Source organism: Zootoca vivipara, chromosome 11, assembly GCF_965207765.1.
Source record: "Zootoca vivipara chromosome 11, rZooViv2.hap1.1, whole genome shotgun sequence".
NCBI classification, from domain to species: Eukaryota; Metazoa; Chordata; class Lepidosauria; order Squamata; family Lacertidae; genus Zootoca; species Zootoca vivipara.
The window spans coordinates 6,637,256-6,709,344 of record NC_142594.1 but is presented as its reverse complement, the minus strand read 5'-3'; the positions used below and the strand labels follow the sequence as shown (position 1 = coordinate 6,709,344).

Genomic DNA, 72,089 nt, shown 5'->3' with positions numbered 1-72,089 from the left:
GTCTGAGCATGGCCCAGAGCAATGGTTTCCTTTTAAGTTTATAGCGCCTTCCCCTTGGCCTTAGAATCCAGCCCAAAGAATCAGAAACCGAAAACTGGCCAGAGAGTTCAGTTGCCATTTCTAAAGATCCCCCGCCCACCCACTCGGAGTCGACTCTGTTTTCCTTTTGGGGGTGCTTGTTTTAAGCCTGTGTGAGATGTTGTCAGTCACCAGCGTAAGAGACCTGCTCGGACCCCTGTTTGTGTTGGCAGCGTCCCGCGAGGAACTTCACACAGAGTCCCTCGCAGTATTGGCATGTGGCTATCACCACTCACCTCTCAAGACTTCTTAGAATAATAAACCAGTAATTGAAAGGCGAGTTTAGTGCTGCTGTTTGCAGCGAGCCATGGCCGTTGAATGATTACCACAGCAGGCAGTGCGATGGAGGTGCTGAAAGAGTCTATTAGTTTGCTTAGTCTCAGTCAGCATGGAGTATTAATACAAGCTCTCTGCAAACAAATAGACACAGCAGAAGGCCTGCAGGGAGCACGGGGAGGGGGGGACGTAAAGTTAACTTTTTCAGAGCTTCCAGAATGGTCCTTCTGCAGAAGGGGGGATGAAAGCCAATGTGAAAGTTTGAAACAATAGTTGTGTGCCAATATAGTTGGAAATTGGAATTAAGCAGCTCAACATTTTTATTTTGTCAAAAACTATTGGTCCATTTCTTCCGAACGGATCAGTCCATTGCAGCAGTTTATGTATATATCACACTGGCACGCTTTAAAACTTCTTGGGCTGTTTATTCTGAAGAAAGCTTTCTTCTTTCTGCAAAACATTTGCATCTTTCCACAGAGACAGGTAAGGAAGTTAAGCAGGGTCTGTGCTCTCATGACATCACTGGTTTTGGCTCCCTGAAAGGCTGGTTGTTGCAAAACAACCAGCAAGCCATTCCCCACAACACTTAAACCAAGTCACAGGTGAAGGCATTACATGGAAGAAACCATGGTGGGCCCCACTTCTCACACCATGTATGCGCCCAGATGAAATGCTGTTTCTGGATCCTTTCTAGGGTGGTTCGGAAGGAGAGTTCCCGAGAATCAGCCCTAGCATCAATTACCACATAGTCAGGAAAGACACGAAATATAAATTTCGATATCTAGCAAGCAAATGAAAAATACGGCAAAAGGAGACATTGTCCACTTTCTTTTTTAACCCGGTTTTTGGCTCTTAATTTGAAGGGCTTCAGGTATTTGTGACCTCTTTTCATGGGGCAGAATTTTTAATACCTTTGACCAAGATAGCTGCATTTTTAGGTTTTTTAATTGGTTGGTTGTCCTACTTGGTTTGGTTTTAGCGTTTTGTGGTTTTCGTAAGTCACTTTGTGTCACTTTTGTGAAGAAGAAAGTGACTAATCATGTTGTTGTTGTTGTTGTTGTTGTTGTTGTTGTTGTTGTTGTTGTTGTTGTTGTAATATTAATATGGTGTTCTACCTTAGCATATGACCACAAGATGCCCATCCTTGCTTACCAGCTTAAGACTGCTTTCATAGGCCTTCCCCCTTCTCAGACTCTGGTTACTCAGATCTTCCAGGAATACCCCAAGAGTTGAAGTGGCATGAAACAAATATATTATTTAAAATGAAAATATGTATTCCGTGCAAATAATGTTTCTGATGGGTTTCTTGCGGGCACTGAATGCTTTTCTCTGTTGGTTTAGAAGGGTAGCTCTTTTTTTGGAGCGAACAAGCCTCTGCTTTAAATTCAATTGCTATAATTCATTGGCAAGCTTTGCTTTCTGGCCCTGCTGCACATGGAGAAATGTTCTTTGTCGTCGTATAGTTTCGAAATGCCTAATGCGCCCGGGCCAACGCACAGACACAAACACTTCTAGTAATTAGAGCCATTTGTTGACTTTCTGAACAAGATAATCCTTTTCTGCCAGAGCTTCGGCTAATTTCGAGATACTTGTCTGCAATGAGGCTCCTGCTTTGGGCTGCCAAGCCACGTTAAAATCTGGCACTTCCAAAGCCTGGGGTTTAAAGCCCCGCCATGTGATTGCAAACGCTGAAGCTCTCCAGTGGCATAAGCACATCATATGGCTACACGCTCTGCACATTGGTGTAACCATGTGGAAGAGACAATTACAAGACAGGAAATTAGAGCACAAGGTTTGAAGGAAACAATCTTTCAGCACAGGGCAGAGCCAATCACCCGATCTTTAGTAATTGCAGCCTGATCAGCAAGATGGCAAAGGAATACGTGGATTTTAAAACAGCTCCCTCTCCTTTTCACATTTAATTTATGTCACTGGATGACTAGAACGCTGTTAGGTTAAACTCCTGGTGTTTCCTAAAAATCAGGGAGGCAGTAGGTGCCTTACCAGAATTCACAGTCTTCTTTGTAACCGTGTAAACCTTCACGGACCTGATCCCCTCCAGATGTTTCAGAATAAAGATCATGTTGTTCCCAGCTGTGCTGGCTGGGGCTGAGTGGAGACTGGTCTGTCAGGGAAAGTGGGGCACTGCCCCACCAAGGACACACCCTTTCTGCCTTACTTAAAACCAGCACAAGGAGTGGTGCTGTCTGTCAACCTCCTCCTCCTCCTCCTTAGTCTGTGTTGCCATTGCAGAGCTCAAAAGGGAGGGGACAAGAGCAGAAGTTAACTCCGCCCATTACAGGCTCGCCATTTGCTCTGGCGCCACCTGCTGTTGGCCTCCCGGCCTGCCTCCCCACCAGTCCTAATGAGAGCCAGCCTCCACTGTGTGGCTGATGGGAGTTGTAGTCCGGAACATCTGGAAGGAATCAGGTTGATAAGGTCTGCTGTTAATGCAGGGGTGATGAACCGTCAACGCAAGTGCAACATGCAGCGCAGGAAGTGAGAGTTTGTGGGATTATCGTGTAGCAGCAGGAGGGACTTTTGGTCCAACTGTGGAATAGAGTCCTTGGAACATCAAAAAGTTGCTGCTGCCGCCGTCACCTCCCTTCCTTAATAGGCTGTAGGCAAAACTCCATAAAGGCACTCAGTGCCGGATTTATGTATAAACTAAACAAGCTATAGCTTAGGGCCCCACTCTCTTGGGGCCCCCAAAAACAATTAAAGGAAGAAACCCTGGATGTACATTTCCAAAATATACGATAAAAAACAAATAAAATAAAACCTACATACATACAGCAACAGTGTTTTGTGTTGTGTAGGTCCATAAATTACCATATAGCAGGGGTCAGCAAACCTTTTCAGCAGGGGGCAAGTCCACTGTCCCTCAGACCTTATGGGGGGGCAGACTATATTTTTTAAAAAAATATGAACGAATTCCTATGCCCTACAAATAACCCAGAGATGCATTTTAAATAAAAGGACACATTCTACTCATGTAAAAACACCAGGCAGACCCCACGAATAACCCAGAGATGCATTTTAAATAAAAGGACACATTCTACTCATGTAAAAACATGCTGATTCCCAGACCGTCCGTGGGCCGGATTTAGAAGGCGATTGGGCCGCATCCGGCCCCCGGGCCTTAGTTTGGGAACCTCTGCCATATAGCATAAATTCAACACAAAAAACAGGTACAATTTGTTGTTGACAAAGGACAGCTGGACATATAAAGGGCCCCATTCCCTTCAGTAGCTTAGGGCCTCATCAAACCTGAATCCGGCCCTGAAGGCACTGGGGAAGAAGATGCGCTACTGTGTGCACACGAGTAACAACTTCTGTGTTAATCGGTTGTAACAAAGGCAATAAAAACCTTTAAAAGATTAATGCATTTATTATGACACAGGCTAGGGCGGGGATAGGGGCTTGACAGATAATTCCCAGTACTCATTTCCTTTTGGGGCCTAGTATAGCGAGCCCCCAAGGATTCTGCGTTGGAGATTTCTAGCTCGTTGGACTCTATGACCTCTTTGTATGACAGAGAAACAGCACCTCCAGGCTGCCCGTCTCTCTCTTTACAACAGTTTGTAGCCAGAGATAACCACACTCCGTGGGCCACATGAACTTCACAGAACTGTACGACTTCCAGAACTAAACGTCTGGTAGCCTTCTTGGCATGAAGAGCGGGGGCTTTGGTTCATTTATGGAAGAGTGAAGATTGAGGACCAGGTATTATTTCTGAGCAAAAGCTGGAATAGGCTGCATGTGCTGTGGCATCTAGGGGTGGGTGAGGGGGACCATAGCAGCAGCAGCAGCAAGAGCATTCCTCACACCGAGTTAAGTTTTTGCTGAATCAACATGTAGAAGTTTATATTTTCATACCTTGAATAGAGCCAACGGACCATCTCATAGAGGCAATTCAGGCAGTAGTTTATTTGCTTTACATGGATGGTGCTCGGGTGGAGCCCAGAAGGGCTTGGGCCACTCTCATGTCTCAAATTCACTCTCTCTCTGTGTGTGTGTGTGTGTGTGTGTGTGTGTGTGTGTGTGTTAAAAAAACAAGCATATCAACAGGACTTACTGATGCTTTTATTTTGTACAAACCTGACATGGAGGGCTCTTAAGGAAATTGTTTTCAATGGTACCATACTACAGAAACAATAATTTAGGCGAGAGGGTACATCAGTCTGTAAGGAATTTATTAAGGTCTCCCCTTGCCCTGCTTATACTTGCAGTAAGTTAGAAATCTTTGCAACTGACGTCTTCCAAGGAAAAGGAAAAGTCCTTTATAAATCACCTGACCCATTATGATGGCCTTCTCTTTGTATGAGCTCTGTTTAAGAGGGCTCAGCAGAACACAATAAGAAGTATTTCCAAAATATGCTGCAAATATTCATTGGGTTGGTGCAAGAATGGGGTCGCAGCCAGTGCCAGATTTGCATATAAGCTAAACAAGCTATACCTTAGGGCCCCACTCTCTTGGGGCCCCCCAAAAAATGTAAATGTATTTCACTATTAATATACTTCTTCTTAATTGTATTTCAGTTCAACAATTACTTTGATAAAAGACATATTTTGTTATGTGCAAATGGCTTTTGCCGAAGAAGAAGAAGAAGAAGAAGAAGAAGAAGAAGAAGAAGAAGAAGAAGAAGAAGAAGAAGAAGAAGAAGAAGAAGAAGAAGAATAATAATAATTTATTATTGGCCAAGTACATTTTCCAACATGCTTGAAATATGTTTCGGATACATTGCAATAATAATAATAATAATAATAATAATTTATTATTTATTATTTATACCCCGCCCATCTGGCCGGGTTCCCCCAGCCACTCTGGGCGGCTTCCAAAAAAAACAGAAATTCTAAAATACAGAAATCCATCAAACATTAAAAGCTTCCCTAAACAGGGCTGCCTTGAGATGCCTTCTAAAGGTCTGGTAATTGTTCTCTTTGACCTCTAGTGGGAGGGCATTCCACAGGGTGGGTGCCACTACCGAGAAGGCCCTCTGCCTGGTTCCCTGTAACTTGGCTTCTCGTAATGAGGGAACCGCCAGAAGGCCCTCGGAGCTGGACCTCAGTGTCCGGGCAGAACGATGGGGGTGGAGACGCTCCTTCAGGTATACCGGACCGAGGCCGTTTAGGGCTTTAAAGGTCAACACCAACACTTTGAATTGTGCTCGGAAACGTACTGGGAGCCAATGTAGGTCTTTTAGGACCGGTGTTATGTGATCTCGGCGGCCGCTCCCAGTCACCAGTCTAGCTGCCGCATTCTGGATTAGTTGTAGTTTCCGGGTCACCTTCAAAGGTAGCCCCACGTAGAGCGCATTGCAGTAGTCCAAGCGAGAGATAACTAGAGCATGCACCACTCTGGAGAGACAGTCAGTGGGCAGGTAGGGACTCAGCCTGCGTACCAGATGGAGCTGATAAACAGCTGCCCTGGACACGGAGTTGACCTGTGCCTCCATGGACAGCTGTGAGTCTAAAATGACTCCCAGGCTGCGCACCTGGTCTTTCAGGGGCACAGTTACCCCATTCAGGACCAGGGAGTCCTCCACACCCGCCCGCCTCCTGTCCCCCACAAACAGTACTTCTGTCTTGTCAGGATTCAATCTCAATCTGTTAGCCGCCATCCATCCTCCAACCGCCTCCAAGCACTCACACAGGACCTTCACCGCCTTCACTGGTTCTGATTTAAAAGAGAGGTAGAGCTGGGTATCATCAGCATACTGATGGACACCCAGCCCAAACCCCCTGATGATCTCTCCCAGTGGCTGCATATAGATGTTAAAAAGCATGGGGGAGAGGACAGAACCCTGAGGCACCCCACAAGTGAGCGCCCAGGGGTCTGAACACTCATCCCCCACCACCACTTTCTGAACACGGCCCAGGAGGAAGGAGCGGAACCACTGCATGACAGTGCCCCCAGCTCCCAAGCCCTCTAGACGGTCCAGAAGGATGTTATGGTCGATGGTGTCAAAAGCCGCTGAGAGATCCAGCAGAACAAGGAAACAGCTCTTACCTTTGTCCCTAGCCCGCCGGAGATCATCGACCAGTGCGACCAAGGCAGTTTCAGTCCCATGATGAGGCCTGAATCCTGACTGGAAGGGATCCAAATGGTCCGCTTCTTCCAGGCGTGCCTGGAGTTGTTCCGCAACCACTCGCTCAATCACCTTGCCCAAGAATGGAAGATTTGAGACTGGGCGATAGTTGGCCATATTGGCCGGATCTAAAGATGGTTTTTTAAGAAGCGGTTTAATAACCGCCTCTTTCAGCGGGTCTGGGAAGGCTCCCTCATGGAGAGAAGCATTTACCAACCCGCGAAGCCCATCGCCCAGCCCTTCCTGGCTAGCTTTTATAAGCCAGGATGGGCAAGGATCAAGGAGACAGGTGGTTGGTTTCATTCGTCTAAGCAGCCTGTCCACATCCTCGGAGGTAACAGATTGAAATTGATCCCACAAAACTTGACTAGACAGGACTCTAGCACTCCCCCGCCCCGGCCCTGCTCCCACGGTGGAGTCTACCTCTTCCCGAATCTGAGCGACTTTATCTGCAAAAAACTTTGCAAAATCATTGCAGGAGATCATGTGGCCCGTACTGGGCCCGGATGGAGCAGGTGGTTCCGCTAAATTGCGAACCACCTGGAAGAGTCTCCTGCTGCTGTTTTCTGCAGATGCGATGGAGACGGTGAAGAAGGTCCTCTTCGCCGTCGCCATTGCCACTTGGTAGGCTCGAAGTTGAGCTCTAGCCCGTGTCCGGTCTGATTCAAAATGAGTTTTCCGCCACCGGCGCTCTAGCCGTCTCAACGACTGTTTCATTGCCCTCAGCGCCGGGGAAAACCACGGGGCTGTCCGGGCTCCATGCAATCTGAGAGGGCGCTTCGGAGCCAGACAGTCAATAGCGCTGGTTAACTCCGCATTCCAGCGGGCCACCAGGGAATCAGCTGAAAGGCCATCGACATGGGATAAAACATCCCCTACCACTCTTTGGAAGCCAATTGGATCCATTAAGTAGCGGGGGCGGACCATACGAATCGGTCCCACCTCCCTGCAGAGGGAAAGGGTTGCGGAGAAGTCCAGTTGCACCAGAAAGTGATCTGACCATGGCACTTCTTTTGTTTCGCTTTTACTTAATGTCAGATCACCAACATCCATAGAGGTAAACACCAAGTCCAAGGCATGTCCGCGGCTATGAGTTGGGCCAGACTTATTCAGGGACAGCCCCATGGTGGCCATGCTTTCCACGAAGTCCCGAGCGGCTCCTTGTAAGGTCGTGTCGGCATGGATGTTAAAATCCCCTAAGACAACCAAGCTAGGTGTCTCCAGGAGCACATCCGACACGACCTGAAGCAGCTCGGGCAGGGAATCCTTGGTGCAGCGGGGAGGTCGGTACACCAAAAGGAATCCTGTACTGCCTCTATTGCCCAACTTCCAGAACATGCACTCAGAGAACTGGGTCTTCCCAATAGGACGCCTGGTGCAAACTAATGACTTCCTAAAAATCACTGCAACCCCCCCTCCCCGCCCAGATGGCCTGGGTTGCTGTGCATAAGAGAAACCTGGTGGGCAAGCAGCGCCAAGAACGGGCCCATCGGCTTCCTCCAACCAGGTCTCTGTCACACATGCCAGGTCAAATCCTCCATCCACAATCAAGTCGTGAATGGCGGTGGTCTTATTCATCATCGACCTGGCATTGCACAGCAGCACCTTCAGGTCATGTGGGTATCCCTTGCTGATTCCAATATCCGTCCGGTCAGGACCAGACCTGGAGGCAGGGATAGTCCTCAGACAACGACTAAGTCTGCCTCCTCGGTAATGACATGGTCTGGTCTTAGCGTAACTCCTCCTCCTACCCGTGACCACTGAGATCGGTTGTTCCAGTGCACACACCCCTGTGGAATCTGCCCCAGCCATTTTGCTTGCTGGGACCCCCTCCCGGGCAGCCCTGACCCCTCCCCTTAAAAACAAAATAAAACCTCTGTAAAAAACAGCAAAGAACTCAACAAAAGAAGAACGCAAAAAAGACAATAAAACAATAAAACCAAAAACAATAAAAATTACAAATACACTAAAATTTAACAGATTCCCACACCCAACTAAAAATCCCTCCCACCTACCACCCCAAACACAATAAAACAATAAAACCAAAAACAATAAAAATTACAAATACACTAAAATTTAACAGATTCCCACACCCAACTAAAAATCCCTCCCACCTACCACCCCAAAGAAGATAAAAACATTAAAAATTCTTTAAAAAGCATTTTAAAAAGGACTCTGTGCTGTTTCAAGTTCCCCTGGGCAGCACCAGCAGCAGAGCGGCGGCAGCAGTCCTTTATGAGGCCTTCCAGGCCCCGCCCTAGACCAGGTGGAGAGAGGTAGGGACAGGGCCTGTGGGCACTCACAGCAGGAGAGAGTCCTGGGCAGCACCAGCAGCAGAGCAGCGGCAGCAGTCCTTTATGAGGCCTTCCAGGCCCCGCCCTAGACCAGGTGGAGAGAGGTAGGGACAGGGCCTGTGGGCACTCACAGCAGGAGAGAGTCCTGGGCAGCACCAGCAGCAGAGCAGCGGCAGCAGTCCTTTATGAGGCCTTCCAGGCCCCGCCCTAGACCAGGTGGAGAGAGGTAGGGACAGGGCCTGTGGGCACTCACAGCAGGAGAGAGTCCTGGGCAGCACCCATGTAAACATACACACACTGTTCCACTCACAATACAAATAAGCAAAGAAACCCACCCATAATTGATCTCTCCTTCAGCTACACATCTACAAATTTAACAATTTAATGGCACAAGGGGAAAAACTGGCCGATTTTGTATATGAAGACCTGCAGCGACGTCCAGATGGGAGTAAATCTAGCAGATGATGACCGGGATGTAAAGGATCTGCTGCAATTCTCTCTGCTCTCTTCTTAACTCTGGTAGCATAGATTGACTCTATTGTAGGCAAGCTAGCACCAATTACCCTTTCTGCAATTCTTACAGCTCGTTGGAGCCTTTTCTTGTCTGTCTTGGAGGCTGTACCATACCAAGCAGTAATAGAATTACAGAGAACAGTTTCAATGATGCTTCTGTAAAATTGGATCAACACTTCCTGGGGCAATTTAAATTTCCTTAGTTGATGCAGGAAATACAACCTCTGGTGGACCTTTTAAATAATACTATTGATGTTGCTTGACCAATGTAACTTTTGAGAAATTATAGAGCCCAGGAACTTAAAGGACTCTACTACTACAACCATGTTACCAAGGATGGAAATTGGCGGCAGGACACAATATAGCATATATTCAACACAAAAAAGCAGTGACAATTTGTTGTTGACAAAGGACAGCTTGACATATGAGGTAAAGGTAAAGGAACGCCTGACCATTAGGTCCAGTCGTGACCGACTCTGGGGTTGCGCGCTCATCTCGCATTATTGGCCGAGGGAGCCGGCGTATAGCTTCTAGGTCATGTGGCCAGCATGACAAAGCCGCTTCTGGCAAACCAGAGCAGCACATGGAAACGCCGTTTACCTTCCCGCTGTAGCGGTTCCTATTTATCTACTTGCATTTTGACGTGCTTTCGAACTGCTAGGTTGGCAGGAGCTGGGACCAAGCAACGGGAGCTCACCCCGTCACAGGGATTCGAACCGCCGACCTTCTGATCAGCAAGCCCTAGGCTCAGTGGCCCCATTACCTTCAGTAGCTTAGGGCCTCATCAAACCTAAATCGGGCCCTGGTTACAGGCCTCCTGCAGGGACAACTTCTGTTACTATTCTCCAATAAAGTTACATTACAGCCAGGGCCGGCTCTAGGTAAACCCCCGGTGGCGCGGTGTGTCAGGGCGCCGGGCCAGTAGGCAGGGCGCCGCACGGCAAAGCCGCGCGGAAACCATGCTGCGCCCTGCGAGGGCGGGGGCGCCGGAGCGTTCTCCGCCCCTCAGCGCCAGGGCGCGCGACCTGCTCAAGACTGCCCTGATTATAGCAATTAGTAAATTCTAAAGCTGAACCAAAGGGAACAGGCCATCATAGATTCCCTCACACAGTCCTCAGTTTCATGCACTGGGGCAGCTGAACTCTGCCATTTGAGACGCTAGGAAAGTCATCCAGGTTGCACCTTCTACATGTAGTTAAGAAAGTAATTAAAATAATGGGAGGAAGGACCACAAGGTGGGATGTAAACATAATTATGTTGGAAAGGGAATTTCCACCTGCAGTTTTGCTCTCTCTGTCACTTCTTGTCACCTAATGGCCAGGATGCAGCTAGGAAGGAGAAGTGGGAGCAGTGGGAACCAGAGGCGAAGCAACCTCCTCCGGTACCCGGAGCGGCGCTTGTCTCAGGGGGTGTGGCGCGCGTCCTCGGGCATGGTGTGCCACCCACAGGGTGGGTTGGGTCGCTCAGGGGGTGCGTGGCAAGCGGCGAGTGCCCCAGGGGGTGCTGCCGATCAGGGGTTGGCATTTTGTGTCCCCCCTTTGGAATGGCACCCTGAGCGGACCACCCTCTCCCCCCCCTCGGAACGCCCCTGGGGGGGGGGGGAACCCACAGTAAGTCAATCTTTTTAATAGCACCAGCTAAAACCTCAAGGATCGCCTTTCACCATATGAACCGACCCAGACCCTGCAATCATCATCCGAGGCCCTTCTTCATGTGCCTCTTCCATGAGAGGTGTGGAGGGCAGCAACACGAAAACAGGGCCTTTTTGCAGTGGCTCCCCGCTTCTGGAATGCTCTCCCCAGGGAGGCTCACTTGGCGCATTTGTTGCATATCTTTAGCCACTAGGTGAAATCCTTTCTCTATAACCAGGTCTTTGGCTGGTTATATGACCTTTTAAACTGGGAGGTGGGTGGATATTGCTTTTGTTTGTTACAGTGTTTTGTATTTTTGTGTTATGAAGGGCAATACAGAAATTTAACAAACAAACAAACATTGGAAAACAGTAAACAAGCAGATGTATTCATTAGGCTAAATGTTAAGTAAAGGGGGAAGGGGGGACCTCGTGGTGCGTAAGGAAGAAAATACAAATATTTGGTGGCAAATATGTATACACACGCACAAACACAGAGTGGGGTACAAACCTGAATAAAATATTGTGGGGGCCCAGATAAACCCCGCCCTGCATGATCAATCACATGATGCCCCCACGGCCCCTAGGCGTTGCCTCCTATGACAGAGAGTGATAAATTAAGCAGCTGGCAATTTGCTATCCCTTTTGGTAGTGGAGGGGGAAATGTAATAAATAATAATAGAAATAAATTTTTATTTATACCCCGCCCTTCCCGGTTCAAAAACCCGGGGTCAGGGCAGCCAACAACAAATTTAAAACACTTAATTGTAATACAACATAAATGAAGCATAAAATACAGTATAAAAGCACGAATAACCATAAAATTCAAGTTCAAGAATCAATTTGGGGAAAATCCATTCAATAAACATTAGTCACCAGGGCTAGCTGGCTGGCTAAATTAGTCCTACTTGGGCCAGCGAGGAGGCCAGGGGAGAATTAGCTGTGGGGTCCCAGAGTGGGTAATCTTCATAAAAGGGGGCGGGGGGGGGAAGAGAAGGGAAATAAAAGATCAGGCTGAGTTCAAATTAAAGGCTAGGCGGAATAGCTCTGTGTGTCAACAAAGTAAATCTCCTTGCAGCCTTTTAATGGTGCTGCAAACCCAGTAAGTCGGCAAAACCCTCCAAATGTTTGAGGGAGAGGGAAAGGTGGATATTTTGGTTGACTTTATTGGCAGGAAAGGAAGTTTCCAGAGTTCAAAGAAAGATTCAGAAAGTGAAGTTGTGTCTGTCTCGAGGAACTACGAAGGCCTTTCACCTCTGCTTTTACCAGCTGTGAACAAATTTTCTCGTACATATTTTTTTTTGCAAGCAAAAGCGAAGGAGAAACATGTTTATCAATCACCTGGAGTTGTAAATATGCTAAAGGCGACCCTTTTAAGGAGCTGGGGCTAGGAGCTGAAATGTATATATGGAAAAAAAGCAGAACCTTGGCACTTGGGATGTTTGCTAATAGAAAGCTTGTCTGCCAAGACCTATCATTTAATTCCGGAGAAACCAGAGGCCTTTCAACAGACTGTTTCGTGCCATCAGGTTAGAGAGCCATGTTTTCATTTGATTTTCCACAGTGGTTGTGGAGGCCAAAGGAGAACAGTCGCTCTCCCGCAAGCAGCGGGGTCGGCCCTGTGTTCAATTCCCCAACCGCTAGGCTAAACATTAGCCTCGGGCAGACAAGGCTGGCCTGCCTCCATGAAGCTAAGTAAACACTGATTCAGTTTGAATAAGTGGAAGATATTTCTTCCTTTTTCAGCTATATGCTGATATACGGGTACTTGAAAAACAGTAGTTTTCACAGCACACTCTGAATTCCACAGATCTTGACAAAGGAGCACAGCAAAGGATTTTTTAAAAAACCATTTTAGAGGCAAGCTGTACTGCCCAGCATTTTTTTGAAACAATAATTTAAAAGCTCTGGAAGCTTTAATTGTAGATTAATCAACTACCCATGTTCAAATATATGAAAGGATGTCATATAGAGGAGGGAGAAAGATTGTTTTCTGCTGCTCCAGAGAAACGGACACGGAGCAATGGATTCAAACTTCAAGAAAGAAGATTCCACCTAAACATTAGGAAGAACTTCCTGACAGTAAGAGCTGTTCGGCAGTGGAATTTGCTACCAAGGAGTGTGGTGGAGTCTCCTTCTTTGGAGGTCTTTAAGCAGAGGCTTGGCAGGCATATGTCAAGAATGCTTTGATGGTGTTTCCTTTTTGGCAGGGGGTTGGACTGGATGGCCCTTGTGGTCTCTTCCAACTCTATGATTCTATGATTCTAACTAGAGCTACACTAGGGCCATAGGACAAATTTGCATTTAACCAATGGGGGGGGGGTTAATCAGTGGGGCTGAGACTGAAGAATACAGGACACTTACTGTATATTCCTGCATATAAGACTACTTTTAAACCCAGGAAAATCTTCTCAAAAGTCGGGGTTCGTCTTATACGCTGGGTCGTATTTCTTATACAGCGAGTATATCCCAAACTCTATATTTTAACTGGAAAAGTTGGGCGCCGTCTTATACGCCCAGTCGTCTTATATGCCAGAATATATGGTATTTATTTTTGAGCCATTTTGACTCCTGTGTATTATTGTAAAAGGGAATGAAAAATGAATTCTCAAAAGTTGGCGGGAAAGGGGCAAATTGCATTTCGGAGGGCCAAGCTTTGTCCCACAGGCTAGATAGGTAAAGGTAAAGGACCCCTGACCATTAGGTCCAGTCGTGACCGACTCTGGGGTTGCGCACTCATCTCGCATTATTGGCCGAGGGAGCCGGCGTATAGCTTCCAGGTCATGTGGCCAGCATGACAAAGCCGCTTCTGGCAAACCAGAGCAGCACATGGAAACGCCGTTTACCTTCCCGCTGTAGCGGTTCCTATTTATCTACTTGCATGTTGATGTGCTTTCGAACTGCTAGGTTGGCAGGAGCTGGGACCAAGCAACGGGAGCTCACCCCATCACAGGGATTCGAACCGCCGGCCTTCTGGTCAGCAAGCCCTAGGCTCAGTGGTTTAACCACAGCGCCACCTGGGTCCCTAGATAGATTCCTGAAAGAGAAAGCTATAGCATAGTTCACATAAACAATTCCATTTTTTAACATTTCTCCTCTAAAGTATGTCGCCTGACCGATTTTAAAGGACAACATGCAGAAGACTCCATGGAATACTGCAGTTGGTAGCAGTGTCCGGGCAGAAATCGGCAAAGAAAGAAAGAAAGAAAAGTCCAGGAAAATCCGGAAGTAAGGCAGCGCATGTCAGCAGTGTCATTTTTGCCGATTATCTATAATAATAGATCAAAAATGCTCAACAACTTTTCTGTCCAGATTTTCACTGTTTGGAATATGGCAACCCTACCTGTATTTGAATTCCCAGTTCATTATTCTGCCAAACCTTCCAGGTGCTGTCAGAAGAGTGCTTTGTTTAGTGCAGTGTTTCCCAACCTTGTGCCTCCAGATGTTTTCGGACTACAATTCCCATCATTCCTGACCACTGGTCTTGCTAGCTAGGGATGATGGGAGTTGTAGTCCCAAAACATCTGGAGGCACAAGGTTGGGAAACACTGCACTAAACAAAGCACTCTTCTGGTCTAGTGAATGAAAATGGAGAACACAAACGCCCCTTCCGCTTACAGGTTGGGTGGGGAGTTCCTGCGATACAGGAGTCCAGGTGCTAGTGGAAACCTTCTGTTTACCTGTAAAGCAGGAGTGAGGGACCTGTGGTTTTCAAGATGGTGCTGGAGTTTGGTAAATGTATCACAGCGGCATGCAGAAAGAAATAAGTCTGGTATGACTGCCGGTTGAAATGATAAAGGAAACTCCAAGTTTGCTCCCAACGGTTGGATCCCAGCTTCCCAGTCAGCATGAGCGATGGTCAGGGATAGTGGGAGCAGAGGCGTAGCAAGACCAGGTGGTACCCGGTGCAGTTTTTTTTTTGTCAACCCCCCCCCATGCGACTCTGGCGAAAAGTGAAAAACGCGAATTGCAAAAAATCTAGAGCTTACAGAACAAAACTGACTTCAGATATGAAATCAGCATTGAAAGAACATATAAGAACAGTTGAAAAATCTCATACAACAGCCAAAAAAAAAAATGTTCCCCAGGGGGGGGGCGCCGAGTGTCACCCCCCTCCAGGGTGGTACCCGGGGTGTCCCACCCGCCCCCATCGCCTCCCCTTGATTCTATGATTCTAAGTACTTTGATATATAAATATCACTCTTTCATCCAGGCCCAGCTGCTCCTATAAAACTAGATCCTGTTTGTATAATAAAAGCTGTTCTGTAATATTGTATATTGTGCAAATGTGGGTTTAAAAATAAATTTAAAAAAGAAAGCATCTAGTGTAATGCTAAATCCAGAGTAAAATGTTGTCTGTAAAAGCTGTTGAAGAACGTGTATCTTAAATCTTACAAATCTGCTAAGTAGAAGGCTCTAAACTTCAAATGTCAGCATAGCCAAACCATGACTGCTTTCCTCAAAATGAAGATGTGAAGATAGTTGTGGAATTCACCCCCCCGTGCATGTCTTCTTTTAAATCTAAACCATTCTGAAACATGGAAGCAGCAAGATGAGTAGGTTATTGCCAAAAGATATCGTTCAGTTAAGTCGGAGGCAGATAGCACCTGATAAGCCGCAATCAGCAAGGCCCTTTCTAAAGGATCGTGCTTTTCCGTAATAAATATTTGACTGTTACTTGCTTTGTGGAAGTGCTTTACATCTTCCTTCAAGTAAGCCCTTAAATTCCCTGTAGGCATCTTCATAGCTAGACTGCTCCTTCCCTGGCCCTGGCTTTGGGACAGCCCTGGGCACAACCATTTTCAGGATTGCATTTATGCTGCAATTGCACCGGAATTCAGGGGAAAGTGAAATATATTGAATATTGGGCACAACCCTAAGAATATCAAATTTGACAAAAGTAAAACAGGTTGGTTTCTACACCGAAAGGATTTGAACCTAGGCTTGAAATTGTGCAGAAAGTACTTGCTGGGTGCTCAGAAACCCAGAGTGGGTCTGAGCATCATATCCTGGGGACAGGAGAGAGACTTCAGTGCTTTAAATAGCTTCTCGCTCCTTCCCTTTATATACCGGTTTTCAAAAAAAAAAACAAGTTCTCACACAAGTGGTTTTCATTGCAAAATTGGGCAATCATTAAAATAATGTGAGTTGGTCCCAGGTTAAATGCATACAGCAGGGGTGGGGAACTGGATGTTAATCGGCAAAATGACATCAGCACACTCCAGCCCTGGCAATCAGCTGATTGTTGACACTTCAAAGCACAGGACTCACACAATGTGCTATGAAGTCTCACCAATCAGCTGATTGTCAACATCCCAGAAACCTGCTATCCAGCGCTTCTGAAGCCCACCCATCACCCGAGCATTGGGACTTTTGAAACGCCACTGATCAGGTGATGGGTGGTGCGCATACCTGCCAAGTTGCTGTCAGAGAAATAAGGGACCGGGCCGGAAATAGCAGACCGGAAGTAGCGCTGCCGCCATTTTGGAACTGGGCGGAGCATGCTCAGAAGTGACTTTTGATGCTGCTTTGCCCAGTTCCAAAATGGCCGCCGCGCCAGAAATCGCACTGCAGCCATTTTGGAACTGGGCAAAGCAGCATCAAAAGTCGCTTCTGAGCATGCTCCGCCCAGTTCCAAAATGGCCACCGCGCCAGAATAAACTGGGGGGGAAACAAAAAAAAAAATCTGTTTTTTCAGCTAGGAACAGCTGGAAAAACGGGGGGTTTCCCGGGGAATACGGGAGATTTGGCAGCTATGGTAGTGCGACGAACCCCCTGGCTGATGCTGCCAATAGATTATGAGCCGAAAGGGTACAGGGGTAAAGCAATCCCCACTCAATTCCTTAAGCCTTAAAATAAACCCCTCAATTCTGGGCTTCTCAGTAAAGAGAGTCTAATTCCAGCTTTCGTGGCCTGATCTCACAAACACTATTTGAATGAACAACCTCTTGCCTACAGAACAGGGACGCCCTCAACTCAGATCCTCACTATATAGGTCTGCCATATCACCCTGGCAAACTTGTGGCACTCTAGGTTTTCACCATACAGTACTGCCCTTCCTGTGTGACTCTAGGACACAAACTATCCCCTTTTCCTCAGGTAAGTTTTGCCCTTTTCTGAGTCTCCACCTCTGTGAGTTTTAATATACTGCTGGAATAACCAAGACGATAGATACTCTTTGGCACAAAAATAAGATGAATTTTATTTACTTGAGAACATAGGTTTTTCTTTTCGTAACGATGCATAAGTTTACAAGCTTAGTTACAGTTATACCTTAACTCTGTCCGACTTTAACTTCAAGTTATCCTAAGCCTAACCTAAACCACCACTATCCTGGCCCCACAACCTTCTTCTTCCCTCTTCGTCACCGCACTCCCCCTCTTCTAACTGCCAAAACGGTTATTCCCTCCTTTTTAAACTGGGCACCGTCCTGCCTCCTAAAGATGCGCTGTCAGTTAAACTGGAGGTGGATTAACTCTTTCTAATCCAGGGTGTAATAAATCTTCCATCCTGGGGCTAATCCGTTACAGGTGGCACTTCAGAAGCCCTTTGGGGCCCAGCCCAGTCACCTTCTTGCCTGACGGATGGTTAGGCCTGGCCTGGCCAAAGTGACCTGGCAGGCCAAATGGGGAAACCTAATTGGGGCTGTGGGCCTGAGGTTCCCCACTCCTGCTGTATAGGCTTGCAGCCCTAGTAATAAGCACCCTTGTTTAAATTCAGCTGATACCCAAGCAGGTCACTTGGCCTGATACTGCGGAGAAAAAAGTCTATAAAATGCTAAAACCCCTCATTATAGTGCCACAATATTTACTGGAGGTTGTTTTTTTTTTAAGAGTGTATTTAAAAGATTAAACTGAGCTGCCATCAGAGCTATTACTTTGCCAGGCTAAATGACCCACTTTGTGGTTTTAGCTATTGATCTTACGATGAAGAAGAACACAGCTGCAGAATGAAGATAGAGAGCTGGGTGAAGGAACCAAATGGTGTAAAATTAAAAGGGAAAGAAAGCAACCTTTACACACACACACACACACAATGATTAATATTCAGCAGACACTATAAGAATGGGGGGGGGCAGAATATAGAATTTAAAGGGTAAAAAAAAGTTAAAGGACCCCTGGATGGTTAAGTCCCGTCAAAGGTTACTGTGGGGTGTGACACTCATCTCACTTTCAGGCCGAGGGAGCCGGCTTTTGTCCACAGACACCTTTCCAGGTCATGTGGCCAGCATAACTAAACCATTTCTGGCACAACGGACCACAGTGGCGGAAACCAGAGTGCACAGAAATGTTGTTTACCTTCCTGCCATAGCGGTACCTATTTATCTACTTGCACTGGTGTGCTTTCAAACTACAGTGGTGCCTCGCAAGACGAATTTAATTCGTTCCGCGAGTCAATTCGTTTTGCGAAAAATTCGTCTTGCAAATCACGGTTTCCCATAGGAATGCATTGAAATTTCTTTTTTTGCCCATAGGAATGCATTAATTAAATTCCAATGCATTCCTATGGGAAACCGCGATTCACAAGTCGAATTTTTCGCAAAACGAATTCGTCTTGCGAGTCACCATCAGATCGCAAGACGCATTCGTCTTGCGAAAAATTCGTCTTGCAGGGCATTCGTCTTGCGAGGTACCACTATACTAGGTTGGCAGGAGCTGGGACAGAGCAACGGGAGCTCACCCCGTCACAGGGATCCAAACCACCAACCTTCTGATCGGCAAGCCCAAGAGGCTCAGTGGTTTAGACCACAGCGCCACCCGCGTCCCATTATAGAATTTAACACACAGGTGACAAACATTTGTTATTTGCTGTACAAGCATGCTAAGCAGATCCGTCTCCCCTTCTTGGGATGAACAAGACTGGCCACAAACCAACAAAATGTAGTCTGGACTACCACCCTGACAGGTGCATTTTTAACATGGAGGCAAGCCCCATTGTATTCATTGGGGCCAACTCCCAGAGAACCATTCATAAAATCACCCCTGAAACCCCATAGAAAACAATGGAATGGAGTTTAATCAAGACAAACTTCTGCTGGGTTATGTGCATCGTGTAAATCTTATATAGGGGTATGTAGTACTAACATTCTGGCCACTAATAATAACCCCAAGAGACCAGGCCAGGGCCCTATTTATTTTATCTTATTTTATTCATTATTTATTCATTAAATTTAAAATCACCCTTCATTCAATAATAATAATAATAATAATAATATCTTATTATTATCCTAGGGAACTAGGCAGAGGGCCTTCTCGGTGGTAACGCCTGCCCTGTGGAACGCCCTCCCAACAGATGTCAAAGAGGAAAACAACTACCAGACTTTTAGAAGACATCTGAAGGCAGCCCTGTTCAGGGAGGCTTTTAATGTTTAATAGATTATTGTGTTTTATTTTTCTGTTGGAAGCCGCCCAGAGTGGCTGGGGAAACCCAGCCAGATGGGCGGGGTATAAATAATAAATTATATTTTTATTATTATTATTTATTATTATTATTATTATTATTATTATTATTATTATTATTTATACCCCGCCCATCTGGCTGGGTTTCCCCAGCCACTCTGGGCGGCTTACAACAGAAAAATGAAATAAAAATAATCTATTAAACATTAAAAGCCTCCCTAAACAGGGCTGCCTTCAGATGTCTTCTAAATGTAGCTGTTTTTTTCTTTGACATCTGAGAAGGCCCTCTGCCTGGTTCCCTGCAACTTGGCTTCTCGCAACGAGGGAACTGCCAGAAGGCCCTCGGCGCTGGACCTCAGTGTCCGGGCAGAACGATGGGGAACGCTCACAGGGCAGTTTATATTATATAGTTAACTGAAAGTGATCATGGCATACACCGCAATGCACAGGTGTATTTTGAGGGATGGTAGGTTTTTTTAAATTAAAAAAAGGATTTAAAAGTCCCTCCTGTGAGGGAGTCCTCTCAGATGTTGACTAACGTGAATTTTGTCCTCATGACCTGCTGTATGAACTCAGCATGACTATTTTGGTTAATGGGATGTATAACCTGCAAAAGTATATCAAAGTCAATTGCTCATAGGGACTGAGAGCATTAACCCAGCTCCCATTAAGAGCAAATATTATAAACCTCCTGTGAACCCACAAAAACTTACAATAAGCATTTTCCATACTCCACCCTATCTCAGTGCTGAGTGAGTTTTTCTATCCAGACTAAAAATATAATTTTAAAGGGTGTCATGCCCCCTCTTTGGAACTTCCCAACCAAATATTTGGAAATATAAATCTTTTCTGTCCATTAAATATGTCTACAGAAACAAATCAGCTGACTCAAGGATTCTTAAGAGCCCAAAGAGGGGTGTCTACCAGTGATGAGCATTTCATATAAGAACAGCTGTTATAATTCTGAGGCAGGCAGAAATTCTTTCATTGAACTGTATATTACAAAGAGAGGTTGCGAGTCAGATCCTCATTCTTCTTGATCTATTGATTTGCTCAGTACATTACGCATGGGAAGGACATTCAGAATTGCAGATAGTGTGTGTTTTAGGGGAAGTGCAGCCCTTAAGAGGTCAAAAAAAGTAATTGGGAGGTAATACAATTGTGTGAGATTATATTAAAGACCGCAGTTATTCAGCTTGTTTCATTTGGTCATTAGCCACTGAACTGACTATCTATCTGGGCTGAAGTTGATTCAGTTATGTTAAGGCAGAAAATGGGAATTTCAGTGCTCTTCTGCTTCTGTTACCTCGAGTTCAAGTCACTTCTAATCTTGTAGGCATCGCCAGGTTCATTCAAGCCATTCCATCGACAAATCTTCTCAGTGTTTAAATCTTAAATATATTTATTTAGATGGAAAGAAGTGGTTCTTTTGAGCAATGCAGTTGCGGGGGGCCCAATCCAGAACGGGGGCAGGAGGACAAAGTGTCAGGCCCTCCACCCCGCACAACAGGTTCCCAATCCAGACTGGGCTCCCAGTGTCTACAATTTGCTGCTTTCTGGCCTCCCTCCAGCCTGTAACCTGTAAGGGGCCACAGTCAAGTAGGACAGAATCTGAGGGCCACATTCAGTCTAGATTCTAGACTCTCTAGAGGCTGGATATCACTTTTAGAAGATGTATTGATTTCAGTGGCGTAAATAAGTTGAAGCTTGTCATTCACAAACAATAGTAGCAGTAATAAGAAGCATTTATCGAGTACTGTACTTTAAGGTGTTCATAGTAATTCACATATATTATCTAATTAATCTTTACAACAACCCTCCTAAGTAGGTCAGTATTTTGTGTTCCCACATTGTAGAGCAGGCTTCCTCAACCTTCGGCCTTCCAGATGTTTTTGGCCTACAACTCCCATGATCCCTAGCTAGCAGGACCAGTGGTCAGGGATTCTGGGAGTTGTAGTCTCAAAACGTCTGGAGGGCCGAGGTTGAGGAAGCCTGTTGTAGAGGGTATGCTGAAGAACTTGAGTCTTGAGTCTTCTTTCTTGAGTCTTCTTTCTTCTCCTTTGGCGATCACTCATAGCTGAGTAAGATTGTCTTTCATGAACATGGTCTTAACAGTGAGTCAGTAACTGACTGCGGAGGCCAATTCTGGATCCACACATCCTTCCACAGTGGGGACGTTGGTTTCCGGGCGGGAGTTGATCACAGTGAGGGTTTGTCCTGAGTTCGAGCATCTTCAAAGTCCATGACACCTTTAGTAAAGGCTGTTCTCCAATTGGAGTGCTCACAGGCCTGTTGTCGGTGTTTATACTACATTTTTTTAGATTTGCCTTGAGAGAGTCTTTAAACCTCTTTTGTTGACCACCAGCATTACGCAAATCCATGATACCTGAGACTAGATATATTGCACTGCCTTTCCTATACCTCCAGCTTAAGTATTATAAATTTATATACAGTAGTTGTGCTCACTTAACAGATTCAAGGATTGCAGGATGCTGTACATAAAGATGTCAGGACCCATACAATATTAAAATTTAAAGAATAAAAATCAAAGCAATATAATAAACTGTCAAGGAGCAAACCAGAAAAATATTCAACCAGTTAACACAAATCAGTACAACAGATTTCCAAAGCCTAGGCCAATAAAACTGCCTTAACCTGGAGCCAAAATATTATAAGGTTGGCACCAGCCTTACTTTCTTCTGGAGGGTATTCCAAAGCCAGGACAGCACCACCAAGAAGGTCATCTCCATCATGGATACGTAACACACAGAGGAGGAGGAGGAGGAGGAGGAGGAGGAGGAGGAGGAGGAGGAGGAGTTTGGATTTGATATCCCGCTTTATCACTACCCTAAGGAGTTTCACTGTTTTTCCCCCATACAATTTTCCTTCGTTTCACTTATGAGCTACTCCTTGGGCCCTTCCATTCCTTATGCAAAATCCTTTTGCTTAAATGAGAAACCACACCACATATTCGCTCCAGTTTGAGACTTCTTCTTTTTCTGACACCCTCATAAATGACCCCTGGTTCACTGAACATTTTCAATCATTAAAGCGAGCTTTTGCCGGGGGGGGGGGGGGGGTCGCAGCCAGATACGAAGCAAGCCTGGAATGATTTATGCATACTTGCCAAAACCGTCTGCAACTGATGATCTTGCATATTTTTCAGGGGGAGGGGAGAGGGAGAAGAAAAACATGGCTTTCTGCACAGATTTTCAGCTGGGAAAGATGCACAGTGTCCAGCATGCATTAGAATGGTATTGGGGAAGTTGATTAGAATACCTCAGGGGATACACACGACTGAAGATGGTCCAGAGTTGTTGTTCCAGCACCCTGTTTCTAGAACTGAAGGCTTTTAAGCCTGAGCCTCAGAGTCCCACTCAGCATATTCAGGCGATCGGTCTTACATAAGGAAATGATCTACTAGCAAAAAGCACCTTGTCTCAAGCGTGCCCCTTTATTCATGTGGAGCCCTTATCCATACCTGCCAAGTTGCTGTCTGGGAAAGAAGGGACCGGGCCGGAAATAGCAGACCGGAAGTAGCACTGCTGCCATTTTGGAACTGGGTGGAGCATGCTCAGAAGTGACTTTTGATGCTGCTCCACCCAGTTCCAAAATGGCCACCGCGCCAGAATAAACCAGGGAAAAACAAAAAAAATCCATTTTTTCAGCTAGGAACAGCTGGGAAAACGGGGATTTCCCGGGGGAAACGGGAGAGTTGGCAGCTATGCCCTTATCTGGTGGTTGACCAAACCTGCACACTGCGGTGCCTCAACTCCCTAGGACTAAGTGCCATTCCGTAGCCTCCTCTAATTCAGAGATGTTACCCATGTTTTGGGAGGAAGGAACAACTGCCATTTCCCCTCTGATCAGCCTTACGGTCCCTCAACACGAGCTGCTCCTCTGTGACATTTGGCTTGGGGAGCTCTGAGTCACCCTCTAAGGAGGATTCCTCCTGCCCCAGGGGTGCAACTATTATCAAAACTAAGAATTATGTGAACTTGTTCAATCAGCATAATGATTCATCTGGGACACAGAACTCAGCATTTCTTTCTGCAGAACTTGAATATTTTAAGGACAAAGTGCGCTCAGTGAGGAGGTGAATAATAATAATAATAATAATAATAATAATAACAATACCTATATCTATATGGGTGCCTACTGAGAAGATCCATAAAAAAGCAACTGCAAGAAAAGGAATTATTGTGAAAATAAGACATATTTAGGGGGGAGCCATAGTCACTAGAGCCCAGCCAAATGGCTGTTGTTGTTCTTTAAATAAATTGAGCTCAGCACATCAACTTGAATGTATGCTGGAAAATATTATACATATAATAGTATAAAGGTTAAGGGGTCCCTGACCATCAGGTCCAGTCGTGTCCTACTCTGGGGTTGCGGTGCTCATCTCGCTCTATAGGCCGAGGGAGCCAGCGTTTGTCTGCAGACAGCTTCCGGGTCATGTGGCCAGCATGATAAAGCCGCTTCTGGGGAACCAGAGCAGCGCACAGAAACGGCGTTTACCTTCCTGCCGGAGCGGTCCCTATTTATCTACTTGCACTTTGATGTGCTTTCGAACTGCTAGGTGGGCAGGAGCTGGGACCGAGCAACAGGAGCTCACCCCATTGCAGGGATTCGAACCGCTGACCTTCTGATCAGCAAGCCCTAGACTCTGTGGTTCAACCCACAGCGCCACCTGGGTCCCTTTACACCTGGGTATACTATATAATAGTATAGATATAATAAAATTCAGGAGGCTACCCTTTCTTGCAACATAATTCCCCCCTACTGATTGTGAACTCTCAAAATTTGGATGATCCCTAAAAATTAGGGAGCCGATGGAATCCCTGATTAAAGTTACCAATTCAGCCAAGAGGAGCTGTGTACTATAAGCAGCCTTCTTGTGTGTACTCATTTGGGTACGCATTTGCATCTGCACTTCTCATTCTGTCCAGTCCTCTGAAGCAGCTGCATAAATATTTCCGTGTGTGTGCAATACACCGTCCCTTCCGAGGCCGTTACTTGTTGTGCAAGAGTAGCTGTGTACGACTAAAGCAGGATTGTGACTATTATCTTTAAACAAAACCGCATGATAATGGATAGGAAAGGGCAAGATGAACTTTGCAAATGGCATCCGTTTGACATCTACTGCTTTGCTTTTCGCTCTCCTCTGTATCCTTGCCTGGAGCCTCCGCCAAGGCGGGATTTTTGCAGCTTGACCATCAGTCATAGCTTTTCCTCCCCCAAACAGAGAAATCCGTCATCTCTTCGGTGTAAAAACAAATTCTCCCAGTGTGGCCACAAGCTGAGCTAACACGAGAAACATTTCCTACCAGCGTCCACGGAGGACGGACATTGTATTTCGTTTCAGCTCGGAGCGGTGAAATCTGCCCAGGGCTGGGAATCTCACCCTCCCGTTGGTACTGAGGAAGTGGCGTTGAAAGCCAAGCATTTGTCTTCAAGGGCAAGGATTGTATCTGAGCACCAAACATTTAGCTGTAAAAACGTATAAACTGTGTAAAGGAATGCTGTCAATGGAATGCGTTAAGCGAGAACAACAACATACAAATTTTCACTGTATTTGTAGATGTATGTCCAAATGCATACGTCAACGTCTTCTGTGGAAACCCTGGGAATTGGTGTCAATAATTAGGGATTCCTGATGCAGAAAGATGCAGAGACCAAGAAGAATGTGGTGGCGTTTGTGCCACTGTGCATATTAAATAAATAATAACAACAGTATCAGGAGAGAAATAAATCCAGTACCCAACCTAAGAATTTTACTTCCCCTAAAGGTAAAGGTAAAGGGACCCCTGACTATTTCGTCCAGTCGTGACCGACTCTGGGGTTGCGGCGCTCATCTCGCGTTATTGGCCGAGGGAGCCGGCGTGCAGCTTCCAGGTCATGTGGCCAGCATGACAAAGCCACTTCTGGTGAACCAGAGCAGCACATGGAAACACCGTTTACCTTCCCGCTGTAGCGGTACCTATTTATCTACTTGCACTTTGACGTGCTTTTGAACTGCTAGGTTGGCAGGAGCTGGGACCGAGCAACGGGAGCTCACCCCGTCGCAGGGATTCGAACCGCCGACCTTCTGACTGCCAAACCCTAGGCTCTGTGGTTTAACCCACAGCACCACCCGCATCCCTTCAAAGGTAAAGGTAAAGGGACCCCTGGCCGTTAGGTCCAGTCGCGGACGACTCTGGGGTTGCGGCACTCATCTTGTTTTACTGGCTTTACCGTACCCAACCTAAGAATTTTACTTCCCCTACACACACACAAAAGAAAGAAAGAAACTTCACAAACCTAGTTTGCACAAGGGGGACTGAAATAAGGTGACATGATAGAATTTTATAAAATTATGCAAGGCATGAAAAGAGAGAACAGTGGAGAGCTTTTCTCCTTTTCTCTTAACAGAAGAAGTTCCAGACAGCCAATGAAGTTGAATGTTGGAAGATTTGGGGCAGATAAATGACTGAACAACGGGACTGAACAATGGGAGCTCACCCCATTGCAGGGATTCAAACCGCCGACATTCTGATCGGCAAGCCCTAGGCTCTGTGGTTTAGACCACAGCACCACCCGCGTCCCTTCAGGGGTCCTTTACCTTTACCTTTTTACAGCAGGAACTAGATTTTCTACTGTAGGAATAAGCATGGGTATATGCAGGGAAGAAGTTTCACAGAGAAGAAGGATGTTTAAGTCTTTCCCAGACAGCCAGTTTTAATCTGCTACTTCTCTCTAAAACAGATTTCACCGCTTGATTGAGAAGCCAGATCTCCAAGCCAGACAGCCTGGATGAAGGATCTGGAGGGCTGTAGATGAAAAGCAACTGGGAGCAAGATTAAACCCACATACCACCTGCCACTTCTCCTCTGTAAACATCCTTCACTACCCCCACCCCCACCGCCTTGGCACTTCAGAATCCTGTGCCGGTATTATCCCCCCCCTCCCAACAGCTAGTTGTGTTCTCCTTCGAAAGGAGCTCAACATATAGGCCCACGTACGATGACACACTTGCCTCATATCTAACTGGCCAACCGAGAGGTTTCACCGTCCCTGTCCCACTCTGCGCACATGCTACGAAACGAACAAAATAAAGACCCATGCATTCTGGTCATTCCATGCATTCTGCAAACAGCCCATTTTAAACACACCCAACTGTCCAAAGGACAGGGCAGGACTCAAGATGGGTCTGTTTCAGCTTAAATCTGTCCCTGAACAATGTCCACGAATTAGCAAAGAGAAGCACAAAGAAATGAATAAACAATTGGGAAGGGCATGGGAGAGACGGAGAGCAGTAGACAGACATTTTAAACAATCCGGCTCCAGAACGGTTCCCCGGCCAACATCAATGCCTTAATAAATGCCTCTTTTGGAACACACTCAAACTAGCATAACACCAGAGGCGTACCTAGGGCTTGGTGAAACCAACCTCGCCAAGGGTGCGTGTGTACAAAAATCACCTATCGGACTATGGAGTGTACAGCGTATTTGTGTGTGGCAACACGATGCCACCGTCGCAGTGAGATCAAACATGGGAGAAGCTTCTCCTCTTTCTCACACCGCAGCACAAAGGCATGCAAATGTTTTTGCCCTTCTTCCTCGCCATCATTCCAGATGCTTTGAGTACAGTCGTACCTTGGATCCCAAACACCTTGGCTCCCGAACGCCACAAACCCAGAAGTGACTGTTCCGGTTTGGGAACTATTTTTGGAAGCCGAACATCCAACAGGGCTTCCGCGGCTTCTGATTGGCTGCAGGAGCTTCCTGCACCCAATCGGAAGCTGTGCTTTGGTTTCCGAATGTTTTGGAAGTTGAACAGACTTCTGGAATGGATTCCGTTTGACTCCCAAGGTACAACTGTACTTGGCTCGTGTAAAATGTAGTATTTTGTAATGTGCCTATTGCAATAAACCGGCCTGTCCTCTCAAGCTGCTTGGATAGGAGACCAGGGAATCTTAAGCAAGATGTCCTATAGCAGGCATCCCCAAACTGTGGCCCTCCAGATGTTTTAGCCTACAACTCCCATGATTCCTAGCTAACAGGACCAGTGGTCGGGGAAGATGGGAATTGTAGTCCAAAACATCTGGAGGGCCGAAGTTTGGGGATGCCTGTCCTATAGTCTGCATAAAAGGGAGACATGCCATGCAAATGGGATCACTGTCATGTGATCACTTGGTTATGACTATAAATATGGGAGAGGGAATGCTTCTTGTCAATGGGCCATCGTAAGTTGAAGAAAGCTGGAGTCAATGTGGTCAGAATGCAGAACTTTTCACATACCAACTGAAAACTCAAGTTGAATTCTAGTTTTCTCTGGATGGCTCTTCGGGAATCTACGTACAAGGTATGAATAAATATCCCCATGAACACATGGCAACTGGGCTCATTATCCCAGTGAGGCTGGTTTTCAAATGGGTAAAAGAACCCATGTGCTTCCAGTGTCTGTGAAGACTTCTTTTTAAGATTTATTATTTGAAAATTACATTTGGCAGTTTAGCCTCTCATATGATCTGACAGAGGTATCCCAAACTGCAGCCAACCACATTTATGAAACTAAAGAGACACCCAGCTGTAATATAGCAATGGCTGTATTTAAATTATTCCCATCTGGCTTAGCAAATGTCTATATCATAAATTGAACTTTGCCTAGACCTGATGATCAAATTTACATCCCAATTGAAAGCAGGAATTTTAAGAGTTGAAGAATAATGTGTAGATTTCCCATATCGGAAAATATTAGACCAAGTCAATACAATGAAAAGCTTTCCCCATCCTTTTCCTTGAAACTCTTCTCCAACTTAACCCAATTTCCTAAGTCATTTAGAGGCCCTTAAACAAAATGAAATCCTAATGATGTCGCTGCCATGAATAATTAATTGTACTTGCCCAATCTCTCCAACAAAATCCATTCTCATTAGATTAGAGGTTCTCTCAAGACACAAGAGTTCATGATGGCATTTTTACATCCTTCTTGTCTCTTACTTTTCTTTGTCTCTTCTTATCTACGTCTGTGATCAAGGATTCCATCACCTGCAGTCCTCTTAAGACCATTTGCATTGCCTGGCTTTGACATCTTTTAAGAAATTGCTGTTTAATTGAAAAGCTCTCTGGCTTTGCCCCCCCCCAAAAAAATGGCTGGTGTGTGTGTGTGTGTGTGTGTGTGTGTGTGTGTGTGTAGAAGAATTCTACAACTGCCAATCAGCCTAAGTGGATGAACATATGGCAGGGGTCTTATTTCTTTGATTAATTAACTTTATTTTTCTTTGCAAACCTCTTGGGATCAATACCCCTTCTCAGAATTTGGAAATCCAGCCGTACTCATGCCAAATGATCACAAACTGTGTTTGTGGGACAGGTGGTTTCCGTTTTATACGCGAGTCCGAAAAAAGGTAGGCTCTGAATGAAGACAAAACCGTCAGCTGGGCTCCTTATCAGGATGCAAGTGTAACTGTAACTGTAACAGTAACAACAACAACAACAACAACAACAACAACAACAACAACAACAACAACTTTCCATACCTGCCAAGTTGCTGTCGGAGAAATAAGGGACTGGGTGGAAGTAGCAGACCGGAAGTAGCGCTGCCGCCATTTTGGAACTGGGCGGAGCAGTGCAACTTCTGGCGCGGTGGCCATTTTGGAACTGGGCAAAGCAGCATCAAAAGTCGCTTCTGAGCATGCTCCGCCCAGTTCCAAAATGGCCGCCGCGCCAGAATAAACCGGGGGGATCCGTTTTTTCAGCTAGGAACAGCTGTAAAAACGGGGATTTCCCGGGGAATACGGGAGACTTGGCAACTATGCAACTTTCCCTGGAATTCTTTGTGGATGAAAAACTATGGATTCATGCCCATGCACAGCACGACCTATGTCTGACTAGTACTTTCTTGCAGTCCTGAGAACAAAATTAAATGTTTGAGCTGCTTCCCTGACAAAGGTGCTAAGAGGCACTAGAAACCCAGTGATGCAAAAAAAAGGGACGTCAGTTAAAAAGTCTGTCCTAAACACAGTGATGGGTTGACATTGCAGTTTCAATGCAAAAAGCAGGTGGTGGTGGCAAAAGATCGCCACCGCCTAGCGAACCTGAACTTGGTATTGCAGGAACCTGTCTTCCTCCATATATCAGACAATAGACCAGAGTTCAAAGGTGGGACACTATTATCAAGTACAGACACTAAGTGTAATCAATGGCAGCAGTAAGTCAAGCTCTCCAACTGATTCTTCAAGTTTAACACATCAGAGGTTATTAAATTAAAATAACTAAAAGGCAGAGGGAATGCAAGCAAGCAGGAGATGATGGACGTATCCATTTATTCTTCCTAATGTAAGCCTGACCTCTCCTAATGAAAATTAGTGGAGTACGCCAGATGAACACTTAAAATAGAAAAGGAGTCCTCACTACATGTTGAGCATAGATTGGTTTGGGTCAGATATAATGCTACCAGGGAGGGGGGGGGTGAGTCATCAAATCTGCATATTTCTATGCACCAACAGTTCTGTCCATCAGGTGAACATCTTTGCAAATCTCAGAACGTTCAAATTCCAGTGACTGGAACAGCCACCCAAGAGGATGAAACAACAGTTTGCTTCCAAATGGTCCCATTCTTTCAACCATCCTGCAGAATCCAATAGCTTGCAATTTCCACGCAGGCCTCGGCTCTGTTTTACCAATATATCACAGTTATCATTCTGGATTTTAAAGGATCCTTTCAGTTCAGAAACAAAATTTTAAGATGGTTTATCAATTTCAACTGAGTTGGCTGGACAAACCTGGACTATTAAAAACAAGAGAGACAGGGGACATTTAAAGCGACCCCATAAAACTTGGGCACTGAATTACATATCATAGGGCTGCCATACGTCTCGATTTTCCAAGATACCAGGATTTCAAAGGTGGGGGTGATTTCCGAAAGGTGGTGGTTTGTCCTGGATCTTAGTCAAGTCAATTGAAAAAACCTCAAAATCTTTTGGGGTGTCCTGGTTTTGACTTTTTGAAATATGGCAACCCTAAACACATTTTCTTCCCATGTCTTCCATCCTCAGAGCTACTAGTATTCATCTCTCTCCTGACCATTAGAAAAGTTACCCACAAAAGAAGCTGTTGGACTGGATGGCCCGTGTGGTCTCTTCCAACTCTATGATTCTATGATTCTTCTATGATTCTATGAATCTTCCAAACTGAAGAGAGTTAAAATCACATTTCTTAATCTGGTGATGTATTTGCCCATGGCGCCATCTAGTGGGTCATTTGGTTCATACGCGACACATGCCTGTTCTTACAGGAGTAGGAGGTCAAAGCAGCTGCAGTGGGGCTGCTAATCTCACTGGGGAAATAGCACTGGGGGGGAGGGGTTAACCCTTTCCTCCTGCGCTGCTTCTCTCAGCAAAATCACACCACCAAGTAGCCCCAGGGCAGAAACAGAAATGATGACTTCCTCCTGCTTATTCCTGCTTGATTTTTATCAAGGAGGATTTAGCATAGCTGCCAAGTTTTCCCTTTTCTCGCGAGGAAGCCTATTCAGCATAAGGGAATTTCCCTTAAAAAAAGGGAGAACTTGGCAGCTATGGATTTAGGTAAATGATTAAACTGCCTCTCGCCCACCCAGCACTGTTCCTCAATGAGAATAACAGCTCACTATGACTGTTGTAAAGAAAAAAGATGCTGATCAATATGGACATGGATCTCCCGGCTTGCGTCTTGTTCAGTTTATAGTTAAAAATGTGTGTTGAAAAAGATCTCAGTGGAGTATAATGGTCTTTTCACATGTTAAATGACGGCAAAAAGAGTTTTGCTTTTGAATGTGCATTCACCAGGAGCCACAGCCAACTACTGCTCTCTAAGGATAACTGTACGATACATGTGCTTTCAAACACACTCTTCACATCCATACATAATATTAAGTGTTCACCTGGACCTGCCTTACATGGGAGGGGTTCCAGGATAACCTGTTTCCTAAACTTGCACTGCAAAAGTGCCTAAACATTTTGTTAAGAGCCTCCAAAAAGAATGGAACCTACTATTTGCTTTATGCTAATGCTACACTCATTTTTTTGCGTAGCTTTATTCTGCCTTGCGGTTGTGCTGAGCTTGTCCCTTTACTCCTTGAGCTTCCAGAATATAACTGAAGGAGTGTCTCGACCCCCATCGTTCTGCCCAGACACTGAGGTCTAGCGCCGAGGGCCTTCTGGTGGTTCCCTCGCTGCGAGAAGCCAAGTTACAGGGAACCCAGGCAGAGGGCCTTCTCGGTAGTGGCACCCGCCCTGTGGAACACCCTTCCTTCAGATGCCAAGGAAAGAAACAACTATCTGACTTTTAGAAGACATCTGAAGGCAACCCTGTTCAGGGAAGCTTTTAATATTCAACAGACCATTGTATTTTAATATTTTGTTGGAAGCCGCCCAGAGTGGCTGGGGAAACCCAGCCAGATGGGCGGGGTATAAAATTATTATTATTATTATTATTATTATTATTATTATTATTATTATTATTACCCTTTGCAGGTGACCATGCAAAGCAAAGACTCAGGGAAACAACACCATAACAGATATTAGTTACCCTGCCTAAAAGGAATTAGGCTTGTATCATTACCATTTGAAGCAAAGACCAGAGAGATGCAAATACCTCACTCCACATCTAATCCACTTTGTGCACAGCCAACACAAGCACCAGCCTATTTGGTTATTTTATTAGCCCTGGAGAGAACAAAAAAAGAACTCTGCAATGAGCATGGTCCCTACCAATCAATAAATCAACAGTCATTTGTCTTAAGGTTAGATAACGGTTACTGTAGAATCTACGGTACCACCCTAAGTTTCCACCCAGAACACCTTCTGATCCAGGAATTTGTGGCCAAGCAGAGTCTGAGGTTGTGCTTCCAGGGGCAGATCTACTATGAAGTGAATGAAGCTGCAACTTCAGGCTCCTAATGCTGGAGGGGCCCCAGAAGCGACTCAATTTATGCATGTATGTATATATTTCCCTAATTTTCAGCACCGCATAACTTGAAACTACAAGGCATAGGGAATATTTATTCACACCAGTGACTCTGATTTGTGAGATAATCCAGAACAGCAAATTTAATCAAAATCTGAGATGTACCAGTAGTTAATTTTTTAAAAAAATGTACAGCCCCCCTTACCCCACACTTTTAAGGCACCGTGAATCTAGTCCTTTCCACTTCTTCAGCTCTTGTTTCCAAGATCTCTGTGTCCTTCCTTCTCTCAGGTGGCCCATTTGCCCTTGGTGCACATCTGGTCCAGACAGGGTGATGTTTTTGAACTCTTTGCATGTACATTACGCTTTACTGTTTTGGGGTTGTTGGGTTTTTGCAAACACACACACACATCTATTTTTGACCAAATGGTGACTCTCGAGATCTCTGGCAATTTCCTCCTTGTAACTGTACTGCAAGAAAATGTCCTCACAACACACAACTCTATATGCCCATGATCTTGAAAATCACACCTCTGTTGGTGATGCTTATATACTTACAGTATTTGTAACTTGATCAAGAATAGATCTACGGTTGGTAACAGTTCAGGCTCGTCTTGGCTGTTGTCTTTTACATCAAAATTTTCAACCTTCTGGAGTCCACTGCTCCCTTGACCAACTACAGTGGTCCCTCGCAAGACAAAATTAATTCGTTCCATGAGTCATTTCGTATTGCAAAAATTTTGTCTTGCGAAGCACGGTTTCCCATAGGAACGCATTGAAATTTAATTAATGCGTTCCTATGGGCAAAAAAAAAGCGCAAAAAAGGCACCAACTCACCCGCCACGGCCGGAGGTTTTAAAGGCTCTGGGGAGGGGGAAGCAGGAGGAGGGCCAGGGAGAGGCTCCCTCTCTCCTTTCCCAGCAGACGGACCCTCACGCCCAACCAGGCTCTAAAGCAGGCATCCCCAAACTTCGGCCCTCCAGATGTTTTGGACTACAATTCCCATCTTCCCCAACCACTGGTCCTGTTAGCTAGGGATCATGGGAGTTGTAGGCCAAAACATCTGGAGGGCCACAGTTTGGGGATGCCTGCTCTAAAGAGCCAAAGAGGTAAAGTGAATAATAATGATGTGATTATAAAGTTTAAAACCAAACAAACTGAACTTTCATAGGCCCAGGGAGCGGGGGGGGGGGGGAATTCTATGACACCCTCTTAAGTACCAAGACCACCTGACATTTAACATACTGTGTTTTGATATTTGCAGGCAGAGGGCCTAACATAGGAACACATCCTTTAGAGTTAACATTTTTTAAAGTGGCAGCAGTGTTGACATTCCAAAACATAGGTGGTTTGTTTTTGTTTTTACATTTCTGATGGAGTTAATAGTTTCTTCCTTAGTTCGGCTTCTCAAAACTTAATTATTATTGCAAAGAATAGGTCTTCCGCTCTTTCTCTTTCTCCTCTTTCTCCAGTTTTCCTTTTGAAACTGGGTTTTCCCTTTCTGCCGAGTTTAGCAGTGAACATTTTGATAGATGTGTCCAGTGACTTCAGGAATTTCCAGTTATAAACTGTTAAGACTAAAAAACAGACCCTTCGGCATTTTCAGGGCCTGCAAAATACAAAATTGATTCCTAAGTTTATCACTCCACCTTTAAAACATGTTGCGTTTAGAGTGCGCCGAAAGAATGATTCAGATTATGCCAGATTTTTTAAAAAGGGATTCTCTACATGCTACGCATAGTACAAAGTGCCAACAAACCCCATTATAAATCTTTCGGTGTTACTTGACTCCTGCTTTTTTTCCCTGAAGAAAACCAACAATGCCTATCGTCTACAAAGACAAGTTCTAAATCCTCTGTTTTTTACCATCGGGAGGTGACCTGAAAAAACCTATGTGCCTCTTCCCTTTGCACAGCCACGCAAGAGTCAGGCTCTTGAGGCGTATGGAGCCCGGTGTGTTCCTGGTAGATCCCCGGGAGTTTTTGGTAGATCGCGTTGGTAAAACAGAATCTGGGCCCGCACCCTCGCCCCACCCTCCCTTCTTGCACAATCTGCAGAACGGAAGACGGAGTTTACTCAGTGAGGCTGTTTGTTTCCCCAGCGATCAGTTGGTGAGTGGCTGTTCCTCTTTATCTCCCAAAACCCTTAAAAACGGGGCTTCCTTCCTCCCTAAAATAAAGCTCCACATCTTTGACCTGAACCCAAAAAAAAACCAGGGATAGATCGCCACCAGATTTTAATTCTGTAAGTAGATCGCAGTCTCTTGGGAGTTGGCCACCCCTGTAGGTGAATACAGAAGAATTCAAAGGAATGTGTGTTCTTTTCACCGTAGCTTTTCTCTCTTTTTTAATTAAAAAACTAATTACATGTTTCTGTGCTTCCCAGTACATATATTTTTTTTAAAAAAAGTACAGCATGTATTAAACAGTTTGTAGTGCACTCGATCACTCTGTTCCCTTTGAAGAGCTGCTATGTCATTTGTGGCATGAAGTGAAGGGGGGGGGGAATACATGCCCCTGGCAAATCTGAGTTGCCTCCGACTCAAAACTATGGTGCAGATTTACTTTAAGCAATTTTTAAAAACCACATACACAATGATTCCTACACAGGTACTGTTTTACTGCGAAGGGTCTTATTTCCAAAGAGTGTTCCAAAGAGTGTTTTACAACTCTTTAAAGGGACCACACCGCACGCCAACTACAAGCTTCTCGCCTCAGTGTTATCACAATTGAAAGAAAAAAACATGGAAGACTATTCTTTCTTTCTTTTTTTACATTTGTTCTTCTTTACATAAAGAATCTTTTAAAAAGCATTTAGTAGTCCATTTCGGCTTAAAATATTCGTAAAGCATGAGAAAGCAGAGAGAGAGGGAAAAAAATACACATTTTTGTACACCATGATCAGAAAGTTTACATTATAAATCTTGAAATTGCACTGTATTTAAAATACCCCCTGCCCAGAGTCCGCTTCCACTTTTGAGCATAACTCTCTTCTGCTACTGACGGCTCCTTCGCAGTTTAGTTGCCAACTTGTGGAGGCCCTTCGGGGATGAGGGATGTGAAGAACGTGGTGACGAAGGACCAGGCCGAAGCCATGAAGCCAGGATGCGGCTGCTCTGTGTTGACATCAACAACATCTTCGCCACTGTCTTCGTCGATCCCATCGTCCATGAGGTGCTCCTTCGCAAAACAAATTCCCCAAGTGGTTTAACCGTTTCAGATCAGAGGGATATATATCAATTGCACTGATGGAATCATGTTAAATATACAGAATTCTAGGATGTAGTAGGACTCTTGTTAGCCCATAAATGAAAAGATGGTACAACTCCGACCAAAGAAGAGGAGCAGATAACACTACGCCGAGGTGGCAAGGCTGACAGGAAGAATTAGAAACCAGGAAGAGGAGGTCTTTCTTGAATGAAGAATGGGGAAAGTTTATAATTCATTTGAAAAGCTACTGTAAACAATTACATACACCGGTAGGATTGACAGAAAACTTGTAGTAAAAATTTGAACTGTGGATTGACAAAGAATTTATAAAAATAGTTATGAAAGAAATGCAGAGGGGGGAAATCGTTACATTAAGATCCACAATGGGGAGGGAGGGAAGTCAAAAGGGATTATATGTTTATGTATTCAATTCATTTGTTTATGTAAATGCAAAAAAAAAAATTTAAAAAAAGAATCCTATGATGTAGTCAGGTATAATAATTTGGTAAAATGTGACAAAACGACAGAAGTCAACATGATGTATCTGAAAAGTGCAATTTAACCATTTGACCATACAGCCCCGTAGACCTTAAGAAAGTCCCACCATTCAAAGAGGCTTAAAGGTAAAGGGACCCCTGACCATTAGGTCCAGTCTTGACCGACTCTGGGGTTGCGGCGCTCATCTCGCATTATTGGCCGAGGGAGCCGGCATGCAGCTTCCAGGTCATGTGGCCAGCATGACAAAGCCGCTTCTGGCAAACCAGAGCAGTGCACGGAAACGCCATTTACCTTCCCGCTGTAGCGGTACCTATTTATCTACTTGCACTTTGACGTGCTTTCGAACTGTTAGGTTGGCAGGAGTTGGGACCAAGCAACGGGAGCTCACGCTGTCACGGGGATTTGAACCGCCAACCTTCTGATCAGCAAGCCCTAGGCTCTGTGGTTTAACCCACAGCACTACCTGCATCCCACAAAGAAGCTTGCTCCCAGGTTAATTGAACATGGAACGACCGTCTTAATTTAAGTTCATTAATGCAAGAGTTCACTTTTAAAAGAGCTGTCAGCACATCGTAAAACTGCCAACAGCTATATATTTTTTGGAAAGTAAACATGAATGCTCATCCACCTACCATCTCCTCAAGTCCAGCATTATTTACGTTTTGCCCATCGTGGTTCAGGTCTTCATTGTTCCCTGGAGGCTGTTGGAGTCCCTCTTGCCTGAATGGAAACCATCCAGCTTGGTGTCTGTTTTACAATACACATGTGCAAAGTTACTAGAAATCATACCTGCCTAACCTGAGAAAACAAACAGAATGTTGGCAGTGGAACAGCGAAATAGCTCTCCACTGGAAGGCTCATTCAACCTGATTTGTAGAGAAGGAATAGACCAAATCAGATGCAAGTAGTCACTAAAATAGGAAGAGGGGTCCCTCTTTAACCACACGTGGAACTAGCTACATGACCTAGGCAAGCTTGCAGAAATTTTGGGAAAGTTACGAAGGGTTCAGATCCTGTGTGTTAAACAGTTTAAATCATTTGGATAGTCTTGCTGTTGGCACAGTAAATTATTTACAGAAAAGCTGGCTTTACAGAAAAGCTCGGCACATCATGATAGATAGTAGAGCAATTAAGGCTCCGTCTCTGCCCTTAAAAATGGTTTAAGCTTATTCACAAATATGAAACATAGCAGCAGATGTTGCTTCTTTAAAACAGGGTTCAAGTTAATTCATAGAACGGAATGTAGATACAGTGGTACCTCTACTTACGAATGTTTCTACTTACGAATAGAGCTCCGTCCGCCATCTTGGATGCGATTTTTTCTACTTACGAATTTTTAGATGAGGTTGCTTCTACTTACGAATTTTTTCTCCCAATGCATTCCTATGGGATTCGACTTACAATTTTTTTTCGACTTACAAATGTGTGTTCGGAACGCATTAAATTCGTAAGTAGAGGTACCACTGTACACTGGTATTTTCTACTTTCATTCAGATGGGCACACAACCATGGCAAACGTAACCGAAGCATTGATAGTGCCACTATCAACTCTGATTGTAACTGAAACCCTGCTCATATATTCTTGATCCAATGCAATCACACGCCCGTTTTCTCCAAGTATAAATAACCCACCGCATGCCCACATACTGTGTGTGAGCTTAACAGACTGCATGGTTAGAACCCAATGTGCGCATACTCAAGCCATGATATATTTGTTTGTCAAAATCATTGTGCAAGCACACTACACAACTTCAGGTGCATGTGAATTTGCGTTGATCTAGAACGCTGCCCCTGTGGGGTCCTCCCTGTTCACAGAAAGCAATGCTCTGAACACTCAGATTTATTCTCCTAGGCTCTGTGGTTTAACCCACAGCGCCACCCGCTATCCCACATTCTCCTTTCAGTTTGCATTAATAAAAAGCTTCGTCTTTAAGATGCTCAGTCACAGAAGAAGAAGAAGAAGAAGAAGAAGAAGAAGAAGAAGAAGAAGAAGAAGAAGAAGAAGAAGAAGAAGAAGAAGAGGAGGAGGAGGAGGAGGAGGAGGAGGAGGAGGAGGAGGAGGAAGAGGAGAAGGAGGAAGAGGAGGAGTAGTTTGGATTTGAGATCCCGCTTTATCACTACTCAAAGGAGCCTCAAAGCGGCTATCATTCTCCTTTCCCTTCCTCCCCCACAACAAACACTCTGTGAGATGAGTGGGGCTGAGAGACTTCAGAGAAGTATGACTAGCCCAAGGTCACCCAGCAGCTGCATGTGGAGGAGCAGAGACGTGAACCTAGTTCCCCAGATTACGAGCATAGCTGCCAAGTTTTCCCTTTTCTCGCGAGGAAGCCTATTCAGCATAAGGGAACATCCCTTTAAAAAAGGGATAACTTGGCAGCTATGATTACGAGTCTTAACCACTACACCACACTGGCACTGATACTATATGTGCTCTTTCATCTGTTTCAAATAGGTCTTTGAAACAATATAAGAAAATTCAGTTCCTATTACATGCCTCTTGAAGTAAACCAGTAAGATTCCATGTTTTTAAGAGGTGTAGTATTAATTTTGGAAATTAAAATTGCAAGCTCATACAACATACAGATATCACATGCTAAGTATTTATCTTAAAGTACAATTTTTAAATTAATTTGTTTCTAACGCATTTTAAATACTAATAGAAATGAACTTCTAAAATCCTTAGTTTCACATCAGTCAAACTTTGAAGTTCAGATTTTGATCACGTAGCAGTAGCTGACAAGAATACCCTTGACCATTATTTACATGGATTATGCTAATGGTCAAACTTGGGGTGGGGCAGAGGAAAGCAATAGGGACTGGGAAGCCCCTGGTTCAAATCTCACTTTGGCCATGAATGGACTGGGCAAACTCCGCGACACAATACAGGGAAAGCAATATAGTGGTACCGCGGTTTACAAACATTCCTGTTTACAAACTCCGCAAAACTGGAAGTAGTGTTCCAGTTTGCAAGCTTTAGCTCGGTCTACAAACAGAATCTGAACCGTGGCAGGAGGGCTCATAAGGGAAAGCGCGCCTCGGTTTAAGAACGGTTTCGGTTTAAGAACGGACTTCTGGAACGAATTAAGTGCGTAAACCAAGGTACCACTGTACAGATCTCCATTACAATTTGTAGTATTGATTGTCAAAATGCTGTACTTGGGGGAGTGCTCTGTAGTCAGACCAGAGTGCTGTGTATCAATAAGCAGCATTTACTCACAGGTAAACCAGCAGCATGGCTCCCATCACCATCACAAACCGACTGAAGGACGAATAGAAGTAGACAATGCTAAGGAGGATAGCTGCTCTGGAAAAGGTATACATCCAGTCTAGCCAATCTCGGTTGAAGTCCTCCTCGTTCATCACTGGGCCGCCTTGAGCATTCATCTGCACATTCTGATTGACGGGCCTGTTCTCCTGTGGGGCTACATTGGGTGCTGCTGGGGGCTCATTGGCAGGAGCACGCTCAGAGTTGGGGGGCTGTGGAACGGGGGGAGTGTTCGATTCCGTGCTGGGTGTTGCCTGGGCTGAAACTGCAGCTTGACTGTTGAGGAGTGTAAAAAACAACAACAACAACAATCTTCGTTAGCTATCTATCCATGCACATTCTCCACAATCGTCGGCTGAACTAACCGGGGTAAATGCGTTCATAGCCTGGCATGGGTTACACTTCCCCTTCAATACTGCGCCCACTGCACCACTGTGGTGAATTCATAAGGCAATATAATTTGCGGCAAATGACAAGGAGAGCTGTGGCGAGGCATGGCGGCCTGTCACTTTCCGGCAGAGCTCATCCTGAAAGCCAACGGATGGGAAGGCAAGGCCCTAAGAATGCTCTTCACCATGAAACAATAATACAACTCAACTTTGTGGGGATGTTCAGGGAGGCAGGAGAGGATATATTGTTTACTAATATTCTTCCTAACTTGCGTTAGCAAGTCCCTTTACTCAGCGGAGTGCATTCCCTTTTTAATATAGTGGGTAGCTGGTTGCAGGCTTGTTAAAGCCTCTTGCTATCATACAATTCAGTACTGAATTGTATGTTCCTGGCAAGTCTCCTTTTATCCCTCTCAAGAGAATGAACACACGGCAATCTTATTTAAAGTCAGTAAAAGAAGTTTACTTACAATATCATCAGTTCACAGTTAGACCCCTGAAGGCAGACTTGCTTACAAAATATATACATGTGGATTGAATTTGTTGAGCTTTTTTATTATTTTACCCCAAAGTTGTTGTTGAGCTTTTTTTAAGGGTTGAAGTTGTTGAGGTTTTTTTTTTAAGGATTTTTACCCCAGGAAATAAACTGCCGCAGGGGCCGGATTAGGCCCAAAAAAGAGAGAGAGCTGCGTGCCTTGTGCTTTTGTTTAACTGCACAAGTAAGGTCACACCCACCTAGTCACATGCAAAGGAAGTATGTCCCAGCCCAGGAGGAAACAGGAAGTTCCAACTGGCTGGACCAAACATCCCCTTGTATGTCCCCTCTAGGAAAACAAGGAATGTTGTATTTGACTGCTACTTATGTATCACATCCCACAAACGTATCTTCATTTTTCTCCAATATAAAGCATGAACCAAAGCCAGCCTCCAAACAAAAGGAAGGCTGCATCTGTAAGCATTTCTCACCAAGGAGAAATTATTGTGGTGAGTGTTCTGGGGGAAATATGTTTACACATTAGATTTAGTTTACCAAAGCCCAGGGAAGGTAGCGCTGGCAATCACCTGAAAGGTGTTTCTGAGGGCACACTAGGGTGGCTTCAAGCACGTGGAGGGTAACAACACTCATGGTGGTGTCCTAGTGCCTACTCAAGAATAACAAAGCTGCAGTCTCACCTCTATGTCTTAACTGCCACTCTGCTTTCTCAACATACCTGCCAAGTTCCTCTCTGAAAAAGAAGGGACCGGACCGAAAGTAGCATACTGGAAGTAGCGCGGCAGCCATTTTGGAACTGGGCGGAGCATGCTCAGAAGTGACTTTTGATGCTGCTGTGCCCAGTTCCAAAATGGCCGCCGCACCAGAAGTCACGCTGCAGCCATTTTGGAACTGGGTGGAGCAGCATCAAAAGTCACTTCTGAGCATGCTCCGCCCAGTTCCAAAATGGCCGCCGCGCCAGAATAAACCGGGGAAAAACAAAAAAATCCGGTTTTTTCGGATGGGGGCAGCTGGAAAAATGGGGGTTTCCCCGGGGAAAATGGGAGACTTGGCAGCTATGCTTTCTCAATACTAATTTAAAGAACGCACCGTTTGTACTTACTATTGCATGTAGTACTGGCGGGCGTACATCTGTTGCCACCATATCATCTGCAGTGGGCTGAAAGCAGGGTACACAGGAAAAGCAGCCGGCACGCCTTGTCCGGGGAACTGGTTTCCTACGTTGCTGCAGGCAATCAAAGCAAATTACATGCCAGGTTGTCCGATATCAACGGAATATCCAAAGTTACATGGAACATGTTTCCCCCACAAAGACAAAAGGAGAGGACAGTCTGCTTTTAAGTCACTCAATCAGAAATCAGCTATTATGTGTTAACAGAGGGATTTCACCTGCCACACTTTACGGTGCACATTTTCCTTAAAATTTAATTTCCTTCCTCAATTTAATTGGGCATTTCGCAAGCATGCGGAAATCTAGCACTCCAGGAAATTCAAGAGCATTTCAACACAGCCACCACACTGCAGGCCTCCTAGAGGTGTAATCAGCAACAACCAAAAAGTGTTATCCTCCTTGTTAATTTAGACCAGGCATCCCCAAACGTCGGCCCTCCAGATGTTTTGGACTACAATTCCCATCTTCCCCAACCACTGGTCCTGTTAGCTAGGGATCATGGGAGTTGTAGGCCAAAACATCTGGAGGGCCGCAGTTTGGGGATGCCTGATTTAGACCCTGGCAGGGTTTGTGTGTGTGAGAGAGAGAGAGAGAGAGAGCAGGAGACAGACAGACAGACAGACAGACAGACAGACAGACAGACAGACAGACAGACAGACAGACAGACAGACAGATTTTCACCGTCATTTTCCGTTAAAGCAGAAGATCACACTTTGGTATCATTTATCAGAATATAACACTTTACAGTAGAACAAATATACTCATATAATATTTAGGAACAAGCGCTGTGTGCTACTTCACACCAAATGTGTGATAATGCTACAACTACAGCATTTGCAAAGCAGAGTGTTCAGTTAGCAGGGTCAAGTGCAGTACTAAAGTGATTTTAGAAGAAGCTGGCATGATATAAAACCGTCAGCAGCTCACATGCATCGAAGAGAATCTTAAAGAACAGAAAGGCCCCATCTTCTCTTTAAGGGCAACAAGTATTTACAGTGTTAGCAGTTGATGCAACCGTATTGCATCAGACAACAATTCCTATCTTAGAAAGAAAATTGGCTGCAAGATGCCTCAGGAGACCTTGCTAATTCACAATATACTTTCAAGACTAGGGAGATGGGAGAAGTGGGGAGAATACTAGAAGTTCTGATGTACAATAACATAAAATAAAATTGTTGGGAGAATAATCTGATTGTTCTCTGTTACATGTGCCACTACTTAAAATATTTTTCCTTGAGAAGAATACCTCGACTGTTTCCTTATGAAAGCATTTAAGGAAGTGAAACAAGCTATCAGTATTAGGCGATAAGAGTGCAAAAGAGTAGATTTTGTGGGTTTCAGTACAGATTTATGAGTGAATTTGAGAATTTAGTACACTGCAGATGGAGTTCACCAGAGTAGATAGATTTTAATCAAGCAATCTGTTTTGCATCTTGTTCCTGAACAATAATACTCATTGTTTTGTTGTGATAAAACATACATTGCATAAGCCCAAACCTCTGGGCTGCAGAGGTTTATAGCCTTTTGAAAGACAGGAAAGTCGCTATGAAATTAAGGGTTTGTATTTGGCTCCCTGTGTATATGTGGAAGGGCACTTTTCAACAGCATCTATATGAGGCCTATATGCCTAGAATTTTCCAGAAGCAACTGGCAGTTACTAGATAGAAATGCCCCAGCAATGAGATGCAAAAGAAGTTCATCTGTTTGGTAGAGTCTAAATAGTCACAATTTGTACAGAAGTAAATTAACCCATTTTTTCGTATTTATAATATTCAAGTATTTTTGACGTTTTGTTTAAACAAAAAAACAGGATAACAGTGCAATCTTATATAATGACTCAGAAGTGATTTCCATGGAGTTCCCAGGTAATTGGGAACAGGACAACAGCCTAAACACAACTGATAGAAGGGATCTGGTTTAAAGTATGTCTATATATTATTTTAACACACCTGTATTAAATTCAGATTTCATTTCAAACCAGGTTATTTTTGAGACAGTCTGTTTTTTTATCAATCCTGCAGTTCACACATGAAAGCAAAACCTATTTAGTTTTCCAAGTGTTCACAAGTAAGTTTCATGATCACATGGAGAATTGATTTTTATCTCTTTGGAAGTAAAAATGATCCAGGAACAAAAAGAGTTGCCTTGAATTATTATTTTAATAAACTATGAAAGCTGGGAAAAGAGAATAACCTCCATTGTGACCCTGACCAATTTCCCTCTCTAAGAAGTGAGCACATTATTATTATTATTATTGGTCCTTCACTTTCGTCAGCGCAGAACAGAACAAGTGAAAAACAATCACTGAAAGCATCGTCTTTGATGTACGGCATTTGCAGATGTATTCCATAAACTGCTATGCAACAGATAAATATTGAAGGAAAGGCCTATCAGATGATGAAAGCGCTGATGAAATACCAGATGTTTAGAAAATTGCTCAAGACAGCAATGACAAAGAGCATCATTACAGCCTTAAAGTTAATCCTTCTACACTTGGTGGTGAGGACATACAAGTTACTCACGCACAGAAATTTTGTAAGAGCCCTTACGTACACTGATTACCTGTTTTGTAAACTGCTCTGGGGTTTCTTTCTACCAGCGAGTGGCGTATAAATGTTATGAAATAAATTCACTAAACAAATACAATCAACGGAAGCTTGTTTTGTTTTCTAAGCTTAAGGAGAAACCAGCTACCATCTTCTCCAACCTGGGTTGTGTCCACAGGACTCTGAACATTTCAGCCAAACATAATCCTGCAAGATGGTTATGACGGTACCTTGCAAGAAATGACCGCTTGAACAAAGCTCTTGCAATAAGCCCTTGAGCAGCATTTTACTTACCCTTGCATGATATAAGGGAACGGGTGGCTCGGCACTGGATCGCTCTGTGCTTGTGCCATGTTGCGATGCCTCACACCATCAGAGCCAGCTGTATGTAAAGATTCTTGAGATGGTGAAGGAGTCGATGATCCTGAATGTTCTGAACTCTTTTTTTAAAAAAAAAATGCAAGCGATAATTTCCATCAGACGTAGAAAGTATTCTGTATTATGATGAATAGTTTGGTCCCCGAAACTTCGCAAAAATGAGTATTTTACATTACTGCCGCATACCTATCCCAGCTGAACTCAAAACACTTCACTTACACTTCCCCTGAACCATTAGGTTTGCAATTACAGTGGTACCTCTACTTACGAATTTAATGCGTTCCGAACGCACATTTGTAAGTAGAAAAAAATTGTAAGTCGAATCCCATAGGAATGCATTGGGAGAAAAAATTCGTAAGTCGAAGCAACCCTATCTAAAAATTCGTAAGTAGAAAAAATCCTATCCAAACTGCATCCAAGATGGCCGACGGAGCTCCGTTCGTAAGTAGAGTTATCCGTAAGTAGAGGTACCACTGTATTCTCTGTGACTTCTTGTTGCTGTTTTCCTTTAAGACTATTGAGTAAATAAAAATCCTAGCCTGCCTCCTTAGTAAGGGGCAACATATATATATATATATTTTTATGAAAATTTTCCTCATGTAGGAAATAGTTCTTGCTATTAAGGGGAAAATATCACAAAGACTTGCCGGGGGGGGGGGGTAACATTCTGCAAAGTGGGTCTATACAGTGGTACCTTGCGAGACATATGCCCTGCAAGACGAATTGTTCACAAGACGAATGCGTCTTGCGATCTGATGGTGACTCGCAAGACAAATTCGTTTTGCGAGAAATTCATCTCGTGAATCGCGGTTTCCCATAGGAATGCATTGAAATTTAATTAATGCGTTCCTATGGGCAAAAAAAAAGAAATTTCAATGCATTCCCATGGGAAACCGCCATTCACAAGATGAATTTTTCGCAAAATGAATTGACTCGCGGAACGAATTAAATTCGTCTTGCGAGGCACCAATGTATTCCTATTCTGAGTGAAAAGATCACAATTACACACTAATTATTTGGGGGGCGGGGAGTAGACACGGCAATCTCAGTACCTCTAGGATCCCCAAACAAAGCAGGATGAAAAATAGCAAGTTTTTCAACAATGTGAGTAGTCTAGGGATTTTGCAGTTCCATTATACAACCCAGGACCTTTTTCCTCTTGGGATCATAGTCAAGCACTTTGATACTTAAAAAAAAAATTGAAACAGATGAAGCTGCAAGCCGAAACATTGCCATGTTGTCATCATATTCCTGTCAGGATTTCTTATAGTAAAACAGCATTGTTGACAGAGCTTTAATGATTGCACCTTACACAAAGCCAACTCACCGAGCTGTTGCTAGGTGCCGATGATCCATTGTTTTCCCTAAGGGTATCAGGCTTTGGAGAATTTGGGGGTGTCCGTGAAGAACATACTAGATGAACCATATGATACTCATCTTGCTAAAATAAAAAAGTGAGTAGTTTTAGCAGAAAAATTAGGCGATTTTAAAATACAAAATTGGTAATATACAAATTACAGCTGAACGGTTCAGAGGCAAGTAAATATTTTACACTGTTATTTGAAGAATAAAACATATTTCAGAATATTTATTGGAAAAATATATATTAGAGAAGTCTTATACTAAGATCTTTCTTCTTTAAAATGTACACAAAAGAGGCAAACCAGAGTGATACTTTTTACCATAGCTGGTCCTTCCGTTCGGAATCCAATTTTCTAATTAAAACTTATGAACTCCCCCCCCCAAAAAAAATTTTGCTCTTCCTCTGGTGACAGACGGGTGAATCATTTCACCAAAGAAAAGCTTATTTATCAAACTATAGATACCATAAGTTACATTTTCAAAATCAACGGCCAAAGCAATTACTCATCCGAGCTGTTCTGTTTAGGATCAATACCTGCATTTATAGAAAGGCACATTTTCAGCAGGAATTCCAGCTAAAAAACTCCCAGAGAGCAAACCGTTGCAAGTTACAAAGCTTATGGCAACTCATCCTGCAATGGAATTCAAACCTTCTATCCACAGGGAATCGCCGACCAAAATCAATATTGATTAGTCTGTGATCAAACCTCCGAACGTGTGCAACAGACTTCCTGTACATTTCAGGAGAAATGTGCTCCAGGGTGCATCTGCGCACGGAAATTGTGAAAGCTTATTAACCACAAATTGAGAGTGCGCATAGAACATAGTCAAGACTCCCCTGAATTTTAGCAGAAGATCCTGTTACCAACCTTCTCATCGAGAAAACTGCTAGTTTCTAAGGAAGGCTATAGCCATTCAGAAATAAAAGTTTGAACACACATGTCTATAAGAGACAAGTGTATTTTTCTCCTATAGGCACTGATTTATTCCAAACTATTATAATGAACCAGAGGGTTTTGGGGTCCCCCCCCCCATTTTTTAATGCTTTATTAAGGTTTAAAAGTCGTAACAAGCAAATGTATATGCGGTCAAAACAAAATTACAAAAAGAAAATAACAGTATTTGCTCACTGTACACTCTTCTTGCGTTCCCGATAACTTCCTACCACCCCCATTGTGTATTTACTGCTTATTTTATCTGGTGCACAATTAATCTCTATTTTCTTTTTAATCATCAATAATATATTCTCTTATAATTGCCCATCATAACACAGAAGTCATTCAAGTCCTGCCACTGACTTTATATTATGACAGTAATCTTTAAGGTATTTTTTTATAAATGGCCCATTTCCGAATAAATATTTGTTCAGTGTTGCCTCTCAGTTTTTCTGTCATTTTTGCTAATTTGGCAAACTCCATCCATTTACTTTGCCACTCCAGTTTTGTTGGGGTTTTCTCTCCTTTCCAATTCATTGCGATTAGTATTCTTGCTGCTACAATGGCTTACAAGACTATTTCTCTCGCAATTTTTGGGATGTCTGGGCCAAGTATCATTTTTTTAAGCTCATCATAGATTACATTCCAAAATCCCTTAATTTTCTTGCATGTCCACACGTGAATCAGAGGTTATACCTGGAGAAAGTCACTGGCGTACCTTCCTTACACAGATATTGTACGGACGACTAATGTATGTAAAACGCTTTGAAAACTCAAAGCGTCCTGCATAAATGTGAATTATTATTCATATCGTTAAGTAACGCCAGGTTCATAAACAAGGACTCTGCTGTGTATCTCCACCTCCATCATTCTGCCCGGACACTGAGGTCCAGCACCGAGGGCCTTCTGGTGGTTCCCTCGTTGCGAGAAGCCAAGTTGCAGGGAACCAGGCAGAGGGCCTTCTCGGTGGTGGCGCCTGCCCTGTGGAACGCCCTCCCATCAGATGTCAAAGAGGAAAACAACTACCAGACTTTTAGAAGACATCTGAAGGCAGCCCTGTTCAGGGAGGCTTTTAATGTTTAATAGATTACTGTGTTTTATTTTTCTGTTGGAAGCCGCCCAAAGTGGCTGGAGAAACCCAGCCAGATGGGCGGGGTATAAATAATAAATTATTATTATTATTATTATCAGCTATGGAAATGAAAATTGCCTCATGTGCTCAAAGCTGGGCCAAAGCTGCCAACAGGCAGCCTGCAGGTGTGCAGGGATCTGAATCAAAGTCATCAGATACTTCAGCAAATTACTTGGATTCATAAGAAAGCAAAAAAAAAAAGAGCTTGAATTTTATTCTAGTAAGTCACACCTGCGTCTTGCAATATGTTCTTTCTTTTATTCAATTAAGAGATAAATCAGAAGATATTTAATGCAAAAAGGGGAGCTCAAGATTTTATTGCATCCTGTTGGATTTTTAAGTAAAAGTAAATCAAAAGTAAATTAAGTATCAAGTTAGTTTTTCCTACCTAGTCATTATTATGGGCCTCAACACACGCTCAAGCTTCCTTTTTGGACAATGAATCGCCTTGGAGATTTTCACTTATTTATCCACAATATTTTGACTTTTTCATCTAGAGCAGGCACCCCCAAACTTCGGCCCTCCAGATGTTTTGGACTACAATTCCCATCATCCCTGACCACTGGTCCTGTTAGCTACGGATCATGGGAGTTGTAGGCCAAAACATCTGGAGGGCCGCAGTTTGGGGGTGCCTGATCTAGAGCAGTGTTTCCCAACCTTGTGCCTCCAGATGCTTTGGGACTACAACTCCCATCATCCCTAGCTAGCAAGACCAGTGGTCAGGAATGATGGGAATTGTAGTCCGAAAACAGCTGGAGGCACAAGGTTGGGAAACACTGATCTAGAGAGTATGTACTAATTGCTACCTGCACAAATCTGAGTACCCCAAAGTCTGTAACTAGAGCAGCGCTTTTGCGCATGCATGAAAAGCTCGATAGAGCGCTTCTGCGCATGCGCCAAGCGCACAGAACACTTCTACACATACTCGCGCAGGAAAACCCGGAAGTAAACACTTCCGGGCTTGCTGCGTTCTTAACATGAAAAAACACAACCTGAAGCGGCCGTAACCCAAGGTATGACTGTATCTCTATGCTATGGTGACACCTTTCACTATTTTCATACTGTCTCGTGATCAGATAGAACCTGGAAAAGTAGCTTTAGCCTATTCGTTTCACATCTGCAGAATGATAGCATTTAAATTGGGACTGCTTTGGAAGATATAAATCTCAGTAGTAATAATGATGTGTCATGTGTACGTTGAACTTCCAAGACACGTATCCAGAAATATTGCAAGGACAGTGGGACAGCAAGATCTTACCTTTAAATCCTCAGCATGAATACCTGTACACCAGTTTGGACATTACGTCCTTCTCACTTGGCATTATTACCCATTCCAATTAACTTATAGTATTGGTGGCAAGAGCCAGCAATTCATGCCTCTCTGCTGGGGTGAGTAGTCAGGAGGAACATTTCCAGGGTGGTCTTTACCTGCAAGCTCAGTAGCCAGCGACTAATATCAGTGTAATAAACTAAAATATCTACTGCAGTAATTATTTTGCTTATGTAGTTAATCAAATCATGTTGCACCCGCTTTCCTACAGCCGGAGTCACTACGCAGTTTAACAGAATTTGGCACAGCATTTGTTTTATTTCTACAAGTATGCGAGTTGTGAAAGTAACGCTTACTTTTCTGAGAATATCTTTCAGCTGAAGGTGATCAGGAAGCAACCTGCCGGAATACACCAGTCTCTGATCCTTCGTAGACTAGAGAGACGGGACAAATGGAGAATTCATATTTTTTCCCCCAACCGTACTGATTTAGAGGTGGAAACAATTGTACCGTATATGAAGAAGACTTATCTTAAATTCTTGTTGCTGGTTGTTAACATTTGAGGTGCACATAACTTATTTTTAGAATTCCAGTTTCCACATGTTATACAGAACTAAGCACACTTTCACCTTTAGTCATAGCACATTTCCTCAAACTAATCTTTAAAGTCAAATGCATGTGAATACGTAATGTCCTATACTTCTCAAAATAGCTTCTCCTTCCCTTTATCAAACGCATCACCAATAAAACCTCCGAGGTCGGGGAACAATAATAAATGTACTTTGGTTAAAATGTTGTCATTTTAAAGTGTTAGTTGTTGCTAAATTTAAAGGTAAGCACCTGGAGCAACATTTTAAAATACAAATTCAGCTTCCCTTGAGCATGAGATTTGTGGCTAAGACTGAGATCACTAACACAGAACACAGTGAGGTTACAAAGAGAAATTGTGCCCTACAGTTTTCCCACACAGTTGAAAATACACTTAACGTATTTTTCCATGTATAAGACTATATTTTCCCCTATTCTTTCAAGTTTAAAATTGGGGGTTGTCTTATACACGGATAGTGCATATGGGGGAATTTCTTTATTTGGAGTCCCCCAAAATAGGAGTTGTGTTATACATGGGGGCGTGTTATACACAGAAAAATACAGTATGCTTCCACAGCAGTACTTCTAGCTGATGTGGCAGTTATGAACGCTTTCTATGAAGATGAGTTTTTCTATGACTGCATCTGTTGATACTTTTGCTATAAAATGAAGTCAATTAGATTGAAGACATTCTGATTTCCACCAAAAAAAAGGTGATGGCAGAGCAGTGTAGCAGTGACCCTTGTATCAAGGAGTATTTCCGAAAGAGGGATATATAAGTTGTTTCATATGGATTTGTTGTTGTTTAGTTGTTTAGTCGTGTCCGACTCTTCATGACCGCATGGACCAGAGCACGCCAGGCACTCCTGTCTTCCACTGCCTCCCGCAGTTTGGTCAAACTCATGTTCGTAGCTTCGAGAACACTGTCCAACCATCTCGTCCTCTGTCGTCCCCTTCTCCTTGTGCCCTCCATCTTTCCCAACATCAGGGTCGGTCTTTTCCAGGGAGTCTTCTCTTCTCATGAGGTGGCCAAAGTCTTGGAGCCTCAGCTTCAGGATCCGTGGATTTACTCTTCAGTAATGCACATCAGGCTTAGGATCCAGTTATACAAATGCTCCTTCCACTGCGAGTCCCTGAAAAGCTCGCCCTATGTCATAAGAAACAGGAGGTTGCCACTGGAAGGAAATATTGCCTGCAATCGCACAGATTAACAGATCATGGCGCACAGAGTGGGGTGGGTAGATCCTGGATAAGAAAATGAAGGTTGCAATGCCACGTACACTTACACTGGAGCAAGACCTACTGCTGAGATACCTGGCAAACAGACTCAGAGCTTTCATTTTTATTTTATGTTTTAAGTCAGACTTTGGCCCATCTAGAAAGAAAGTTATGAAGCAAAATGTGCAGACAGCCTTTGAAGACATTTCTATGAAAGAAGCTGGCCTGTCTGCTCCTATCTGTCAGTGCTTTTAGTCAATGAATGAAGCCAGAATATGGGTGATTTACCTGGACTTTGGGCAACAGGAATCCCTGGGGTTCTAAAAAGCTTTCGTTTTCCCCTCCCCTTTAGCACACTTTCCCTGCTTTTGTCTTATTTTTCAAGTTGTCCTTGGAATCTTCAAAGTTTGCCCTTCATTTTCCCCCAACAAGCAGGATGCATCATAGTCTGTAACACTCAAAGGGATATCACCAGTCTTGGATAATCTCTTCCCCAATTAACCAAAAGTGTACGGCATAGCTGCCAAGTTTTCCCTTTTCTCGCGAGGAAGCCTATTCAGCATAAGGGAAAATCCCTTTAAAAAAAGGGATAACTTGGCAGCTATGGTGTAAGGGCATGAATATGCAGGCATTTCTGGGCCATTTTGTACAGTTTGTGCATTGTGCAAGGAAAAAAACCAAGTATACATTCAGCTAGAGGTGCAAGCAATCTCAGCTTCCTGCTGAGAAAGCCTATGCAATCAATACACATACACAAACATACATTTATTGCATTCGCCACTTTACATTTTTAGGTGTCCAGCTTAAAACGTCTTCAAAATACACCTAAACAATATGCAAAGCGACCTTCGCTGTATGTATTGTTTGCTGAAATATGTTTCTATGGGAAAGATGGTGGGAAGGGAAGGGAAGCATGCCGAGAGCATTGCTGCTCGGGTGGAAGCAAAATCAAGGCAGGAACTTTCAGGAATAACTGAAAAACCTGTAACTTCTGTACTGAAGAAATAGGACAGGCAAGGAAGGAGGACGCTTGAGTGCCACCTGATCAAGGGTGACCATTTGGTCTCAGAAAAATTCATAGAAGGGCCAGCAACTAGTGGCTGTGTACGGGATGCCAGGCCAAGGAAGGCAATCTCGCTGGTTTATTGAAGCATATTTAGGAGAAGTGGGGTTTTTCATCACAGGAAGAGAGGGGGAGAAGGCCCAGTTTGTTGGCCAGGGTGCCAACGCCCAGGTGACAGTGTCTCTTCCACTGTGTCTAGAAAAGCAGCATTATAACTTAGGGACAGACGACAAGCGGCTGGGCTGTCCAGCAGCGCACCCCCTGGGCTTTCCCCTTTTCCTCCTCCTCCTTTCCTATGCCTGGAACAGAGAAATCCAGCCAGGGGTGGCTTTCCACGCACGCAAGGAGACCTGGAGAGAGAGACAAAAGCCTTCCACAGCTTCGAGCTGCTGCTTAAAAAAAAAGCAGCAGCTCCAGAAAACAAAGCCGAGGAGGGATGGGTTCCATTTCCAAGCCACTCTCACCCGGAGTCGGGGGGTTATTAATCGACACTGCTCTCATTTCCCTCTGCGTAAAAACGCAGCTTGAGCACACAACCCCACCCGGGTTGATAAACAGTATTTCGAAAGGCTGGCAACTTGGACACGGAAAGGAAGAGCTGCCTGGAAAGAGAGTGTTGTTTGTGCTCAAGGGGACTGGGGTGGTGGGGGGGGGTTGTTTGGGGGGGAGGCCTGGTGGTTGGGGGGTCTCACCGGCTTGCTGGGGTACACCTTGGAGAGGTGTCCCTTGAGCTTGCCCACGGTCCAGTCGAGGAAGCAGCGGATGGTCTGGTCGGTGTACTTCTGGTTGGGGGCTTTGATGATGAGCGTGACGGGGGGCGGCCCCGCCGCGGGGGTCTCCATGGGGGCGAGCGGCCCGGGCGGCGACAAGGAAGGCAGGCAAGAAGCGAGGCTCAGGAGGGAGAGCAGCGCCTTAGCGGTGCGCGAGTGCCGGCCAAGAGGCCCCGTGCGCCCATCTCCGTCGCCGCCCAGACCCGGCCCAAGCCTCGCCGGGGAGACACGGGAGCGCGGCGTCACAACAAGGCCCGCCGCCGCCGGGGCCTCGACGTCGCCCGGGAAGCCTCCCTCGTCGCCGCCCGGGGCCTTGCAGCGACGCTTAAAATGGAGGCCGCGAAAACAACCACCAACCGCCCCTTGCCGCCGGGAGAGCGCTCTTGCTCGGCGCGGCGGCGGCGGCGGCGGCGGCTCCTCCTTGCGCGGGGGCGCTGCGAGGCGGTGGCCGGAACAGACTGAGCGTGTGCGAGGAGGCGGGGAAGAAGAAGGGGAGAGGGAGGGGGGACACAGACCAAGAGGGAGGCAGGCCGACAACACCCCCAAAAAAATAAAGCTTTGTTTTGGGCGCACCCTCCGCGGTGGCCTTTCCAGGGCAGCCTCGCAGGCAGAAATCCGGCCGGGGAAGCTCCGCGGCGGTGGGAAGGAGCCGCGTCTCCGGGAGCGCTTTCGGGAATCGCCTAGGCCGGGGGGGCGGGCACCGAGAAAAGACACGCATACATCTCTTGGCACACGCGCGTGGTTTAAAATTATGGATAAAATAGAATATCTGCATATTTAGGTGGTGCACAGCTCTGGTGGCCTTGTGGGCGCCCGTTATATGGTTTGACTTTATCATCATCATCATCATTATTAAATTTGTATGCCGCGCTATATACCCGCAGGTCTCAAGGTGTGGTTACAACATAAAAACACAATATAAAAACAAAATGCATTAAAAAAAACCCAAAAGCAACCCAATCATTTCCTGCCACCCCCTCACTCAACACATTTTGAAAGGATGGGTTGGATTACTGATCTCTCCCTAACTTGTTCGTGGAACTCACTGCCACAAGATGCAGTGATGAACAATTGCTTAGATGTCTCTAAAAGGGAATCGGCCAGTCGTGAAATAGGAGAGGTGACAGTGGTGAGGAACTAAGTAGAGTCTCCCAAGTTTAGAGGTTCAGTGCCATTGAATGCCACCTTCTGGGACAAAACATTACCCCATTATTTCCATCATGGAATCCTAACAGAGATCTCCTTATGTTGTTTGTAATCATATCTGCAGCTTCCATTTTCTGTTTACCATTACAGTATTATCATAGAGTTGGAAGGGACCCAAGGGTCATCTAGTCCAACCTCCTGCAATGCAGGAATCTCAGCTAAAGTATCCATGACAGATGGGCTGTGTGTACTAATTAATAATTTTATTATTTCTACCCTGACCATCTGGCTGGGTTTCCCCAGCCACTCTGGGTGGCTTATAGAACATAAAAAATATAAAACATCACACATTTAAAATTTCCCAATACAGGGCCTCCTTGTTTATTTCCTTGACATCTGATGGGAGGGCGTTCCACAGGGTGGGCGCCACTACCGAGAAGGCCCTCTGCCTGGTTCCCTGTAACTTCACTTCTCACAGGGAGGGAACTGCCAGAAGGCCCTCGGTGCTGGACCTCAGTGTCTGGGCTGAACGATGGGAGTGGAGATGCTCCTTCAGGTATACTGAGTCGAGGCCGTTTAGGGCTTTAAAAGTCAGCACCAACACTTGGAATTGTGCTTGAAAATGTACTGGGAGCCAATGTAGGTCTTTCAGGACTGGTGTTATATGGTCTCGGCGGCCACTCCCAGTCACCAGTCTAGCTGCCACATTCTGGATTAGTTGTAGTTTCCAAATCACCTTCAAAGGTAGCCCCACATAGAGCGCATTGCAGTTATCCAAGCTTACCTCATTTTAAGACCAGCTATTGAGCCAATGTATTCCCCAGGCTGGGATGTTGGCTTGGGGCCAGAGGCACCCGGGTTCAATTTCTTGCTCAAGGAAGAAGCTGGCAGGTGGCCCTGTGCAAGTCTCTCTCTTGGCCCTGCCTGTCTCCTGCTGTGAGAAGGGGAGGCAATAAAGCCAAATTGCGACCTGCCTAGTCTAAATGCACATGGATTGCTGGTTTCATGAGCCTGTTTTGTTCCCAAGACAGTCCAGCTAATTGTGACCTGTGTGATGCCTTCATGATGACACACAAGACGCAGCATTCAGGTGACCTAGTAAATAACTTGAGCCTTAGTCTGATGGCACCAGGCAAGGAGAATTGCATGTGCGGTGTTTAAATACACACCATAAGCGAGGAGAGGGTCACTAGATGGTGCTGTTGCTGTGCGTTGTTGGAGAATAAACACCCTTCAAATATGTGCTGCCAGGATGTGGGGAAGAAAGAATTTCCAGTGACTTAAAAATAGCAGCCAATGTTTTATCCATCCATGTGTAGCCACCCAAACCAGAGGTCTGGCAATGGAGAAGAGCTGATCTCTATCCCACCCGATCTCTCTCCCTGCTCTGTTACGGAATATAATACAGAATATATAACAGGACCTTGTATTTGCTGTGCCTGTGTGTTCTTTGCCACCCTACATGTTGTTTACATGCAGACTGAGCTGACCAGGGCTTGCATGCATCTGTAGAACAGGATGGTGAATATATGCTACCCCAGGGCCTCTGATTTCACCAGAACCCATGCCTGGGTTGAAATCAGGGTGGGGGGCTGGTGGTGGGTTTTACGACTTTATGTCAGTATGTTCCTCTGACTTCCTGAACCCTGTTCCACCATTCTGAGTTCTGTCTTTACTCTCTGGACCACAGCATTACAAGTAGTAATTTCTGGACCTTAGATTTTACGGAGTGCTGGACTACAATTTAAAGAGTAGACTTGGTGCCATTGGGCAATTGATTTTCTCAGCCTCTCCCACCTCTCAGCGTAATTTTAAGGAAAAGAGGGAGAACCATTCACACCACTTCAAACTACTTGAAAGGTGAAGCGGGATTAAAATGTTAATAGGAATAAATAAAAGAATCCAGCACTACACAATTAAAAAAAGATCTAGATTAGATACCGTAAACGTCATATGTAAGGAAGCTAACAGTGTGATTTTATAGATGTCTGGAAACCAAGCCTTATGAGGAACACTTGAAGCAGCTGGGTATGTTAATTATTTATACCCCGCCCATCTGGCCAGGTTCTCCCAGCCACTCTGGGCGGCTTCCAACAAAATATTAAAATACAGAACTCCATTGAACATTAAAAGCTTCCCTAAACAGTGCTGCCTTGAGATGCCTTCTAAAGGTCTGGTAATTGTTGTTCTCTTTGACCTCTAGTGGGAGGGCATTCCACAGGGTGGGTGCCACTACTGAGAAGGCCCTCTGCCTGGTTCCCTGTAACTTGGCTTCTCGTAGTGAGGGAACCGCCAGAAGGCCCTCGGAGCTGGACCTCAGTGTCCGGGGAGAACGATGGGGGTGGAGACGCTCCTTCAGGTATACTGGAGATATGATAGCCATCTTCAAATATCTAAAGCGCTGTAACATGGAAGATAGAGGAAGCTTGTTTTCTCCTGCTCTGGAAGGGAGGACTTGAACCAATGGCTTCAAGTTACAAGAAAGGAGATTATGGAAAAACTTTCTGATAGTAGGAGTTATTTGACAGTGGGACCGTCTCCCTCGGGAGGTTGTGGGCTCTCCTTCTTTGGAGGTCATCTGTCCTGGATGCTTCAGCTGAGATTCCTGCATTGTAGGGTGTCACAATCTAGGGAGTGGGCAGCAAGAGTCCAGAACTGACATGCCGGGACCGGGGCATGGGCGGTGGGGCTGGTGGCAGTCCAACGGCGAGTCTACAGTCAAGAGGAAGTCCAATGGAGGTCAGGGACTGGAGGAGGCCAGGATGCAGGGTAATTGGAACACAGGAACCAAAGCTGGAACAGGAGCAGGGAGGGTTGGACTAGATGAGCCTTGGGGGTCCCTTCCAATTCTACGATTTTATCTCTGAAGCACTGGTAGGGCCAAAGCCAATTTGATGGAGGAGCATTTCAGGGCAGGGGACAGCTAGCAAGGGGAAGCCAGTGTGGTGCAATGGTTTGAGTGCTGAATTAGGACCTGGGAGAGCAGGGTCCGAATCCCCACTCAGGCATGAAGCTCACTGGGTGTCAGGAGCTGGATTGAGGCGCAGGTCAGCAATAAAACAATAAGTCACCCGATGTCAGTGAAAGTCAAACAGCTCAGATCATAGCAACCCTTCCCAGTAAGTCTTGCCCCAATGAGCTAGGAGGAGGCACTCACAAGGGAAAGTGGACTTGTGGCGTTGTGTGACACCTGATTGTAGTGCTTCCTGCTTCCCCCCCACCCTGGCCTCTTGTCTATGAAAGCTGATACCATGCCATAATGATGGATTCATCTTTTAAGGAACCACAGGGCCTCGTTGTTCATTTTTAGGCTTTGTTGCAGTTGGCCATGAGGGTTGGAGGGTTGTGCCAAAAGACAACTTGCCCCAAATGCGCCCACACACCTTTTAAATTTCCAACTGAGAGCATCTTCTCAGTCAGTTAAAAAAAAAACCTAAGCAACTCACAAGCAATCGACGAACAAAAAGTGTATTATATTTGGTACATAGACTTAACACTGAATAGGCTTTGCAGCCAAAATGACTCTTCTTTCAACATGAAGTCCCACAGGAGATCGGGAATGAGGCAGACTGTCAGGGTTATACCGGGGGGAAAATGTGAATTTGTCTTACTTTCCATCTAGTCTGTAGATAAATAAAGTGCTGTGGTTAGAAGGGCAGGCCACGAGGGCAGCATTCATATGTATTAAATACGAACAGACATGCCTCCCTTTCTTCTTCTTCTTTTTTTAAATATAACTTGGCGTGATGATAAAATGTCTTTGGGTGGAAGACAGGTTGACTCTGTGATTAAAAGATAGTACAGTTTGCAACCTCTAAAGGATTAGACGTGGAAAAAAAGAGAGAAAGAGATAACTGTACAGTCAGCATTCATTGCTATTATTCCTCTTAAAAAATATGCCATGAGATTACATGGTTTGAGGGAGGGGGAAACACTACCACCTTCTCATCAAGTGGACAGTGGAATTTGCATCCAGAAGAAGCAACAAGGATGAGTTAAGAGGATATTAGACTAAAAACATTTTGTTATCGAGACAGTTGCAGAACCACATCTCCGAGATCCCAGAGCGATCCAGTATAGGATGATATACCTATGTTTCTCCAGATGTTGCACTACAATTCCCTAGGGAAACGTTGGGGGACCTGGAGTCCAGCAACTTCTAGAAGGCCGCAATTCCTGTTATTCCTGGCCATTGACCATGCTGACTTGAGCTGATGGGACAGTTTTCCTACACCAGCTGGAGGGCGACAAGTTTGCCATCCCTGATATAGTTGGTTGTAAGTACAGTCATACCTCTGGTTACATTCGCTGCGGGTTGCTTACATCGCAGGTTACGAACACGCCCAACCCGGAAGTGCCGGAACGGGTTACTTCCGGGTTCGGCGATTCGTGCATGCACAGACACGCCGAATGACGTCACGTGCATGTGCAGAAGCACCGGATCGCACAGTGAGCATGCGCAGATTCGGCGCTTGAGGTTGTGTACTGCTCTGGTTGCGAACGGGGCTACGGAACGGATCCCATTCACATCCAGAGGTACCACTGTGCAACCCACTTTTCAATGTATGGGCCTAAAGCCCTCCCAAACAACTATAGAGCATATATCAGGCTTCCTCAACCTCGTCCCTCCAGATGTTTTTGGCCTACAACTCCCATGATCCCTAGCTAGCAGGACCAGTGGTCAGGGCTGATGGGAATTGTCTCAAAACATCTGGAGGGCTGAGGTTGAGGAAGTCTGGCGTATATATAAGGTTCAGTTTTTAAGGATCCTTTCAGTTCAGAAACTGGTTTATTGCTTTCAACTGAGTTGGCTGGCCAAAAACCTGGACCACTAAAAACCAGGCAGGGGACATTGAAAGCGGCCCCATCAAACTTGGGCACTGAATTACATATCATAGGGCTACCGTACGTCCGGATAGTCCCAGGATTTCAAAGGTGGAATTGATTTCCGGCGCTTTGTCCTGAATCTTAGGCAAGTCAATTGAAAAATCACTTTTGGGGGGGGTGTTTTTGTCTTTTAAAGGCTCAAGAACAATTTTCAGGGTGTCCTGGTTTTTACATTTTGAAATATGGCAACCCTAGTTTATATTGTCTGTTTTTCCCTTCAATATTCAGAAGTCATGGTGCAATCCCTTCCTGTCAATCCTCTTGAGTTATCCTCAAACCTTTTGGCTCCAGCCCATCAACCTTTTGGCTCCAGCACCCCTTGCTTAAAGAAATAGCTACCAAGCTGTAGAAGAATGTAGGTGGATGTTTTTTGGTCTGCTCCAGAGCTGGGCTCCATGGAATAGCAATTTCTGTGCATCAGGCCTTGGCTAAGACAAAAAGAATTTGTTGTCAAACATTTAAGAGAAGTCTAAACAGTGGTCAAGCCGGAAAATGGGGACTTTCCTCCTGGTACATATTTAGCAAGCAACTTAGTGCTGGAAAACTACAAATGGGACTTTAAAAAAAAGCATAAAATATCACCGCACATGTTAACATATTGTACTTTCTTCCTACTTTCTTCCTTCATTGGATTATCTGCGAATCAGGAAAGTTCAAGCTGCCCCTAGGATCATAGCTGCCAAGTTATCCCTTTTTTAAAGGGATTTTCCCTTATGCTGAATAGGCTTCCTCGCGAGAAAAGGGAAAACTTGGCAGCTATGCCTAGGATGCAAGGGATGTGTCACAGGAGCCTGCCGGTCAGTAATCACACAGTTCAAAGGTGGAGTTAGCTCTTTATTAGCAAAAATATGATCTCCACCTACTTACTTGAGTGTCAGGCCTAATGAGCAGAGCAGCTCATTCCTGGTTGTCTACCTCCATGAAAATCAGTTGCTGAGACTAAAGGTCCTCACCTCCTCACAGCTGTCTGGTCCCTCCTCTCCAGGGCTTTTCATGCCTCTTCTGGATCTGGGAGACAAGGGGAGAGGGGAACTCATCACCTGTGGCTCTTCACCAGCCTGACTCATGTCTTGGCCTCCCTCATCCTGCTTCATCTTCTGGCTCTGATTCTGGACTTCTCTCTGCCACAGACTCTCTCAGCTCACTAAACCCTGTTACCTCCTCAGCTTCTGACACCTCCTCTCCATACCTACCAAGTTCCTGTGGGAGAAATAAGGGACCTGACCGGAAGTAGCGCTGCCGCCATTTTGGAACTGGGCGGAGCATGCTCAGAAGCGACTTTTGATGCTGCTTTGCCCAGTTCCAAAATGGCCGCCGCACCAGAAGTCGCACTGCAGCCATTTTGGAACTGGGCAGAGCTGCATCAAAAGTCGCTTCTGAGCATGCTCCGCCCAGTTCCAAAATGGCCGCCGTGCCAGAATAAACCGGGGAAAAACAAAAAAATCCGTTTTTTTAGCTGAGAACAGCTAGAAAAACGGGGGTTTCCCGGGGAATACGGGAGACTTGGCAGCTATGCTCCTCTCCCCAGTCTGCTCTGTCTTCTCCCTCTCACCACTCATTGCTGTCCCACTAACACTCCCTGGGCTCTGAGCCTTCTTCCCTTGGTGCTGATTCCTCCCACCATTCCTCTGGGTCCAACCAGTCCATGACAGGATGTCATGTGGATGTCCCGCGGAAGGATAAAAAATAGAGACACGGGCATCTTCAAATCCTCCAGTTTAAGGATGAGCCCTGTATATGTGAAAGAGAATTCTATGATTGCCAAAAGAGAAAAAAAGAGAAAAACCACACCTTGTGTTGTCACTACTGTATTTCTACATGCAGCTGTAGGTACAAAAGCCCAGGTTTTGGGTTAGAGAAGTCCCCACAGAACTAGACAGAACAGCAATTAAATGTGTGCATTTTGCTTCTTCCATACCAATTATGAAAAGTATTCACATCATTGCCATCTTAACACAATCAACGCTTGCTCTAATTCAGTGCAAGACTCCCAAGGAAAGAAATTAGCACTGTTCTTACACGACAAACAAAGATTGCTCCGGAAACCATTTTTTTATCTTGGGAAGTAATTCGCTTTTGCACGCATTATCAGGAAGCAAGCGGCAAAGAGAAAATGGCTAGGTATCTACAGAATACAGTTTCTGAGAGCAAATTGAAAGAAGGGCCACTCACTTGAATGCTCATTGTCAATGATGGACAAAAAGAGAAACAAATGTTCCCTAATTCATTGCTGATAAATAAATACAATGTAATTATGACATTTCCGCTACCCCATAATATAAAGTACTCTAGGGCAGCTTGCCATAAATCAGTGATGGTGAACCTATGACACGTGTGTCAGATGTGACACACAGAGCCCTCACTGCTGGCACGCGTCCCATCGGCCCATTCACACTCTTGTTGTTGTTTCCCCCCATTTTGCTCCTCCTACAGCTTGTCTCCACTGCAGCTTGTCTCCACTGTTAAAACCCATATCCTTTTTTTGTTGTTGTTGTTGCTGGTAGCCAGAGATTTTGGTTTTTAACCCCTTCTGTGCTGTCTTTTTCTGGCGCTTTGGCAGACTATGTCGGTGCTGCGTGTTAGTTCCAGCAAAGGTATTATTCATCACTGATTTCTGTTCTCTTCCCCCCCAAAAAAGCACAGAAGCTTTGGGGCACCCCCCCAAAAAAAGCAAAGCAACTTTTGCACCCCCAAAAAAAACCTCCAAAACTTTGGTCAGCAGCTCCCCCAAAAAAGCTCAACAACTCTGGGCACTTTGTGATAAATAAGGGTTTTTTGGTTTGGTTTGGTTAAATAATTAGTTTTTGGTTTATTAAATACAGTTACCAGTATATATTACAATTATACATTTTTGTTATTTAAACTATAAATATCACGAAATTATGGCTTTTTCTCTCGAAATGACACACCACCCGAGTTATGCTCGGTTTTTTGGTGAATTTTGACACACCAAACTCAAAAGGTTGCCCATCACTGCCATAAATAAAACAGTACTCCAGTCCCACAACTAATCTTTCCTGTCCCCCATCCCTTTTCCTCTAGCTGAGAAACAACCAAGTTAGCCCTGAAATCTCTCATCCTCTTAGAGCAAACCAACCCCCTCAGCTATTTCCACAAAGCCTGAGAAAACAGATCAGCCATGGAGTATGACCCCAAAAGGTCAACAAACCGTCTATTTCAGAGCTAAGCTATTTTGAAGTGTTTGGGAGGCAAATGTGGAACCTCCTAAGTTTCGTGTTTCAAACTCTGCCTACTTTTGGACCTTGCAGTAAAGAAAGTAGTAAGTCTTGCTTCCTAACTTAACTTGCTTCTTAATTGCCATTCCGCTTGATGACAAGCAGACTGAAATTCCTGCAATCCTGCTCTGGCTGCTTTTGCAGGCTTCCTTTATCTGCATAAACATTTCCTGTTCTGCTTTCTCATCCTTCCCCAGAGCCCTATAAGGGTTTCCTATCATCATTTCTCTCCCATTTCTTTCGCTCGAGACCAAATTGTTCCTGCACTGTAACAAGTCTTGGCTGTGACAATTCTGTTTACACAGTGTGTGCCCCACTTTAATGATCACAAGCGCATTTCTGCTCATCACCCTTGAGTTAATATCCTTTGGCTGCCTCCATTTAGCAAATGATATGCCAACATAGATGGCAGCCTTGGGCGCTCCTTGATTAAATAATTCATATGGATTACAAGCAGGGTTTGTTTGTTTTTCTTGAGCCGGAGCTCACAGGAGCACAGCTCTGTCACCTCTCAGGTGGGTGCCAATGCCATTCTAAGAGAACAATGGGAAATAAGTTCATGGTGGGGTCTGGTACCTCTTTTTTCTGGGGGGGGGGATCCATAGAATACAAGTATGAGACCTGATCCCATCCAGTCCTTCAACATTTATAAATTTATATTTATATATTCTTCCTGCCTGCCCCATAGGGTTGCCACCCACCCTGTACAATATAAGATCGTCCCATATTTCAACGTAAGGTAAAGGGTAAAGGGACCCCTGACCATTAGGTCCAGTCGTGACCAACTCTGGGGTTGCGCGCTCACCTCGCATTATTGGCCGAGGGAGCCGGCGTATAGCTTACAGGTCATGTGGCCAGCATGACAAAGCCGCTTCTGGCAAACCAGAGCAGCACATGGAAACGCCGTTTACCTTCCTGCTGTAGTGGTTCCTATTTATCTACCTGCATTTTAACGTGCTTTCAAACTGCTAGGTTGGCAGGAGCTGGGACCAAGCAACAGGAGCTCACCCCGTCACAGGGATTCGAACCGCTGACCTTCTGATCAGCAAGCCCTAGGCTCAACTCTCTCACACAGACGCACACACACACACACACACACAGAGAGAGAGAGAGAGAGAGAGAGAGAGAGAGAGAGAGAGAGAGAGAGAGAGAGAAGTTAGGGATCCTCTCGAAATGCCCACTGCAGCTTCTACAGGGAAGATATCGCTGGCTTGGCTGGAGAAACCTCTTCCTTCCTTCCCTTTTCCCCCTCCTCACTCCCTTTCCTCATCCCACCCCTAAAGAGAAGCAAACCAGGGCAAGGTTTTCAGGTTGTTGCTTCCAGTTCCCTGCAGCTTTGGCTGGGTGAAGGCGGCCATCTGCAGAGCCGCAACCTGGGAGCGTTGGGCCCTGTCCCTCAGAGAACTACAAGTTCTGAGTCTCTAGAAAGAAGCGGTTTTATGTCAGTGTCATAGCCCAGAAGCCCCAGTTCTGAACATAATTAACTGCATGATATTTGAGGAGGGTAGGGAAGCAGTTTCCCACAAGGCTTGCCTCCCACCCTGCCTAATATTTCAGAAATTTATTTCAGAAATTTAACATGTGGAACAAAGCTCACCCCTTCATCAGAATATGCTGGGAGCCTCAATGCGCCCTTCTGGAGGGTGACACCGTGGAGTACTTAAACTGAAGCGTCCTTAACCTGAAGCGAACTTTCCCAATGAAAGTAATAGAAAGTGGATTAATCTGTTCCAGACGGGTCCGCGGAGTACTCAACCTGAAGCGTACTTAACCAGAGGTATGAGTTTACTTGGTTCTGGAAGTCCGTACTTAACCTGAAGCATGCTTAACCTGAAGCGAACTTTCCCATTGAAAGTAATGGAAAGTGGATTAATCCGTTCCAGACAGGTCCGCGAAGTACTTAAACTGAAAATACTCAAACCGAGGTATGACTGTATTTCATTCCTTTATAGAAATCCTCCATGGTCATTGCTGAACAACAGGCCAGTTGATGACCTTCAAGCCCTTTATCTCAAACTGCCACGCTGACATGGAAGTGGCAGATGTGAAGAGGGTTTATCTTTAGCTCCTTTCAAGGCTTAGGAGAAGCTGGAGATAAGCCCAAGCTCAGCCCCAAACTGTGACAGAGTGTTGTGGTGCAGTCCTACAAGCAGACAAAGTGTGCCACCAAGCTGGTCACTGACTTAATTTTATTTTATTGACAGTGGCCAAGCGGCCACCATCTTTACTGCAGGAGATTTACGATTCAAACTTGCCTCCGTCTGATGAGGTTGCATGCAGTAAATAGACGAGGCTGGAAGGACAAAATCTCGGAGTCTGGTTAACTGAAAACTCACCAGTGACACAACACAAGCGAAGACAAATTGCCAGTTGCCAGAAAATGCGCCCAGTTCACAAAGGAACTCTTCCGGTGGCGTGCATTACAGACATCTGTATGTAGCAACCAGACAGAAGAATGCTAGTGAATTAGCCTCATTGCACACAGCAGGCTATACTTCAGAGTAAACATGCGTAGGATTGTGCTGCACTCAACTTTTTTTGAAAGGGAAGTAGCAAAAACAATAAAATTAAAGAAGCCTGTAAGTGAGGAATGGATACAAACAGGATGATATAGGTCACAAACTGGGGCTGTTGTTCATTTATTATTGTGACAAGAAGGGTCAACGCTTCCATACAACTATTTTCCATTGCTTTCACTGCTAGGAAGTTTCTGCATGAGTAATCATCTGGATTTAATGGATTCATAAAACAGGGGGGGAAATCACAATGAAGCTGTTTCGTCCAGTGTGTGCATGAATCTTCAAGTGACTTTAAGCAAATCTGTTTAAATGGGATGTCTCATTCTCACCTGGTACCCAGCTGCTTTAAGAATTGTGGTACATAAACTTGGGCAAAGCAGACCATCTGCAGGATATATGGTTTTCTGAGTCCTGCACAGGTATCAGTGGTTGAAGGAAGCATGGGCGTACCCAGGATCAAAGCTAGGGGGGGCACACCATCCACGCCCCCCAGCCACCTGATTGGCTAGCTGGCAATGACGTGGCCAGGATCCCCCCCAGAGGCATGGTCAATGTGCACGCCCCCCAGAGAAAAGGGGGCCGTTTGCAAGGCAGCACACGGAGCCACCCGCGCTTGCACTCCTGCCTCGCCATAGCTGCCAAGTTTTCCCTTTTCTCGCGAGGAAGCCTATTCAGCATAAGGGAAAATCCCTTTAAAAAAGGGATAACTTGGCAGCTATGCTGCCTCGCCTGCTCATTTAATGGCAGCGGTGACTAAAAAGAGGCAGCAGCAGCGAAGCTGCCTCCGTTGAAGGAAACCTGGACATGCAAATGAAGTGCCGTGGAGCATTGTGGGGCAGCACTTTCTGTGCTGTGCTCGCTGTGACTTGAAGGAGTGTGGGCTGAAGTTAGCCCAGGTCCAGGTCCAGGTTTTTTACCAACGGAGGCAGCTTCGCTGCCGCTTCACTTCAGCCAAGCAGGCTGAGGCGGAGCATAGCAGGCAGCGCCCCTGCCTGTCCTCTCCCGCTGCCCTGCTTCTAGGGGAGGGCAGCTGCCCCCCTGCCCCATGCTGGGTACGCCCATGGAAGGAAGGCAGACAGATTAATTGCTCAGTAAAAAAAACAGAAAGCTAAAAGGGAGAGTAACAGTAATTCCTGTGTGGAAGGAACAGATATGAAGGTACAAAGAGCATTTGCCCAAACCTAAGCCTGCCAACCCTGGGCTCCTGAGGCTAGAGCAGGGGTGATGGACATCTAACCACAGGCCAAATTTGGCATAGCATGCATCTCAAGACACCATGACACTCAAAATTGTGGACACAAACTTTTGTCTAAATTTCTAGGCCACAGAGACAACATACAAACATCCCTACTTTTCCTGATAGTGGAAAACAGGTACATATTATAAACATCATTTTTTAAAAAAAATTATTTTAAAAAACTCAGCTGGAAATGTGTGAGAGAAGTCTGTTTCAGGTTATTGAATATAACTATACAGTCACAACATCTACTGGCTAAAACCTACAAATGCATTGCTTTTCTTTTTATGAGGATCTTGGATTTTGCCATCTTTAATCAAGGCATGGGTTTTCTGTGTCTTCTTTTCAGCTGTGCTCCTTTTCAATAACTCCTACTATTTTATCTTAAAGGTAAAGGTATATAGCTTCCAGGTCATGTGGCCAGCATGACTAAGCCGCTTCTGGCAAACCAGAGCAGCACATGGAAACGACGTCTACCTTCCCGCTATAGCGGTTCCTATTTATCTACTTCCATTTTGACGTGCTTTTGAACTGCTAGGTTGGCAGGAGCTGGGACCGAGCAACGGGAGCTCACCCCATCGCAGGGATTCGAACCGCCGACCTTCTGATCAGCAAACCCTAGGCTCAGCCACCTGGGTCCCTCACTATTTTATCTTACTATGTGTTAATTACTTTGGCTATTTTTCTGTTCCTGTTTTATTTTATAACCATATTCTGTCCAACTTTACTTGTGGGTTTCCTCTTCTTTGGTCTCTCCCCCCCCCCCCCCCGCAGCAGAGAGAATTCAAAAAAGGAGAATGAAATATGCATTAAGCTGAGAAGGAAGATATAATCTTCCTTAATATAATCAGAAAACAGATTTAGAACATATTAATTGGGGCACGGGTGGCACTGTGGGTTAAACCACTGAGCCTAGGGCTTGCTGATCAGAAGGTCAGCGGTTCGAATCCCTGCGATGGGGTGAGCTCCCGTTGCTCGGTCCCAGCTCCTGCCAACTAGCAGTTCGAAAGCATGTCAAAGTGCAAGTACCTGTAGATAAATAGGTACCACTCCGGCAGGAGGGTAAATGGCGTTTCCGTGTGCTGCTCTGGTTCGCCAGAAGCAGCTTAGTCATGCTGGCCACATGACCCGGAAGCTGTACGCCGGCTCCCTTGGCCAGTAAAGCGAGATGAGCGCCGCAAGCCCAGAGTCGTTTGCGACTGGACCTAATGGTCAGGGGTCCCTTACCTTTACGTTACTTGTGATCAAACAAGGAAAGGCCAGCATTTTTTTTTTTAAAGACACCTTGTGTCGAGAGAACAATCATAATTTTCTCTGTAATATATGTATATGCACATGTTAGAGAATCCATTGCTGGGCATATTTCTGAGCTGAATTTATTTTCTCTTCAAAGTGGTTGCCTTTTAAAGAACTAAAACACATATATGGCAGCTTTAGCCATCACATTCTTGTTTTTGGCGTCGGTTTTATCATTCTTTTTAAAGGAAATTGCTACTCTCAGCGTGGCTAATTGGATGGAATATTGTAAACCATGAAAGTGTCTTGTAACTAGCTTTTTAAGAATTTATTACACCCTAAAATTAAAAGCAGAAGTACGCCTGTGCTTTCACCTCCTAAGGGCAAAACAACAATTCAGACAAAATCAGCCATGCTGTAATTAATACAGTAAGTAGATGACAGACCAGGGGAGGAATCCAAGTCACGATCGCTCCTATAAGGCTAGCAATTATAGATAACAGTGATGGCATACAATTTGGTTGGCAGAAGGAGACTTCTAAGCCAGTGCAGTGTAATGGTTAGAGCACCAGTCTAAGACTGGAGAGATCTGTGTTCAAGTCCTCTCTCCGAGGCAAAGCTTGCTCTTGAGTCTTGAGACCTTGGCTCCGTTGCTACAGCCCTGTTCAGGGGTTAGTTTCCCTACTTCTCTGAGTCAGGCCACTCTATCCATTCCCACCTTCCCCTTGATCAGAGTTCTAGGGTTAACAACTTCGTGGTGGGCACAGACACCTTTTTTCTTTTTTTTTAAAACCACTGTTTAAGTCATATTGCTTTCAGTGGGATCTAGGTGCAACTAATTTAGGCTGCAATCCTAATTATGTATACTCAAAAGTAAGCCCCATCAAATTCAGTGGACCTTATTCCCAGAAGACAAGTGGATTTAGGAATTAGGATTGGATTTGACCTAAACCACCCATAACAATTGCATACCTACAGAGTCACACTGTATCAAAGAAAGTGTATCCAAAGATTGGGAAAATGATATATTAGCTTCCACCAGCAAAATACAGTACTATATTTAATTCATTTAAATTATTAAAATTATACTCTAGTTTATACCCCCCATAGCCAAGAAAGCCAAAAAGTAAAATAAAATATGAAATAAAAAGTACAGTAGGTGATAAATATAACAATAACATAAGAAACAACACAATAAAAAAACGACGTAAGGATCAGATAAGCATGGATTGAATAAATCAGACAATAGCAGCTGGTTAAAATCATTATATGTGTATAAAATCATGTAGGGCATTCCACAGCCAGCAACTCAATGAGCACAAACTGACATCTAATGAGCTGCTAATTATTCCCTAATAACAGTATTTGTTGTTGTGTGTGGAGTCAAGAATATACAGAGAGTGGTTCGAGTTACTAAGAGCAGAGAGAGAGTGAAGCATTATCTGGGTTTTCTATATTTTACACCGTTTTGCTATTGGACTATAATTCCAAACATTAGAAAGCAAGCATCTAGGAGTTGCAGAGAACAGTTTCCAACATTCCCACCTGAAAAGAAGCCCTGTCTAACTATCAAAGCCGGGTAATATTTAGCAACTAGGAGGGGACAGAAGAACTGAACTTGACAAGGTGATTTATCGAGGCTATTAGTGGTTTTGTTGGACTGGATTTTTAATTATTTGTCAAATGCCTGAAGCTTGGGATAGGCATGCCTCTGTATTATGTATGTTGAAATCTAAGCAATGTAAATAAATTAATAAGGGTGTGGAGAGGTGGCAGGCATGTTAGCAGTTTGCATCCCTGTAGCTCAGCAGATACTGTTCCCATTAATGAAAAGCAAGGAGACGAAAAAAATAGAGGTGCTGTACAAGCCTAACAATATATATTCAGAAGGAAATCCTATTGAATTGAATGAGGCTTGCTCCCAGGTCCATGGGGTTGAGCATGGAGAACGCAGTTTCCAAAACAATGAATACACCAAAACACAGCCGTCTGTTGAAATTCTCTCTTTTCTGAATTTTGCAATGAAGTTTTCCATCCAAGTAATATGTACAAGAATGCATGTAATAGGGTAAAGTGTGCATCAGAATGCATAGCGAAAAGAACATGCAAAAAATAATAATTATACAGTGGTACCTTGGTTCTCAAACTTAATCTGTTCCGGAAGCCCGTTCCAAAACCAAAGCCTTCCAAAACCAAGGCATGCTTTCCCATAGAAAGTAATGCAAAACGGATTAATCCGTTCCAGACTTTTAAAAACAACCCCTAAAACAGCAATTTAACATGTATTTTACTATCTAACGAGACCACTGATCCATAAAATGAAAGCAATGAACAATGTACTGCAGTCACACAATCAATCAATCAATCAGTAGCTGAACTGGGTTCCACACAGTCACACACACAAAAAGAGCTGCAAAAGCTAAAATGCAAAATAAATAGCAAAAACAGACAGACCTCAGCTTAACACTCAAAGCAGAAGTGTGGCACTCAAATCAGAAGCGTAATACTCAAATTGGAAGCGTAACACTCAAAACGGAGCACGTTCAGCTTCCGAAAAAAGTTCACAAACCAGAACACTTACTCCTGGGTTTGCAGTGTTTGGGTTCCAAGTTGTTTGAGTACCAAGGCATTTGAGAACCAAGGTACCACTGTATCCAAATGCCACCCCCATCCCTTGCACTATTGATCAGCATCTCAGTGACCTCAAATATCTAAGGTATGACTAGCATGGAATTTCTCCACCAATTTGGAGGTAAAGATCATTGTGTCTATGAAGCCACATACTTCTGTTCGGCCCTATTGCAGGAATACAATGAGCTTCTCCCAACTAAGGGGGGGAGGGCAACTAAAGCTCTCTATTATGTATAATTATAGATGTGGGTAAAATTAATAAATGCTAGGATTTTGGCTATTTGTTGTATGAAGGGAGAAATATAAGCTGCAAAGGAGTTATTGGGTCACCTGGCCAAGCTAGGGCCATTAAGGGAACAAGACAAGAGAACTTCTTGCCCCATGTGTGACCTCCGCCATGTCTTCCATTCTCCAAAGGGACACAGACCGTGTGTGTTTGTGTGCCTGTGATTGCAAAAGGGATACTATAGAACAGCAGTATAGAATTTCTCACTTCCGGCCCGAGAAATAAGGGACTGGACCAGAAGTAGCAGACCGGAAGTAGCGCTGCCGCCATTTTGGAACTGGGCGGAGCATGCTCAGGAGCTACTTTTGAAGCTGCTCTGCCCTGTTCCAAAATGGCCGCTGCACCAGACGTCGCGCTGCAGCCATTTTGGAACTGGGCAGAGCAGCATCAAAAGTCGCTTCTGAGCATGCTCCGTCCAGTTCCAAAATGGCCGCCGCGCCAGAATAAACCGGGGAAAAACAAAAAAATCCGTTTTTTCGGCTGGGAACAGCTGGGAAAATGGAGGTTTCCCGGGGAATACGGGAGACTTGACAGCTATGTAGAACAGGCATCCCCAAACTTCGGCCCTCCAGATGCTTTGGACTACAATCCCCATCTTCCCCGACCACTGGTCCTTTTAGCTAGGGATCATGGGAGTTGTAGGCCAAAAACATCTGGAGGGCCGCAGTTTGGGGATGCCTGCTCTAGAAGCTGAAAAACAGCTTTCATTAACAACACAAAATAAAAAAGGGGGGGACATTCCAAGGGGATTTTTAAATTAAACACTGGCTTGACAATGTCGGTGATAAGAGAATAGTGGAATGTTTCAGTTATTCAAGAAATGTCCAGCATTGGAACAAGAAACAAGAAACCTTGATTTAAAAGCATGGAGTGTGGAAAAGCATTGCACTTACCTGTCTCTATTATCTCACACTGTCACCCAGAGCGGTGGGAAATTTAAACTCTAGGTTTTTAGCCAGTAGACTGAAATCAAGATAATTAAGGTTGCACTTTACATGGGTCTTGCAACTGAAGTCCAGCCAACAGAAGAGAAACAGCATATTCTCCCCTTCTCTACATTCTGGAAACACACAAGATCTTCTTACAGACCCGAGAGGCTAAGGGCCTGCATACTCATTTGAACACTCTTCCTTCACTGTACCATGTAGGGGAGCCTCTTTCATATCGCCAAAAATAAAGGACAAGTGAGAACACAGATTCGGATTGCTTGTGCATGTGCTACCATAGCAAGAGGCAGATAAAGAGGCAGCTGGGTTAACAGGGATTTTGTAAGCATTGCCAATAAGCTAATTGATGGTCCCTGCAAAGCTTCGTGCTCAGTACTTTGCAAGAGTTGGCATTGCAATCAGCTGATCTTTGTGGTTTCTGGGCACAGGGCTATGCAAGCCTTGACATTCAAATGGAACTGTTACATGGCTATCTCTCGAATAGACATAGAAATAGATAGCTGGGAATCAACCCAACCCAATTGTGTTACCCCAAGGCATTTTTCCTCCATGAAAAGAATCAACAATAGTCGGGGATTCTTGACATCACACCTCATCACACAAGGAAATAATGTCAACTTTACCTCTCTACTCCAAATAAATGACCTTTTAAGGGTACTGGTTGCAAATCATACCCCACAAAGATGCACTCTTGGAGGGAATCTTCAGGGATAAAGATTAACGGCATATTTGCTGGTTTGAGATAAGATCTGACTTTTATGACCCAACTTCAAATGAAGATGTGCTACACACCCTGTGGTATGTGGACCTGGATTCCTATGCTTTAAGACAGCAAATTCTGCACCCAAGAAGCTAATTCTCTAAATAAATGAAAAAGGGACTTACTCTTGGTTCTTATGCATACTTGATTTCAACGTTCTGTTTTGATTATGATCCCACCCCCTATTTTCCTTGTGCAACGTGAGATGTTTTGTGCTCCATCTTTCACTTAGCAAAGGTTGAAGAGAGAGGAAGCATTTGCACAAGGACCTGGACGTTTGAGGGTCTGCATGTGCTGGGACGGTGAACTCTGCTAATATGGAACTTTCATTTATGGCCGGGGTCCAAATATGAAGTCCTAAGAAATCTTAGCAGTCCTGAAAAGGGGATTAGTTAAATACTGCTGGACAACAGGAGCAACAAGTGGATAGGAATGATGGACTGTGCCCATTCCCAAGATAGTAGAGGGGAGCTGTAACTACCGGTAGTAGACCAAGAGAGCAGGTGAGGATTCATATTTGCATCCATGTCCCAAAATGGATGGGACTGCTGTCCCGAAAGATGGGTTATAAATATTTTAAATAAATAAAGGAATCCTAATACAGGCTAAGGGACCCAGGTGGCACTGTGGGCTAAACCACTGAGCCTAGGGCTTGCTGATCAGAAGGTCGGCGGTTCGAATCCCTGCAACGGGGTGAGCTCCTGT

General features: G+C 44.8%; 1 protein-coding gene across 1 annotated transcript; it reads right to left on the bottom strand.

Moving 5' to 3' along the window:
- Window positions 1-34,529: 34,529 nt before the first annotated feature.
- Window positions 34,530-52,891, bottom strand: HERPUD2 (HERPUD family member 2). Its single transcript, XM_035129664.3, has 8 exons — window positions 52,422-52,891; window positions 49,217-49,294; window positions 45,489-45,602; window positions 44,078-44,223; window positions 41,169-41,291; window positions 39,137-39,460; window positions 36,552-36,666; window positions 34,530-35,391 (listed from the first exon to the last, which is right to left on the bottom strand). Exons 1-8 carry the CDS (start codon window positions 52,569-52,571, stop codon window positions 35,230-35,232), a joined length of 1,212 nt encoding a protein of 403 aa, XP_034985555.1. The 5' UTR covers window positions 52,572-52,891; the 3' UTR covers window positions 34,530-35,229.
- Window positions 52,892-72,089: the final 19,198 nt, after the last annotated feature.

Coding starts and splice junctions, on each gene's coding strand:
- HERPUD2 (XM_035129664.3), bottom strand. CDS start 52,571: ATGGAGACCCCCGCGGCGGGGCCGCCCCCCGTCACGCTCATCATCAAA. Junction 44,224..45,488: donor CGGCACCTAGCAACAGCTCG/GTGAGTTGGCTT, acceptor TTTTAAAAAAAG/AGTTCAGAACATTCAGGATC. Junction 35,392..36,551: donor ATGCTGGACTTGAGGAGATG/GTAGGTGGATGA, acceptor TGTTTTGCGAAG/GAGCACCTCATGGACGATGG.